The sequence below is a fragment of the Oncorhynchus mykiss genome, chromosome 12 (genome assembly GCF_057628025.1).
Source record: "Oncorhynchus mykiss isolate SJ-2025 chromosome 12, ASM5762802v1, whole genome shotgun sequence".
Lineage (NCBI taxonomy): Eukaryota > Metazoa > Chordata > Actinopteri > Salmoniformes > Salmonidae > Oncorhynchus > Oncorhynchus mykiss.
Window position 1 is genome coordinate 70,298,747 of NC_143033.1, and position 72,089 is coordinate 70,370,835.

Consider the following 72,089-nt stretch of genomic DNA (forward strand, 5'->3'; position numbering starts at 1 on the left):
GAGAAGGAGCAGTGAGAGCGAGAGAGAGAGAAGGGATTTTCAGTTCTGCCCACAGATTCTCTATAGGATTGAGGTCAGGGCTTTGTGACGGCCACTCCAATACCTCGACTTTGTTGTCCTTAAGCATTTTGCCACAACTTTGAAAGTATGCTTGGGGTCATTGTTCATTTGGAAGACCCATTTGCGACCAAGCTTTAACTTCCTGACTGATGTCTTGAGATGCTGCTTCAATATATCCACATAATTTTCCTACCTCATGATGCCATCTATTTTGTGAAGTGCACCAGTCCCTCCTGCAGCAAAGCAACCCCACAACATGATGCTGCCACCCCCGTGCTTCACGGTTGGGATGTTGTTCTTCGGCTTGCAAGCCTCCCCCTCTTTCCTCCAAACATAACAATGGTTATTATGGCCAAACAGTTCTATTTTTGTTTCATCAGATCAGATGTGCAGATGTGCAGTTGTGCAGTTGCAAACCGTAGTCTGGCTTTTTTTATGGCGGTTTTGGAGCAGTGGCTTCTTCCTTGCTGAGTGACATTTCAGGTTATGTCGCTATAGGACTCATGGATATAGATACTTTTGTACCCGTTTCCTCCAGCATCTTCACAAGGTCGTTTGCTGTTGTTCTGGGATTGATTTGCACTTTACGCACCAAAGTACGTTCATCTCTAGGAGACGCGTCACCTTCCTGAGCGGTATGACGGCTGCGTGGTCCCATGGTGTTTTTACTTGCCTACTATTGTTTGTACAGATGAACGTGGTACCTTCAGGCGTTTGGAAATTGCTCCCAAGGATGAACCAGATTTGTGGAGGTCTGCAATTTTTTTTCTGAGGTCTTGGCTGATTTCTTTTGATTTTCCCATGATGTCAAGCAAAGAGGCACTGAGTTTGAAGGTAGGCCTTGAAATACATCCACAGGTACACGCCAATAAAGACCCTTGAGTTGAATTGAGAGAAGAGGAGCGGTGAGAGCAGGGAGAGGAAAAAGAGAGATGGAATGAAAAGACAATTGGCCACCTTTCAAAAGAAACCTTTACCGTCTCACTACCATTCTATTATACACACACTTTCATAAAATAGTCAGACAGGCAATGGAAAGAATGGAGAGCGGGAGAGAAATGGCGAGAGAGCGGTAGTCTGGCAGGACTGGCTACTGTTTAACAACATCATCCAACAACCCACCATTATTCTCAGTTACACATTTAAAAAAGAGGGAAGGAAAAGAGGAAAGAATGGAGAGAGCAAATTCATCTTTTTTTCCACCTACTCCTCCAGAAAGTCTTTCTTTCTGAAACAGAATACTAAGCAAATCATGATTCGTTTAATAGTATGAGAGAGAGAGAGAGAGATAGAGATGACAACTGGTTTGATGCAGATTGTAAAATTATAAGGAAAAAAACTAGAAAACTATCAAACCAAAAGCACAGAGACCCAAATAATGGTGAATTACACCTTAATTACTGTGAGACTTTAAAACTCTATAAACGTACACTCATTGGCCTCCCGAGTGGCACAGCGGTCTAAGGCACTGCATCGCAGCACTTGAGGCGTCACTACTGACCCAGATTCGATACCAGGATCCTGTTTCGGAGGACGCGTGGCTCTTGACCTTCGCCTCTCCCGAGTCCATAGGGGAGCTGCAGCGATGGGACAAGACAGTAACTACCAATTGGACATCACGAAATTGGGGTAAAACGTTTTTTTTACAATTATAACAGCAAGCAGCTGACACTAATTGCGTCCATAAACACAAACAACTTCTGGCAAAATTAGAAAAACCTAAAATAATATATAATTAGCAATACAAAATGGTGACATATGGACAACCCATTTTAAAAACTCTACAACACCGTTCAAATTGATGCAAACGCAGAATAATGGCAATTGCATGAGAAGTTGAATGGATTAGGATAAGCTGTAAAGGACAATCAACATCCACTGGATTCCCGAATCACTGACCAGGAGCTCTATAAGAAACTTCAGGCCCTGATATTTATGGCATCCTTAATGAGATGCTCAAATTCACTAGTGCAAATCTTCAATAGGCTACATAAAAAATGTTTCATTTGATCCTGAGTGTAGTTGATTTCCCTGACATCTGGAATCAAGGACTCATAACCCCAATCTTTAAAGAACGGAGATAAATTTGACCCTAACAATTACAGAGGCATTTGTGTGAACAGTAACCTGGGGAAAGTTTTCTGTAGTATTATAAATGTAAGAGTTCTAATTTTCCTTATTAAGCACAATGTCTTGAGTAAAAGCCAAATTGGATTTATACCAGAATTGATCATATTTACACCCTAAACACCCTGATAGAGAAACATGTCCACCAAAATATATGCATGCTTTATCGACTTCCAAAAAGCATTTGATTCTATTTGGCTTACAGGACAGTTCTACAAAGTTATTGAAAGTTGTGTAGGGGGTAAAACATATGACATAATTACATTTCACCCAAGGGACAAGCACCTCATTGAAACCCTGCATGCAGAGTTCTGTAAGATTCTCCTACATGACTAGAGGAAAACTACAACCAATGGATGCAGGGCAGAATTAGGCCAATATCCACTAATAATAAAAAAAATAACAAAAAAAAGAGTAATTAAGTTATATCATTACCAAGCACTGCCAAGAGCTGAGCAAAGAAAAGAGTCCCCTCATCCAGCTGGTCCTGGGGCTGAGTTCACAAACCTGTTCTACTAACACACTGAAGCCTCAGGACCAGAACATCCCAATCAATCAGAATAAACCAAAGGACACAGTCAAAACAAAACTACATTACTTATTGGGAAGCACAAAGTAAAATGCAGTGCTATCTGGCCCTAAATCGACAGCACACCGTGGCAAACTATTTGACCATGGTTGCTGATCAAAACCTTAGAAAAAAAAACCTTGACAAAGTACAGGCCTTGCCATTGAGAAGGGTAGACACAGGAAAACCTGGCTCCTTGTAGAGGAAAGGCTGTGCAACCACTCTACCACAGCATAGCCCGAGACAGTTGCATTTCCTGACAAAATGTAAAAAATTTAAAACAATTAGAGTGTCATTTCCCAAAATTCAAAACCCTTATTCAAGGTTTCAAAGACCTCTCTGGTGAGAATAGGCTACCTGTCCTGTTGGTGGAGGACGCAGAGAGCTGTGGGTTGGCAGAGCACTACATTGCTGCCTGCCATAAGATGAGGGACAGTGTCTGACAGACCAACCATCCTGCACATGTCCTCTATGCCATTTTTATTGTTATTCTTCAATGTATGGTTATTGTTGTTACTGTTACTGTTACAATATTGATTGTTATTATTTTCATTATGTTAATATTGGAAATCTCCAAAGTAAGCTTTGGCAATGTGTACATTGTCACGTCATGCCAATAAAGCAAATTTAATTTAATTGAAAATTGAGAGAGAGATAGAGACTGACTGACTCCTGCAATGAAATTGAAAGGATCACCTCATATTAACCAACGAGTCTTCGTTCATGTCGGGGTGGCAGGTAGCCTAGTGGTTAGAGCGTTGGACTCATAACCGAAAGGTTGCAAGAATGAATCCTGAGCTGACAAGGTAACAAAAAAAACATTATAAAAAAATCTGTTGTTCTGCCCCTGAACAAGGCAGTTAACCCACTGTTCCTAGGCTGTCATTGAAAATAAGAATTTGTTCTTAACTCACTTGACTAGTTAAATAAAGGTAAAATATGTATATTTTTTTAAACGTCTGTCTAGCCTGAGACTGCCAGGCTTGTGATTGGAGGGAAGTCTCCCAACCCGGACCTCCTGCTGGAAAGACACATCCGGTTGGTGCTGTGGGACAAATCAGTCAGTCTCTCTCTCCAGCCAATAGGAGAGCAGCTCACTGAAACCTTTCCAGGAAAATCAAAAGGGGCCTGCTCTGCACTCCTAGAACAATATACACTTAATCACAAACAGACATCCTTAAAAACACATACACACTCACAGGCGACAGCGGAGACTATTGTCAACATAAGAGACAAAATACCACAGATGAGTATTTTCAATAGTCATATACTCTCCAGATATGGATCTCGAATTGCTCTGAATGAAGATAAGTCCAGACTCAGGCTTTCCACTTTGAAATCTATATTAGAGTGTGTGTGAGGACAAATGGAGAATCCAACTGATAGCCGAGAGGGAACTGAAGGGATTCCAAAAAAGGAAGAGGCACGAATTGAAAGACTTCAGCAAGCGGGAACGCTAAAGTGCTCCAGGTGTGAGCGTTTCCTGCAACCCCTGCCAGTTTGTTACCTACATATCTCCTCTAGATAGCTGCCGATACAGGCAAGAGACTGATCTTCAGCCAGCAAACGCTCTATCTCAAGACTCTGACAGCCCACCTACTCCACCGCACTCTTCACTCCCAACGTTATTCAACTTTTCCTACAGTAGATCAATGGTAGGGATAGGAGATTGAAGTAGCAACAGCTAACTGTGGAACGCAAAGGATGTCACGATGATGAGCTCATGCTTTATGATACACACAATGTGGCATTTTGATATCCCTGAAAGGCAACAGTGTGCTCATTTCACACACTTTGTATATTGTACCAAAAGATCAACTGAAATCAGTGAGCATTCTTACTACTTCACTATATCTGTATCTACAAACTCTTGGAGAAAAAAAAGGTGCTATCTACTACCCAGAAGGTTTCTTCAGCTGTCCCCAAAGGAGATCCCTTTGAAGAACCCTTTTTGGTTCCAGGTGGAAACCGTTTGGGTTCTAGGTATAATGTTTTTTTTTTCTCCAATAGTTTGTAGATACAGATATAGTGAAGTAGAAAGAATGTTCACTGATTTCAGTTGATTTTTTGGTACAATGTATTTTTCTAAGAGTGTACTAACATCTAGATCATACTAATGGCTGAGCATAAACTGGAGACACAATCAATTTAAGATGACAAGACTAGCCATTCTAGTGCTTCCAAGTTTCCCTATCACAGCAGTAGATTGTAATACATTAGATGTGTCCTCTCCCCCTATAAGGGCCTCAGTCTCTCCCTTCTTCTCGGGGCTTGCTGAAGCATGTGGCATTATTTATGTGTATAGTACACGCTGCTCAGCCAATATTACAAACAGCTGAACCCGATGGTAGTACGCTACATTGCTAGTGCAGGGAGTGCCAGTCCCCTTGATCTGACTGTACACTGCAGCTATGGAGAACTCCTCTTGACTACAGACAGTACAGAGAGCCATATTGAAACCAGGAGGAGTCAGTCCACTTCAGGATGACGTCACAGCTGTCTAAAGAGAGAGAGAGAGAGAGAGAGAGAGAGAGAGAGAGAGAAAAAAAAGTGAGTGAGTGTGTACTGTAGGGGAGGGGAGGGGGGACAGTAAGTAGAGCTGAACAGCCAGTCTGGTTCTACTTCCTCTAGAGTAGAGAGACTGGAGTAAGTATTCAGTGTCTGTGTAAATCTAAGTCATTCAACCTATACATAATCTATGTAATTCAACCTTTACACAATAGTAACTATGGCCTAATTCTCTCGTTAGTTCATACTGTATCATAACACATTGTCATAATCTAGAACCATAATATACAGTATTTTCAGTGTTCAAATAGGGTAACAAAACCATAATAATTTCAATAATCAAACAGTTCCACCACAATCTCCATCACCCACTCAAACAATCAACTAATGTGGGTTTCATCAAGGCCCACTTAATGATAGATATAGTTATCAGGGAAACTCACTTTGGGACCTTACACCTCTAAGGAAAGTCCACGTGTGAGTTGAACCTGAGCCCTGTCTCTCTCCGGGCTGGGGTTGAGTTGATTGGCCGGCAGCTCACATCTTGGCTGCAGCTGCAGCTGGGAGTTTTGTCAGAGTAGAGCCAGAGTCAGGCCAGCCAGAGGAGCCCAGAGCTCAACTTAGAAAGACTGACAAAGTCTCCCTCTTCCTCCTTCCCCAGGCTCACAAGTCAGTCTGGGCAAACCTAGTTCGTGTTCAGTAGGAGGAAAGGTTTTGAAACAGAGTGAAATGGGGAGGTATTTGGGCATGTCCAGTAAGAAATGCATGATTTTGTTTCACAACAGTGTGCCCAGTCGGGGTCCTGCACCTTGGGTCAAAAAGAAAGCCAGGTAGGAGCCAAACTCCAGCAGCGTATCGGTCCCAAAAGGAGTAGGATAAAAGTCCTAACGCTAAACCTAGTCTTATGTTCAACCCTTACCTTAAACCCCTCCAAATAGGGCTCCCCCATCTCTGAATTCCCAATTGAACCATGGGTATGTCCTACTGAACATGGCTATGTATATTTCCAGAATCACATATAGTAAATAACAGGAATTGATCAACCTGTCCCTGGCACTATTCTTCTGTATCTTCGACTCTATTCTGGGCATTTATCAAAATTGGTCAAAAACTTGTTAGTGATTTTTCTGTAACATTTTCACTCTTTCAACGTTCGAATAAAAAAACATGAGCTGGCGCACACCCAGAGAAAATGCTAGTTCCAGTATAATTGACTGCTCTCACTGCCAGTGTTGGTCAGGCCGATCCCACACCCACAAACTGTGACTCACTGGCCATGCTCTCGGCTCTGTGACTGGCTGGAGTTCCCTAGGGAGAGGTCATCTGCTCACAGTCTACAAGGGGTCAAACAGTCATGCACACTGGGCGTGCGAGCACACATTATTATTTGCAGTCTTACAGTATTTAAGATAAATATATCTCACTGCTCGTCCTGCTCCTGCAAACAATTCCACTATGATACTTTCCCGTGTGGCTTAGGGAAAGATGCTGACCGGGTTTTGAGCCGATAGCTCACCTTGGATGTATAAAAAGGAAAAATAAACTCTTCCAAAAAAAGAACAACAGTTTAGAAGTTATGTTCGGTAACGGCTAAAATCCCTTTCTCTATCCATCAGCTCTGCAATCTTAAAGGGTGGGAAACCATTCAAGATGCCATTGAAGGGCAAAGTACACACAATAAACTATTTTTGACCCGTTATAATGACCGCCTCTGGGCCTTTAGATGCCCTCTTTACTCCTCGGGCACGCCGTCTACTCACTTCAAAGACTATGCAAGTCTTCCAAGGTTTCTTCTCAAGATGGAGAAACAGGCCTCGACAAAAATGTTGCAAAGGGTCGGAAACTTTCCGGTAAATCTTTGGGAATTTTTGCTTCAATTCATCCCCCCAAAAAGTTAGCTTATAACAGGGAACCTTTTTTGTGTGGGATACACATAAGGCAATTCTAGGTCTTGTGGCATATTTGGGTTAAACTATTCACAGTTCAATGGAATTGCAACCCTCTGCATGCACGGTGCATTCTTCCATCACATGTGCAGTGCACTCTTCCATCACATGTACAGCTGATTCTCAAGATCTTGCACACTAATGAAATGCTATTGAGCCCACACTACAACACTGAGCCAAGGATTACATGCTTTCTGGTAAGCTTTGATTACAATACTGGGTGGGGTGAATATATTTTCTATGACATTTTTTGTTAACCAGTAGCCTACAGCAAAGTGTGTTTAAATCATTTCTAACCTGTTAACCATTTCTGCTAGTTAGTTTTTGCTACCTTGTGGGTTTTAGCTTGCTTGAGCCTGCTAACTGAGGTGTTAATTCACCTGTTTCCATACATGTATCTTACAAAGGAGTTGTTTAATCTAACTGCTTAACTATTTATCTGTACATGAAATTGTATTTGGGTTTGTTTTACTCTGTTTTTCCTCTTTACAGGAAAATGCCACGGGCACTATCTGATGTGTGGAGACATTTAACTGCAGCTAATGTAGAAGGACAAGCTGTGTACATTTGAAAATACTGTGCCAAATCATATTCAAATGCATTCGTCACGAATGCAATAAAGATGCAGAATCACCAGGCCAAGTGCATAAAGTTCCATCAGTGCTCACGACAAGCAACCTCTGACAAAAGTTCCTCTACTTATATTCGAGGTGAAATTGATGAATCAGACACCTTATCGATTGCAACAGCTTATGGTCCTCCTGGAATCAGAAGTTATTTTGACTCAATGGAGGAATGTAGTCAGATAAATGCTGATGAATGTCTTGCTCGAGCTGTGCATGCAACTGGTTCACCTCTGATGCTCATAGGCAATGTGTATTGGAAGAGATTTCTGGATGTTCTTTGCCCAGCATACACTCCTCCAACCAGATATGCTTTATCTACTCATTTGCTGGATGCAGAGTTCAACATAGTTCAAGTGAATGTCAAGCAAATCATAGAGAAAGCAGACTGTATTGCAATCATCTCAGATGGGTGGTCGAATGTTCGTGGGCAAGGAATAATTGCCTACATCATCTCCACCCCTCAACCAGTATTCTACAAGACCACAGACACAAGGGACAACAGACACACCGGTCTCTACATTGCAGATGAGCTGAAGGCCATCATCAATGACCTTGGACCACAGAAGGTATTTGCACTGGTGACAGACAAGGCTGCGAACATGAAGGCTGCTTGTTCTAAAGTGGAGGAGTCCTACCCTCACATCACACCCATTGGTGGTGCTGCTCATGCATTGAATCTGCTCCTCAATGACATCATGGCACTGAAAACAATGGATACACTCTACAAGAGAGCCAAGGAAATGGTTAGGTATGTGAAGGGTCATCAAGTTATAGCAGCAATCTACCTCACCAAGCAAAGTGAGAAGAATAAGAGCACCACATTGAAGCTGCCCAGCAACAGCCGTTGGGGTGGTGTTGTCATCAAGTCTCCTGGAGGGGAAGGAGTCTCTCCAAGAAATGGCCATATCACAGTCTGCCGATATGGACAGCCCCATCAAGAGGATCCTCCTGGATGATGTATTTTGGGAGAGAGCGGTAAGCAGCCTGAAACTCAAACCTATAGCACTAGCCATTGCTCGGATTGATGGAGACAATGCCATCCTGTCTGATATTCAGACTCTGCTTGCAGATGTAAGAAAATATATCCCTACTGCCCTGGCCACTTCACTGTTGCTCCAAGCAGAGGAAACTGCAGTTCTGAAATACATCAAAAAGAGTGAAGACTTCTGCCTGAAGCCAATACATGCCGCTGAGTACATGTTGGACCCCAAGTATGCTGGCAAGAGCATCCTGTCTGGTGCAGAGATCAACAAGGCCTATGGTGTCATCACTACCGTGTCTCGCCACCTTGGCCTGGATGAGCGCAAGGCTTCTTGGCAGTCTGGCAGAGTACACTTCCAAGCAAGGGCTTTGGGATGGAGATGCAATATGGCAGTCATGCCAACATATCTCATCAGCCAAATTATGGAAGGGACTTTGTGGATCTGATGCTCTTTCCTCTATTACCTCAAATAGGAGTCTTTTTGAGCCTGACAACGAGCCATCCTCAACAAGGTTGGAAAGTGGCAGTGAAGATGAGACCTCAGAGTCTGATGCTCAAGAGGTGGACATTGAGGAGATCAAGGGAGAAGACATGGAAGCCTGAGAGGAAGACAACCAAAGCTTTAGTTTCATTTTACAGGTGTACGTTGAAAACGTTTTTGGGAGATGCGATGGATCATTGGGGATCATTCAATATTCCCTTTCTTTTGTTGTTCAGTGAAATCATCCCGTGTGAAGAGTCAACTCATTTAATTACAGTTCAATGTCTATTGGAAGGATTTAATCATTTGAAATGATTTCTACTTATGATAAGGTAAAAGGTTTATGTTTCTGTCTCCACATGTTATGGTAAATATATCCAATGCAAAAAACATCTACATTTAAATGGTATTACAAATAATTTGCATATATTTCCGTTAATTCCCATATACTCCCGTTAATTCCCACGGAAAGTTTCCACCTTTGAATATTCCCCAAAATGTGCAACCCTAATCCACAGTATGAAACGTTTACACCTCTGACAATATGATGTGAATTTTCTGTCATGATATCTTTCAAGCCAGTTGTCAAGAGTGCGAAGGACACAAACAAAGTAAGCCATTTTACATACGAGACAGAGAGAGAGAGAGAGATGGAGAGTAAAGAGAAGAGAGAAGGGGTAGGTGAGCTGCTGCTAGCCAGTTCCTCACAAAGAGGGCATTATCCTCCAGGTTGCCACACTGGGCGCAGTCAACCTGTTCCGTGTTTCCTTAGGAAATGTCCACTTAGTCCTAGGAAGTCGACGGCTTCCCACAGCACCTTTGATTCTGGCCCAGTCAAAATAGTTGCCTGGGCGATTACACGGGTCAGGGCGACCTGGGGGACGAGCCCCGCGAGGCCCCTGGTAAATAAACTCACTGGGCGAAGACAAATTCTCATGAAGATGCCTTCAGACACCTCCAAAGGTAACCTGTTTTCATATTCAAATGTCAGCCTTGTAACCGCTCAATTTCACCACTTTACATTTTTCCCATGGCCCACTGTACCTAATGCTGTGAACTTGAGGTTAAAACATATATTTCTATAGGGTTGTATGAGGGCATTAGCCAGTAGCTAGTGGCCACCCACCTGGTGAATATTGATTGGCCAATGAGATGTTCCATAGTGTCTTATCTTATAATGGCAACAGAGCTGTTACAGGATATGAGACATGAGTATCATCAGATGTTCTGGTGGTGTGTCTGTGTGTGTGTGTGTGTGTGTGTGTGTGTGTGTGTGTGTGTGTGTGTGTGTGTGTGCGTGTGTGTGCGCGCACGCACGCGTGCGCGCGTCTGTCCGTCCTCCCTCACAGTGTAGCAAAGGGCATCAAATCGCTTTGCATCAAATGCCTCTGCATCAAATCCTGTTTTGTGCACAAAATGCAGATGCATTGTGTAGGTCGACATACTGTACCTGTAGAATAAAGATAATACAGACTTGTATCAAGGAATTACACTCTTACAATACATCCCTACTTCAATCCTAGCTACAGAGCTAAGGAGACATAGCGACACTCATAAACAGATCTGTCACTCCATTGCTGGCATTTAAAAAGAAAAATGAAGAACAGAGAAGACAGCCATTTCTTCTGTCAATATTTAGCCAAGAAACATCAAAGGCTGCAGACAAGAATGCGCTTGACTCATTTTGTTCTCTCCTTGACAACTGGAAGCTCTTCAGTTGCAATAGTTAACAGATTGTAACCAAATGATATGACATCACCAGGGAAAAATGAGGAGAGATGAATCTGCTGCGTGAACAGTAGGGTGTCGTCAAATGCCGATGTGTCCATAAGTGAATGTTGATACATGACCACAGTATGTATTATTTATCTATGTAACCTTCATTTAGGCAGGGGAGTCCCATTGAAACCAAGGTCTCTTTTGCGAGGGAGCCCTGCATGGCAAGACCAAACACGTACACAATCAAGGCAGGAGCATAAGAAAAACAAAGAACAATAAAAAAATAAAAAATAAAGCACAATCATACAAAAAATACACAAATACGCATATTTCAAACCTTAAACTGCTAGAAGTTGCTGTTCCATTTCTAATCCCTGTGTGTGTCAGGTTCTACAGTGCAGACCCATAGGTTTTGAACTGGAGCCTGTGCTGTGGCAGGAGCAGCCTACTGTGAGACCACCCCCATGACACCATATGTGCCTGAGCAAAAGCAAAGATTAGCACTTTTTTTTCCTCGGAGCCCTCAGCAGATTCATGCTTAAGATCTTGCTCCAAGTCCACTTTACATAGGATCAATTGATGCTTAAGGGTCCACTAAACACTTCACCTAATTGTTCCCTTGCAACTTCTTTATTGGGAGGAACTGGTGTCAGCAACTCCGTACAATTACTTTTCTGTGATGTAGGCCACTTGGTGTGGCTATGAAAACCATGATACAAGTTGCAACAAGGGTCTGTTGTTTCTTGTTCAAATGCATTCAATTGCACTTCCAATGTGTCCTCTACTAAGGTCTCAGAATATACCCTCTCAGCATTTGTTTTTCGAATTATTATTTTCTACGTGAAAAATGGAACCCTATTTCCTATATAGCCCACCACTTTTGACCAGAGACCTCAAAAGTAGTGCAGTGTAAAGGGAATAGGGTACCATTTGGGATGCGGACCTGTATACTAGCCCAGCTTTGGAAAGTCTCAACAGGGGGGAAATGTCTCTGCAAGCTATGAGGCTGTTTGACCTGCAGGGGGAGCTCCAAGCCTGTTAGTCACCACCATCACTCCTTTAAGGGGAAATAGCAGTGAAGTGAATGAAGGTTCAAGGAGGTTGTCTCTCACTGTCACAAGTTTGCCACATACACAGATCTGCAGTTCGCACACAGTAGGATAGCAAGTGTTTCCAGAGCTGGCTCGGACACACATGCCCACTTGCTCACATGCCTGCTCACATACAACCCATGCACCAATCACTTACGCACGCATGCACGCTCACACAATTTCAAAATCTCTGGGATAAAGCCATCCAAAACGGATGTACTTCATATGAGAGGAGTACACTGAAGGCCCTACTGTCTTTTAGACAGTAGCTTTCAGATTCAACATTCAGTAAAAAAAGGGGAAAAAAGACCGCTTTAAATCATGTTAGATTATGTCCTTAATATTTGGGCCTGGTTTGCAAATTAAGCCATTTTGGAGAATACATTTTCCTCCACTCACCGATTTGAGAGAGTTTAGATAAAGGGTACAGATATCTAGCCTTGGGCTGAGTTTCCAATGCAAGTAATCTGGAACCATACCAAAACAGTCTGTTATGGCTGGAGGTTTACCATTGAAAATGTGGTCAACACCACCACCTAGTGTTGGTACCATGTAATGTCATAAAGAGCCAGACGTTCCATTCGTGTGCTTGCTTTTGAAAAAACAGGTCGCAAGGTGGCATGATTCCCACTTTACAAACAACTGCATCTGTTCACTTAGTCATCCTATTTCAAATGGGAGCTTCAGACACAAACAACAAACAAAGCTTGTCATTAGGCTGACCTCAATAGAAAATGATGTACTAATGAATTGTGCATTTACATTTGTCATTTAGCAGACACTCTTATCCACAGTGACTTACAGTCAAGCGTATGCAACTAAGGTAGATAAAACAACTACATATCATAGTTAATATTCAAATGAATACAGGGACAAAGGGATGATTCAACACACTTTTTAAAGAAAATTGGCATGTGGGAGGGTAGTACATTATTTACTGAGAGCGAGGGGGAAGGGTTTGATCCTGACCATCAATAGATTACAGAATGAATTAATCAGATCAGATTAAGGGTTCCAGTACGACCAGTAGAAAGATGCCCTCTAGTCTCTCAATATGAATGTGCAACACTCTTCGTTAAGTCCCAGAGACTACGTTCAAAGACATATATATGGGCAAGAAAGCATGACAGAGATGGGAGCGCGAGAGAGACACACCCATACAGAACCATGTGCATACGTCGCACACACACACACCTACACACAAAAACACAAAACGCAGACACCCACTACTGACCTGCACGCACGGCTGTATTCCGTAGATGATCTCATTGTATCTGTTCAATGTTGTTCCATGTATACTGCATGATCTCATTGTATCTATAGACACTGAGTACACAAAACCTTCAGAAGCCCTGCTCTTTCCATGACATAGACTGTCCAGGTGAAAACTATGATCCCTTATTGGTGTCACTTGTTCAATCCACTTCAATCAGTGTAGATGAAGGGGAGGAGACGGGTTAAAGAAGGGATTTTTAAGCCTCGAGACAATTGAGACATGGATTGTGCATGTGCACCATTCAGAGACTGAATGGGCAAGACAAAAGATTTAAGTGCCTTTGAACAAGGTACGGTAGTAGGTGCCAGGCTCACCGGTTTGTGTCAGGAACTGGAACACAGCTGGGTTTCCCGTGTGAATCAAGAACGGTCCACCACCCAAAGGACACCCAGACAACTTGACAATTGTGGGACACATTGGAGTCAACATGGGCCAGCATCCCCGTGGAACGCTTTCGACACCTTGTAAAGTCCATGCCCTGGCGAATTGAGGCTGTTCAGAGGGCAAAATGGGGGGGGTGCAACTCAGTATAGGAGGTGTTGACTTTATCCACATTTAGTTGTGTTACAGCCTAAATATATAATGGATTAAATTGTGATTTGTTTTGTCACTGGCCTACATACAATACCCCATAATGTCAACATGGAATTCTGTTTTTTGAAATTTGTACACATTAATTGAAGAGTTGAAATGTCTTGAGTCGATAAGCATTCAACCCCTTTGCAATGATGACGTTTAACATGATTTTTGAATGACTACCTCATCTCTTTACCCCACACATACAATTATGTGTAAGGTCCCTTAATTGAGCAGTGGATTTCAAGCACAGACTCAACCACAAAGACCAGGGAGGGTTTCCAATGCCTAGTAAAGAAGGGCCCCTATTGGTGGTGAAAAATATGGTTTGTTTATGAATTGGAAGGACCAATAAAAAGGGATAGAAAAAAACGTAGGTGCTGGATTTGAGGCTGGTAGCAACCACCACAGGGTGTCCATTCAGAACACAAGCAGTAGTTCCAGTTCAAGGGTTGAATGAAGATCCCACACACCCACCCACAACACCACTCTCTCTGATATTAATTGTGGTTCTGTAAAGAAAAGAGGAGAACTTAGGCTATAGGACAGTATGGGAAAAGATATGCCTATTTGCATGTCAACAACGAAACAGACTGTGGACCCAAACACATGCTGGATGCATAAAGAACAGTTGAGCAATGTAGCAATATCTACACATTATAAAACATAACAAGCATGAGCGATCTACAACCAGAAATAGCCTAGCACCACAGACAAATGCTAACAAATGCTAATCGCCAAGAAGCATGCTAAATAGTAATGCATTCTGAATGACAATGCTAATGCTAGCAGGAGTACGCAAGCTATCTAGCAAGTTTAACACAAATGGTACATTTATTTATTTTATTTATTTAACTAGGCAAGTCAGTTAAGAACAAATTATTATTTACAATGACGGCCTACCAAAAGGCCTCCTGCGGGGACCTGGGATAAAAAAAAAGCATAAATTCAATGTAAATATAGGACAAAACACACATCACAACAAGAGAGACAACACAACACGACATAAAGAGAGACCTAAGACAACAACATAGCTTGGCAGCAACACATAACAACACCATGGTAGCAACACAACATGGTTGCAGCACAAAACAGGATACAAACATTTTTGCGCACAGTCAACAGCACAAAGGTCAAGAAGGTAGAGACAACAATACATCACACAAAGCAGCCACAACTGTCAGTAAGAGTGTCCATGATTGAGTCTTTGAATGAAGAGATTGAGATAAAACTATCCAGTTTGAGTGATTTTTGCAGCTCGTTCCAGTCGCTAGTTGCAGTGAACAAAAAAAGAGGAGCGACCAAGGGATGTGTGTGCTTTGGGGACCTTTAACAGAATGTGACTGGCAGAATGGGTGTTGTACGTGGAGGATGAGGGCTGCAGTAGATATGTCAGATAGGGGGGAGTGAGGCCTAAGAGGGTTTTATAAATAAGCATCAACCAGTGGGTTTTGCGACGGGTATACAGAGATGACCAGTTTACAGAGGAGCATAGAGTGCAGTGATGTGTGTCACGTTCTGACCTCTATTTCTGTTGTTTTGTATTTATTTAGTATGGTCAGGGCGTGAGTTGGGTGGGCAGTCTATGTTTGTTTTTCTGTGTTTTGGGGCATTTCTATGTTTTCGGCCTAGTATGGTTCTCAATCAGAGGCAGGTGTCATTAGTTGTCTCTGATTGAGAACCATACTTAGGTAGCCTGGGTTTCACTGTGTGTTTGTGGGTGATTGTTCCTGTCACTGTGTTTGGTGTCACAGGATAGGACTGTTTTGCGTTTTCACATTTCTTGTTTTTGTTAGTTTGTTCATGTGTAGCGATTTATTAAAACATGAATAACCACCACGCTGCGCTTTGGTCCGCTTCTCTTCCTCCTACAGACGAACGCCCTTACAGAATCACCCACCGCAACAGGACCAAGCGGCGTGGTAACGGGCAACAGCGGCACAAGGAGGAATGGACTTGGGATGATGTGTTGGACGGCAAGGGTTGCTACACATGGGAGGAGATCCTGGCGGGAAAGGATCGCCTTCCATGGGAACAGGTGGAGGCAGCGAGGAGAGCAGAGGCAGCCGGAGAGAGGAGCCGGCGATATGAGGGAACACGGTTGGCAAGGAAGCCCGGGAGTCAGCCCCAAAAATTTCTTGGGGGGGGGCTAACAGGGAGTATGGCTACGCCAGGTAGGAGACCTGAGCCAACTTCCTGTGGTTACCGGGGGGCTAGAGAGACCGGGCAGGCACCGTGTTATGCTGTGGAGCGCACGGTGTCCCCAGTGCGGGTACACAGCCCGGTGCGGTACATTCCAGCTCCGCGTATCGGCCGGGCTAGAGTGGGCATCGAGCCAAGTGCCATGAAGCCGGCTCTACGCATCTGGTCTCCAGTGCGTCTCCTTGGGCCGGCTTACATGGCACCAGCCTTGCGCATGGTGTCCCCGGTTCGCCTGCATAGCCCAGTGCGGGCTATTCCACCTCGCCGCACTGGCAGGGCGACCGGGACCATCCAACCGGGTAAGGTTGGGCAGGCTCGGTGCTCAAGAGCTCCAGTGCGCCTGCACGGCCCGGTCTATCCGTCACCACCTCCACGCACCAGCCCTCCGGTGGCAGCTCCCCGTACCAGGCTGTCTCTCCGGCCCATCCTTGCAGGGGCTCTCTCCTCTCCAGCGCTGCCGGAGTCTCCCGCCTCTCCGGCGCTACCAGAGCCTTCCTCCTCTCCAGCGCTGCCGGAGCCTCCCACCTGTCCGGCGCCTCTGCCGGAGCCTCTCGCCTGTCCGGCGCCTCTGCCGGAGCCTCTCGCCTGTCCGGCGCCGCTGCCGGAGCCTCCCGCCTGTCCGGCGCCTCTGCCAGGGCCTCCCGCCTGTCCGGCGCCTCTGCCGGAGCCTCCCGCCTGTCCGGCGCCGCTGCCGGAGCCTCCCGCCTGTCCGGCGCCGCTGCCGGAGCCTCCCGCCTGTCCGGCGCCGCTGCCGGAGTCTCCCGCCTCTCCGGCGCTACCAGGGCCTTCCTTTTCTCCAGCGTTGCCGGAGCTTCCCGTCTGCCCAGCGCCAGCTGAGCTTCCCGTCTGCCCAGCGCCAGCTGAGCTTCCCGTCTGCCCAGCACCAGCTGAGCCTCCCGTCTGCCCAGCGCCGCCAACGCCGCCCGTCTGCCCAGCGCCGCCAACGCCGCCCGTCTGCCCAGCGCCGCCAGTGCCGCCCGTCTGCCCAGCGCCGCCAGTGCCGCCCGTCTGCCAGGAGCCGCCAGTGCCGCCCGTCTGCCAGGAGCCGCCAGTGCCGCCCGTCTGCCAGGGGCCGCCAGTGCCGCCCGTCAGCCAGGGGCCGCCAGTGCCGCCCGTCAGCCAGGGGCCGCCAGTGCCGCCAGTCAGCCAGGGGCCGCCAGTGCCGCCAGTCAGCCAGGGGCCGCCAGTGCCGCCAGTCAGCCAGGGGCCGCCAGTGCCGCCAGTCAGCCAGGGGCCGCCAGTGCCGCCAGTCAGCCAGGGGCCGCCAGTGCCGCCAGTCAGCCAGGGGCCGCCAGTGCCGCCAGTCAGCCAGGGGCCGCCAGTGCCGCCAGTCAGCCAGGGGCCGCCAGTGCCGCAAGTCAGCCAGGGGCCGCCAGTGCCGCCAGTAAGCCAGGGGCCGCCAGTCAGCCAGGGGCCGCCAGTAAGCCAGGGGCCGCCAGTGCCGCCAGTAAGCCAGGGGCCGCCAGTGCCGTCAGTCAGCCAGGGGCCGCCCGAGCAGCTGCCCCTCTGTCCAGAGCAGCTGCCGCCCCTCTGTCCCAAGCTGCTGCCGCCCCTCTGTCCCGAGCAGCTGCCCCTCTGTCCCGAGCAGCTGCCCCTCTGTCCCGAGCAGCTGTCCCTCTGTCCCGAGCAGCTGTCCCTCTGTCCCGAGCAGCCGCCCCTCTGTCCCGAGCAGCTGCCGCCCCTCTGTCCCGAGCTGCTATCGCCCCTCTGTCCCGAGCTGCTATCGCCCCTCTGTCCCGAACTGCTATCGCCCCTCTGTCCCGAGCTGCTATCGCCCCTCTGTCCCGAGCAGCTGTCCCTCTGTCCCGAGCAGCTGCTTCACCTCTGTCCCGAGCTGCCCCTCTGTCCCGAGCAGCCCCTCTGTCCAGTGGGGTCATTGAGAGGGGTGGTCATGGTGAGTAAGCCAGGGAGGCGGACAATAAGGCGGACTAAGACAATGGTGAAGTGGGGTCCGCGTCCCGCGCCAGAGCCGCCACCGCGGACAGACGCCCACCCAGACCCTCCCCTATAGGTCAAGGTTTTGCGGCCGGAGTCCGCACCTTTGGGGGGGGGGTACTGTCACGTTCTGACCTCTATTTCTGTTGTTTTGTATTTATTTAGTATGGTCAGGGCGTGAGTTGGGTGGGCAGTCTATGTTTGTTTTTCTGTGTTTTGGGGCATTTCTATGTTTTCGGCCTAGTATGGTTCTCAATCAGAGGCAGGTGTCATTAGTTGTCTCTGATTGAGAACCATACTTAGGTAGCCTGGGTTTCACTGTGTGTTTGTGGGTGATTGTTCCTGTCACTGTGTTTGGTGTCACAGGATAGGACTGTTTTGCGTTTTCACATCTCTTGTTTTTGTTAGTTTGTTCATGTGTAGCGATTTATTAAAACATGAATAACCACCACGCTGCGCTTTGGTCCGCTTCTCTTCCTCCTACAGACGAACGCCCTTACAATGTGTCCTATAAGGAGCGTTGGTGGCGGATCTGATAGCCGAATGGTAAAGAACTCGAAAGCACCCTTACTTGCCGATCTATAAATGATAATGTAATCTAGCATGGGTAGGATGGTCATCTGAATCAGGGTTAGTTTGGCAGCTTGGGGTGAAAGAGGAGCGATTACAATAAAGGAAACCAAGTCTAGAGTTAACTTTAGCCTGCAGATTTGATATGTGCTGAGAGAAGGACAGTGTACTGTCTAGCCATACTCCCAAGTACTTGTATGAGGTGACCACCTCAAGCTCTAAACACTCAGAGGTAGTAATCACACCTGTGGGGAGAAGGGCATTCTTACCAAACCACATGACCTTTGTGTTGGAGGTGTTCAGAACAAGGTTTAGGGTAGAGAAAGTGTGTTGGAAACTAAGAAAGCTTTGTTGTAGAGCATTTAACACAATCCAGGGAGGGGCCAGCTGAGTATAAGACTATCATCTGCATATAAATGGATGAGAGAGCTTCCTACTGCCTGAGCTATGTTGTTGATGTAAATTGAGAAGAGCATGGGGTCTAGGATTGAGCCTTGATGTACTCCCTTGGTGACAGGCAGTGGCTGAGAGAAGATTTTCTGACTTTATACACTGCACTCTTCGAGAGAGGTAGTTAGCAAACCAGGCCAAAGACCCCTCAGAGACACCAATACTTAGCTGGCCCACAATAATGGAATGGTCTACTGTATCAAAAGCTTCGGCCAAGTCAATAGAAATAGCAGCACAACATTGCTTAGAATCAAGGGCAATGGTGACATCATTGAGGACCTATTGAGGACCAATTTACAACAGACACTATTTAGCTCCAAACAACAAAACATCAAGATTTTGGCACTTCCATTTAGCTGCACGCACAATAACAGCAGAAAGAAAAGCAATTTCTTCTGAGGTAAAATAAGCCATAGAGAAAAACAGGTTGATCATCAGAATGGAAACTACAGACTACCTCCCTAACCCTGAGGCCCTTGGCCCTGCCTGGTCGGGTATTACACTAAGTCCTGGGAAAGAAGGCTGCTGATTGGCAAATACAATTATGATGATTGGCGTGACCTTATCCCAATAGGAAAACCAAAAGACAGTTGGGATTTTGGAAAGGAGACGAGATGGCCGTTTTTACAGGTAGATGCAGGTGGCTGCATCATGTTATAGGTGTGCTTGTAGTTGTTAAGGGCTGGGGAGTTTTTCAGGATAAAGAAATTAACGGATGGAGCTAAGCACTGGAAAAAACCTAGAAGAAAACCTGGTTCACTCTGCTTTCCATCAGACACTGGGAGATTAATTTACTTTCAGCAGGACAATAACCTAAAACACAATGCCAAATCTACACCGGAGTTGCTTACCAAGAAGACAGTGAATATTCCTGAGGGGCTGAGTTACAGTTTGACATAAATCTGCATAAGATCTATGGCAATACTTGAAAATGGTTGTCTAGCAATGATCAACCATCAATTTGACAGTGCTTTAAGAATTTAAAAAATAATGAATGGGCAAATATTGTACAACCCAGGTGTGCAAAACTCTTAGACTTACCCAGAAAGATTCACAGCTGTAATTGCTGTCAAATAGGATTCTAAAATATGTAGACTCAGGGTTGTGAATTCTTATGAAAATTTGATATTTATTTGATTATTTTTATACATTTGCAAAAATGTCTAAAAACATGGTTTTCACTTTGTCATTCTGGAGTATTGTGTGTAAATGGGTGAACGATTTAATCAATTTTGAAATTAGGGTGTAACACAACAAAATGTGTAGGGGTATGAATACATTCTGAAGGCACAGTATGAGATTTCTTTCCAAAATGCTATATATAAAAAAATTGTATTTTGCTAAATTAGCTTTTTATTATTGAAAGAAATTAGGAAAGAGATTGGTGTGTTTTTTTAACCATCTAATCATGGCATGGGGCTGTTCAATGATAGACATGTATTTGGTTAGAGCGTTGGGCCAGTATCCAAAAGGTTGGCGGCTCAAATCCCCGAGCTGACAAGGTAAAAATCTGATGTTCTACCCCTGAACAAGGCAGTTAACCCACTGTTCCTGTCATTCTAAATAAGAATTTGTTCTTAACTGACTTGCATAGTGAAATAAATGGTTTCATTTCAGAGAGACAAATAAATGCAAATGCAAAATGCCTAACTCTCAGATAAATAAATAGTACTGCTAGGATTTACACAGTCAAATGTAACAAATAACAAAAACAATTAAAAAGAAATGTACAAATTATACATTTGTGACAGATATGAGATCTCTATGTAAAACATTTACATTTGACATTTTAGTCATTCAGCAGATGCTCTTATCCAGAGTGCCTTACAGCAAGTGCATTCATTTTAAGATAGCTAGGTGAATATACAGGATATGAACATTCCATTCCAGCTAAACAATGGATATATAGCTTTTTGCAAAAACAATCTATGAATAAAATCTATCAATAAAAAAATCTGAGAACAATAATATTTTACACATACAGTGCCTTGTGAAAGTATTCGGCCCCCTTGAACTTTGCGACCTTTTGCCACATTTCAGGCTTCAAACATAAAGACATAAAACTGTATTTTTTTGTGAAGAATCAACAACAAGTGGGACACAATCATGAAGTGGAACGACATTTATTGGATATTTCAAACTTTTTTAACAAATCAAAAACGGAAAAATTGGGCAGCCTGTTTTCCCACTATGATTAGTGGGTAGTTGTTTTCTGTCTTTGTATTAGTTACCAGACGGAACTGTTTCGGTTGTTCTTTTTGTTTACTTTGTATTGTGGTGTTCAGTTCAGTTGAATAAAATGACAAACACTTACCACGCTGCATATTGGTCCGATCCTTCCTACTCCTCCTCAGAAGAGGAGGAAAACCGTTACAATCACCCTCAACCAATGGTGAATAATTTATATCCTTAAGGGAGGGGTCTCTTCCAAGATGACAATGCTCCCGTCCACAGGGCACGAGTGGTCACTGATTGGTTTGATGAGCATGAAAACGATGTAAACCATATGGCCGTCTCTGTCACCAGATCTCAACCCAAATGAACACTTATGGGAGATTCTGGAGCGGCACCTGAGACAGTGTTTTCCACCACCATCAGCAAAACACCGAATTGTGGAATTTATTGTGGAAGAATGGTGTCGCATCCCTCTAATAGAGGGAGGGTGGCCCAAAACCCTATTCATTAAGAAACTTTATGTTGGTGTTTCCTTTATTTTACTTGTATATATATATATATATACAGTTGAAGTCGGAAGTTTACATAAACTTAGGTTGGAGTCATTAAAACTCATTTTTCAACCACTCCACAAATTTCTTGTTAACAAACTATAGTTTTGGCAAGTCAGTTAGGACATCTACTTTGTGCAATTGTTTACAGACAGATTATTTCACATATAATTCATTGTATCTCTATTCCAGTGGGTCAGAAGTTGACTGTGCCTTTAAACAGCTTGGAAAATTCCAGAAAATTATGTCATGGCTTTAGAAGGTGTAGGTGTACCTGTGGATGTATTTCAATGCCTACATTCTAACCCAGTGCCTCTTTGCTTGACATCATGGGAAAATCAAAAGAAATCAGCCAAGACCTCAGAAAAAAATGTAAGCTTCCACAAATCTAGTTCATCCTTGGGAGCAATTTCCAAACGCCTGAAGGTACAACGCTCAACTGTACAAACAATAGTATGCAAGTATAAACACCATGGGACCACACAGCCGTCGTACCGCTCAGGAAGGAGACACATTCTGTCTCCTAGAGATGAATGTACTTTGGTGCGAAAAGTCCAAATCAATCCCAGATCAGCAAAGGACCTTGTGAAGATACTGGAGGAAACAGGTACAAAAGTATCTACATCCACAGTAAAACGAGTCCTATATCAACATAACCTGAAAGGCCACTAAGCAAGGAAGAAGCCACTGCTCCAAAACCGCAATAAAAAAGCCAGACTGCTGTTTGCAACTGCACATGGGGACAAAGATCGTACTTTTTGGACAAATGTCCTCTGGTCTGATGAAAAAAAATAGAACTGCTAGGCCATAATGACCATTGTTATGTTTGGAGTAAAAAGGGGGAGGCTTGCAAGCCAAAGAACACCATCCCAACCGTGAAGCACAGGGGTGGCAGCATCATGTTGTGGTGGTGCTTTGCTGCAGGAGGGACTGGTGTACTTCACAACATAGATGGCATCATGAGGGAGGAAAATTATGTAGATATATTGAAGCAACATCTCAATACATCAGTCAGGAAGTTAAAGCTTGGTTGCAAATGGGTTTTCCAAATGGACAATGACCCCAAGCATACTTCCAAAGTTGTGGCAAAATGGCTTAAGGACAACAAAGTCAAGGTATTGGAGTGGCCATCACAAAGCCCTGACCTCAATCCTATAGAAAATCTGTGGGCAGAACTGAAAAAGCGTGTGCGATCAAGGAGGCCTACAAACCCGACTCAGTTACACCAGCTCTGTCAAGAGGAATGGTCCAAAATTCACCCAACTTATTGTGGGAAGCTTGTGGAAAGCTACCCAAAACATTTGACCCAAGTTAAACAATTTAAAGGCAATGCTACCAAATACTAATTGAGTTTATGTAAACTTCTGACCCACTGGGAATGTGATAAAATAAATAAAAGCTGAAATAGATCATTCTCTCTACTATTATTCTGAAATTTCACATTCTTGAAATAAAGTGGTGATCCTAACTGACCTAAGCCTGGTAATTTTTACTAGGATTAAATGTGAAACTGAGTTTAAATGTATTTGGTTAAGGTGTATGTAAACTTCCAACTTTAACTGTATAGACATTTCCTCTCTAATCACCATGACTATTATTTGTTTTTTTACTGTTATTGTCCTTATCTCACTTTGCTTTAACTACAGTAGTTTTGCCATTCATGCAGCGAGAGAGAGAGAGTGACACCACTTATTTGGATAGTCCCAAGTAGATGCTTTGTAGTTCAATAACTTTTTGTGAAAGGCCATACCTATCCACTGACAAAATCCTGGGCGGGACAGCACGAAATGAGACACAGAGACGTGACTTCAACAAAAAGAAGGAAACTGTTTCGGGAGTTATTCTTTCAACTCTCCCCGGGACCGTACAAACAAAGGCCAGGGTAATGGCTATCCAAACAAAACCAACAAAAACAACTAACAGTTGGTACCAACAGCTTGAGCCAAACCTATAACAGGGCGTCCTACTGTCCTGGAATTCACCATATTCACCATCTCCGGTTCATAATCATTCTGCCCCTTCAGTCAGGTCCTTAAGATAGCACAAACAATAATCAGTCAATTGGCCTCAGGTGAGCTCATCAGTAGTGGCTGTACAGCGGCCCACCTCCAGGAGAGGGTGCGGTCGGCCCACTTGATCCGGCTAATCCTGACCACTTTCAACATTTCACCTAACTACTAACCTTAACCTTTATCCTAACCCTAAAGGTAACTGTTACCCTTACCTTAACCCTTACCCTTATTCAAACCTTAACTGGAACCTTAACAAGCTGTTGGATATCAAGAGATTGGCATACTATCAACAAACAATCTGTAGATCATCAGTATGAGACTATCCAAATAAAGTGTGACTGAAAAAGAGTTTGAATTCTTACAATTCAACGTTCTAGTTCAATGGGTCTGTATCAGCTCACGGTGATATATCACACATCAACCCACCTCCTGATACAAATGTTTATTTCTAAAACGTACATTACAACTTGATTGAATCAAGGGACACGTGCAGCATGAGAGGATCCATGTTCATATGAGGTGCAAAACAAGAGAGATGTCACAGAGAGAAGTCACAGAGAGAAGTCACAGAGAGAACCAAAAGACGTCAAAGAAACTGCCGTACTGGGTACACTTTATTTACAAGCAAAACAAAAGCCAGTCAGTGGTGGGTGCAATTGGAACATTCCAGAGCCTGTTTGGAAGCTCTATATCTGCCAGAGGCAACTGACAGGTGAGGGGGATAGGGTCATAGGTCTTCAAGGAGAAAGGAAGGACACCATTGTAACCAAGTGATCCCTCTAATCCCCTGAATCATCCCTGGATAAATCTCCTCCTCAGCTCCCAGTGGCCTCAGGTGACTTTGTGTAGCCTAGTCAGTGTGACATGTTGTGTTGTCCTAAACTGGCTAACTTAGTGGATGTCTCTCCGATTTTTTCTCTCCAGTTTCAGCCTCTTCAGCCCTGTAAAGAGTGATACATAGCTGCAATACGTTTGCCATGTGTTCCTATGTAAGTACAACATGATGTTTTTCCCTGTGTCCCACCTGGGGCTGTTTGTCCCCCGGGAGGGCTAGGTGATTATGCAGCCTCCCTTCTCAGGCTTATAGGGGTTCTTATCATCTGGTACTCCTGTTATCAGGAGGTCGGTACCAGACGCAGCCTCACACCAGTCCATGGTGTCCTTGGATGTCTTGGACACCTAAGAGAAACGGAGAGGGGTCAATAGAAGCATTCTAATTCAGTTCAATGGGACTGTATCAGTGCACGGTGATGCCTTTGTAATGCTACAGAGCTTCTCTTTATGGACCCATTGGTTTTACGTACAGGCTCCCTGGGTGTCGAGACTTCTTTCTTCAGCTGTTCCAGCTCCATCTTCAGGATGTCAATGTCTGACATATCCCGAGCCATCTTTCCCTGAGAAGGAAGGAGGGGGAGGGGATCAGTGAGAGAGGGCACACAAAATAAACATCAAACATTCACCACGCTATAACAAGTAACTCTTATGTATCTTGCTGCTCGTCAGTAAAGATCCAAATGAATCTAAATCCTTCTGGATTCACTTATTGAACAGATTGGCATACTTGTTTGATATTCTTGTATCAGTCTTCAACAACGCGCTTTAGTGGGTTGAACCCAGACCTGAATCTTTACCTTGTCATGTGTGGTAAAATAACTGTAGGATGTCACAGCAAGCTAAAGAATGTTGCGGGACAGGATTACCCAGTAAGACCACACCCTATACATTGTGTAGGTTTGTATGGCTAGTCGCCAGGAATTCTAGTCTAATAACATCTTGTTTTTAAGTAGAGTTGATCTCTACACAGTAAAAGACATGTCAGGTCAGGGATGGGCAACTTTGGTGGGGTGGGGGCCACAAAAAAACTGAACTGAACTGATCATGAGGGGCCGCAGTGGCTCGCTGGTCACTTGACAGCAGAGAGACATTTTTTAAGTTGTAGAGTTCATTTCCTGCAATTCTACCCGTTTTGCCACGGGGATGTGAGAATACCCCGACTGAGTTCCAAAATATATACAGTACATATTATATTTTGGGGGGGGGGGGGGGGGAATGAATCCGCTGGCCTACAAAATGGGAGCCTTAGACATCCGACTGTATGAACAAACCAATGAACTATTGACATGTCTGTTTCCATGGCCTTGTGCTTGTTGACTCTTCCCTATCCTAAAAGAATATGTCATACAACTGAACTTTGGAAAAACATGAAGGCTACGTGGTTGGTGTTCTTTTTTGGGTACTACTTCAGTCCTACCCTCTACCAACACGCTGTGCCTACATAATCAGGCAACCAGCCAAACCCAAAACGAGCATTTATGTCACATGAACAATTATAACAGGTAAGGAAGCAACTGTGACAGTGGGTTGTGCAAACAACAGATTTATTACATTGTGACTTCTGGCCACACTGAGGAAACACACACTGCATTCATCCATTTATTTCTGTCCCAAAAAGGCCATTGATATGGCCTATGAGTCTAGAAAGAGACCTCTGAGTCATGTCTAACAATAGTGAAAACAACTCAGAGTAGTCAATTATACAAACACATCGATTAATTGATCCTATTCGAATTTTGATACTACATGAAATGTAGTAGTATGGCTTTGTTGACTTCCGTCAATAAAAAAAAATCCATCCCTCAATAAAAAAATACGTTTTAAATGCATTCATTTAACTGAGTGAAATGCTCAGTTGAGCTAGAATCTCCCTGAACACTGGTCCAGGCTATTGGCCAAGACTGAAGTTAGTCGCTACATCCTCTCCTCGGGCCGACACTCACCTATTGGTTGTGGGGACAGTCGATGCAGGGAAAGTGTAGTCTCTCGCCCTCTATGGGACCGCAGTGTTCGGGTTGTCCAACTGGATTACCCTGTTCCTCAACTCTCCTCTTCAGGACGTTCTCCAGGTGGCACGATGACAGATTGGGAGGAGACTCTTGTACAGACCCCCCCCCCCCCCCACCCCCACCCCTTTCCTAATCAGATTAGTCTATTATAATTAGCTGCGCCAAACGTCAACCTCAAATCACAAATTACCTTTGAGTATCACAGGAGGACATAGAGCGAGAGTATCAGCTCCAGCCAAATGCTCCTAAACCACAGGTCCTGGATCAGCTCTCACAATGCCAATCCTGACCTTTATCATGGGGTTTCAAAGTTTAAACTGGCCCTAGATCTGTGCTGATTATGAGCAACTTCCACTCTCACCTGGGTCACTCTCAGAGGTCGAAACAGGAGAAAAAAGTTTGAAATGGAACACGGATATGAGCATTCTGATTGACCAGGAAATCATTTTAAAACTGTCCACTTACAGACCTTGTGATGGATTGAATTGGGGGGGGGGGGAACATTTACAGTATAAGACCTATACAGTATAACAAAGTAACAAAGACATATTGTTTAATTGTCAGGCATCTTATGAGTTGGTTTCTAGGCAAGCCCCATTCAAACTTTTCTAAATCCTTCAGGACTTCACTTGCTCAAACAATTCCAATCCCTCACATGTTTTGCCTCTTAACAGTGACCTTGCTGGTCGTCTGCTTCTGTCCCACCTGGACCTGAGGCCTGTCCCATTTGATATCTGTCATCTCTTATTAAAGGAGCAATCTCAGACAGATAGAGATGTAGGATCGATGAATACAGATGTAGTATCTTAATTTGATCAGTCTTTTGTTGTTGAGAATTTTCCTGCACAGCCCGGAAATGCAAACTTATAGTGTATTCAATGTTAAAAAAGGCTTCTAAAGTTTATAATTTTCACTTTAAAATGTCCGACTTGATTTGCCCTAACGGAAATTGTATCAACCACTCTTATTTTCTTGCTGTAGCAAACTGGCTCAAATGAAGATCCTGCATCTGTAGGGCTGGAGAAATGTAACAATGTCACATGTATAGATGGTATTTTCTTGATCTATTTGATAAAAATTCATGTTTTAACCATGTTTTGAAGCTTACAATAATTTAGTTAAAAATCTAATATTTGGGATTGTGATGGAGAAAGACAGTTGAACTAATCTCATGAGGCATTTATTATTGATATTCTTCAAAAATCAATGGCTATATATCAACAATCCAAAATTGTGTATCAATCCCAGATTGCCCCAGACCAACCCTTTTAGCCCAGAGACAGAACGCTTCCTGAGTCAAATCCTCCCAATCCCATTTCAGAGTCTTGTCCGTCTTAATCCATTAGATCAATGACTGAATCCTGTAACTTCCTCTTGTATGTGTTCGTGTGTGTGGGGGGAGGGGTAAACTAAAATAGAATATTGCGTGACCACTGTGTTACAATACACATTGCAGCTGACAAGCTGACATACACACACAAGAAAACACCGGACACACACATACACACAGCTTTTTTCCAATTAAATTTCAGGACTTTTTGGGCGGTATTTTTTGGGAGGGGCGTAAAAATAGTTTAAACCTAACCCTAACCGTACCCATTAACCTAATCCTTAGCCAAATCTGTGTGGGTCTTGTTTGCATGGGGAGCTGTCAGGTTACAAGGTGTGGGTTTACAAGCTGAGGAAAATACTCAAGGACTTCTTTAAAAAAAAACATAAAAAAAGTTATAATTATACATATAAATATTTATTGGGTAAAAGTGTTGTGTAATAATAATAATATGTACATGTAATAATAATATGTATGCTTTATACAAAGGTTTATTAAAACAACATTAGGCTGACATTAACATTAACTTAATTAACATTAACATTAACTTTTTGAATAATTGTAATATGTATGCATTTTGTACTAAAGTTTTTTAAGAAAATAAAAGGTTTATAAGAAAAAGTAATGTACCTTCCATTAATTAAATAGCTCTTCCTCCTGACCTCTGTCCCCCCCCCCCCAAGTATGTGTGTGTGTGTGTGTGTGTGTGTGTGTGTGTGTGTGTGTGTGTGCGTGTGTGTGTGTCTTGGTTGCATAAGGCAGTGTCACGTTACAATCTATGGGTTTACAAGCAGAGGAAAATACTAAAGGACTTCTTTATAAGAAAAAATACTTAAAAAATAATAATAATTATACATAGAAATATTTATTGGCAAAAGTGTTGTGTAATAATAATATGTATGTGTAATAAAGATATGTATGATCTATATAAAGCTTTAGTAAAAAATATATAATAAAAACTGTAATATGTATGCATTTCTGTACTAAAGATTTTAAAGAAAATAAAAGGTTTGAAAGAAAATATAATTTATACCTTTAATGAAATCTCTGTCTCTCTCTGTCAAGCTGTTCCCAAGCTGTTTCTCTCTCTCTCTCTACACAAGAGCGCTTGGTGTCACGGGTTGTGTGTAGAGACGGACCAAGGCGCAGCGTGCTCTGAGTTCCACATCTTTATTTTTGTGAAACTTACAAAAACAAAAGAAACAAACAACGAACCGTAACATAAGAGGTGCTACATGCACTAACTCAAAAACAAGATCCCACAAAAACCCAGTGGGGAAATGGCTGCCTAAATATGATCCCCAATCAGAGACAATGATAAACAGCTGCCTCTGATTGGGAACCATAACAGGCCAACATAGACATAAAACAACCTAGATAACCCACCCTAGTCACACCCTGACCTAACCAACATAGAGGAATAAAAGGCTCTCTATGGTCAGGGCATGACAGTATCCCCCCCCCCCCCCCCCCCCCCCCCAAAAGGTGCAGACTCCAGCCGCAAAACCTGACTCTATAGGGGAGGGTCCAGGTGGGCATCTAGCGTTGGTGGCGGCTCCGGTGCGGGGGGGAAGTACCCACTCCACTCGCGGATCCACCAGCATTGGTGGCGGCTCTGGTGCGGGACTTTGCCCATGCCCAGACCACGGGTCCGGCCATGGAGCCGGGTAGAATGCCGTGCCCGGACTTGGCCTCGGCACAGAGGACGGCTCCGACCTTGGAGCGGGACTGGACGCCTTGCCTGGACTGGGCACCGGCGCAGGGGAAGGCTCCTGTCCTGAAGCGGGACTGGACACGCTGCCCTGCCATGTCTGGAGCTGCGAGGAGTAACAGCGTGACCTACGTCGCTAGCTACCATGACAAAGACCAAAACCGGTGGCAGTACCGTTGAGGACGCACGTGAAGGATCTTTTAAATGATCAAAAAGTCCCACAAGCAATTGTTACAACAACAACAAAATAGCTTCAAGTGTGGATTCAACTAATAAAGGAATGGACGACCTGCCCAGAGAGGTCCAGAACCTGAAGAACAGTTTTCAGTTCTCCCAGGGTCACCCTGATGAGTTGAAACAGGAGAACCGAAAGATGACAGCAATCTGTAGTCATTGAGAGAGGACATCAGTTCTGTGTGTGAATCCATGATAACATTGACGGATAAATCAGACTATCTCGAGGTACAATCAAGGCGGAACAACATGGTTGTGGACGGAATTGCAGAATCTCCATGAGACCTGGACGGAGTCTGAGGACAAAGTGAGGGAAATGATCTCTGAGAAATTGAAGATGGACCACAGGAAGATTGAGGTAGAGCACACCCACAGGACTGGAAAACCCACCACCGGACCAGGTGATAGGCCGATAGTAGTCAAGTTCCTGAGGTTCAAGGACAAGGTAGCTGTTCTGGAAAGAGCCACTTCAACCCTGCAGCACACACACACACCAATTGATTAATGGACTGCTGAATGTATATTTTTTTTATCTTGCTTTGTCTGCTCTTTTCAATATTATGTCTATCTCTGATAATCTTTCCAGGAAAGGGCTGAACATAGCCAATATTAATATATGTAGCCTTAGAAATGAGGTTAATGAAATCAATAACTTGATAACATCAGATAATATTCATATTCATATGACAATCATATATTAGCCATTTCTGAGACTCACCTAGATAATTCATTTGATGATACAGCAATAGCAATACAAGGATATAACATCTATAGAAGAGACAGAAATGCTTATGGGACAGGGGTTGCTGTATATATTCAGAGCCATATCCTTGTAATGCTTAGAGAAGATCTTATGTCAAGTGTTATTGAAGTGTTGTGGTTGCAGGTTGATTTGGCACATCTAAAGCCTTTTCTTTTGGGGTGTTGCTATAGGCCAACAAGTGCTAACAGTCAGTATCTAAATAATATGTGTGAAATGCTTGATAGTGTCTGTGATGTAAACAGAGAGGTCTACCTTCTTGGGGACCTGAATATTGACTGGTTTTCATCACGCTGTCCGCTCAAGAGGAAGATTTTCACTGTAACCAGTGCCTGTAATCTGGTTCAGGTTATTAATCAACCTACCATGGTGTTTACAAACACTACAGGAACAAGATCATCCACATGTATTGATCACATTTTTGATGAGGAATTGAAAAACTGTGTGGTTGAAAGAGATGGGGCAAAAGGAGTGGCTAATAAGTCTGGCTGCATATCTGACTAGCATGTTTACTGCAAATTGAGAGACTATATAGACCCTCCTATCTGTCATATTTTTCATCTGAATCCTGAAGGAAAGTCTTTGTCCTCAGGGCTGGAGGGAAGCCAAGTAATTCCGCTACCCAAGAGTGGTAAAGGGGCCGACCTGTAAAAGCTTGCTGCCAGCTCTTAGCAAACTGTTGCTAAAAATTGTGTTCGACCAAATACAATGCTCTTTCTCTGTAAACAAAATAACAACAGACTTTCAGCATGCTTATAGAGAAGGGCACTCAACACTGACACAAATGACGGATGATTGGTTGAAAGAAAGTGATAAGATGATTGTGGGACCTGTACTGTTAGATTTCAGTGCAGCCTTTGATATTACTGACCATAACCTGTTGTTGAAAAAATGTATGTGTTATGGCCTTTCAACCTCTGCCATATCGTGGATTCAGAGCTATCTATCTAATAGAACTCAAAGGGTTTTCTTTGATGGAAGCTTCTCTAATGTAAAGTGTGGTGTACCGCAGGGCAGCTCTCTAGTCCCTCTACTCTTTTCTATTTTTACCTATGACCTGCCACTGGCATTAAACAAAGCATGTGTGTTCATGTATGCTGATGATTCAACCATATACGCATCAGCAACCACAGCTAATGAAGTCAGTGAAACCCTTAACAAAGAGTTGCAGTCTGTTTTGAAATGGGTGACCAGTAATAAACTGGTCCTGAACATCTCTAAAACTTAGAGCATTTTATTTGGTATAAATCATTCCTTAAGTTCTAGACCTCAGCTGAATCTGGTAATGAATGTTGTGGCTGTTGAGCAAGTTGAGGACATTCAATTACTTGGTGTTACCTTAGATTGTAATGCCTTTGTAATGCTACAGAGCTTCTCTTTATGGACCCATTGGTTTTACGTACAGGCTCCCTGGGTGTCGAGACTTCTTTCTTCAGCTGTTCCAGCTCCATCTTCAGGATGTCAATGTCTGACATATCCCGAGCCATCTTTCCCTGAGAAGGAAGGAGTGGGAGGGGGATCAGTGAGAGAGGGCACACAAAATAAACATCAAACATTCACCACGCTATAACAAGTAACTCTTATCTTGCTGCTCGTCAGTAAAGATCCAAATGAATCTAAATCCTTCTGGATTCACTTATTGAACAGATTGGCATACTTGTTTGATATTCTTGTATCAGTCTTCAACAACGCGCTTTAGTGGGTTGAACCCAGACCTGAATCTTTACCTTGTCATGTGTGGTAAAATAACTGTAGGATGTCACAGCAAGCTAAAGAATGTTGCGGGACAGGATTACCCAGTAAGACCACACCCTATACATTGTGTAGGTTTGTATGGCTAGTCGCCAGGAATTCTAGTCTAATAACATCTTGTTTTTAAGTAGAGTTGATCTCTACACAGTAAAAGACATGTCAGGTCAGGGATGGGCAACTTTGATGGGGTGGGGGCCACAAAAAAACTGAACTGAACTGATCATGAGGGGCCGCAGTGGCTCGCTGGTCACTTGACAGCAGAGAGACATTTTTTAAGTTGTAGAGTTCATTTCCTGCAATTCTACCCGTTTTGCCACGGGGATGTGAGAATACCCCGACTGAGTTCCAAAATATATACAGTACATATTATATTTTGGGGGGGGGGGGGAAATGAATCCGCTGGCCTACAAAATGGGAGCCTTAGACATCCGACTGTATGAACAAACCAATGAACTATTGACATGTCTGTTTCCATGGCCTTGTGCTTGTTGACTCTTCCCTATCCTAAAAGAATATGTCATACAACTGAACTTTGGAAAAACATGAAGGCTACGTGGTTGGTGTTCTTTTTTGGGTACTACTTCAGTCCTACCCTCTACCAACACGCTGTGCCTACATAATCAGGCAACCAGCCAAACCCAAAACGAGCATTTATGTCACATGAACAATTATAACAGGTAAGGAAGCAACTGTGACAGTGGGTTGTGCAAACAACAGATTTATTACATTGTGACTTCTGGCCACACTGAGGAAACACACACTGCATTCATCCATTTATTTCTGTCCCAAAAAGGCCATTGATATGGCCTATGAGTCTAGAAAGAGACCTCTGAGTCATGTCTAACAATAGTGAAAACAACTCAGAGTAGTCAATTATACAAACACATCGATTAATTGATCCTATTCGAATTTTGATACTACATGAAATGTAGTAGTATGGCTTTGTTGACTTCCGTCAATAAAAAAAAAATCCATCCCTCAATAAAAAAATAAAAAAATACCTTTTAAATGCATTCATTTAACTGAGTGAAATGCTCAGTTAAACTAGAATCTCCCTGAACACTGGTCCAGGCTATTGGCCAAGACTGAAGTTAGTCGCTACATCCTCTCCTCGGGCCGACACTCACCTATTGGTTGTGGGGACAGTCGATGCAGGGAAAGTGTAGTCTCTCGCCCTCTATGGGACCGCAGTGTTCGGGTTGTCCAACTGGATTACCCTGTTCCTCAACTCTCCTCTTCAGGACGTTCTCCAGGTGGCACGATGACAGATTGGGAGGAGACTCTTGTACAGACCCCCCCCCCCACCCCCACCCCTTTCCTAATCAGATTAGTCTATTATAATTAGCTGCGCCAAACGTCAACCTCAAATCACAAATTACCTTTGAGTATCACAGGAGGACATAGAGAGAGAGTATCAGCTCCAGCCAAATGCTCCTAAACCACAGGTCCTGGATCAGCTCTCACAATGCCAATCCTGACCTTTATCATGGGGTTTCAAAGTTTAAACTGGCCCTAGATCTGTGCTGATTATGAGCAACTTCCACTCTCACCTGGGTCACTCTCAGAGGTCGAAACAGGAGAAAAAAGTTTGAAATGGAACACGGATATGAGCATTCTGATTGACCAGGAAATCATTTTAAAACTGTCCACTTACAGACCTTGTGATGGATTGAATTGGGGGGGGGGGGGAACATTTACAGTATAAGACCTATACAGTATAACAAAGTAACAAAGACATATTGTTTAATTGTCAGGCATCTTATGAGTTGGTTTCTAGGCAAGCCCCATTCAAACTTTTCTAAATCCTTCAGGACTTCACTTGCTCAAACAATTCCAATCCCTCACATGTTTTGCCTCTTAACAGTGACCTTGCTGGTCGTCTGCTTCTGTCCCACCTGGACCTGAGGCCTGTCCCATTTGATATCTGTCATCTCTTATTAAAGGAGCAATCTCAGACAGATAGAGATGTAGGATCGATGAATACAGATGTAGTATCTTAATTTGATCAGTCTTTTGTTGTTGAGAATTTTCCTGCACAGCCCGGAAATGCAAACTTATAGTGTATTCAATGTTAAAAAAGGCTTCTAAAGTTTATAATTTTCACTTTAAAATGTCCGACTTGATTTGCCCTAACGGAAATTGTATCAACCACTCTTATTTTCTTGCTGTAGCAAACTGGCTCAAATGAAGATCCTGCATCTGTAGGGCTGGAGAAATGTAACAATGTCACATGTATAGATGGTATTTTCTTGATCTATTTGATAAAAATTCATGTTTTAACCATGTTTTGAAGCTTACAATAATTTAGTTAAAAATCTAATATTTGGGATTGTGATGGAGAAAGACAGTTGAACTAATCTCATGAGGCATTTATTATTGATATTCTTCAAAAATCAATGGCTATATATCAACCATCCAAAATTGTGTATCAATCCCAGATTGCCCCAGACCAACCCTTTTAGCCCAGAGACAGAACGCTTCCTGAGTCAAATCCTCCCAATCCCATTTCAGAGTCTTGTCCGTCTTAATCCATTAGATCAATGACTGAATCCTGTAACTTCCTCTTGTATGTGTTCGTGTGTGTGGGGGGAGGGGTAAACTAAAATAGAATATTGCCTGACCACTGTGTTACAATACACATTGCAGCTGACAAGCTGACATACACACACAAGAAAACACCGGACACACACATACACACAGCTTTTTTCCAATTAAATTTCAGGACTTTTTGGGTGGTATTTTTTGGGAGGGGCGTAAAAATAGTTTAAACCTAACCCTAACCGTACCCATTAACCTAATCCTTAGCCAAATCTGTGTGGGTCTTGTTTGCATGGGGAGCTGTCAGGTTACAAGGTGTGGGTTTACAAGCTGAGGAAAATACTCAAGGACTTCTTTAAAAAAAAACATAAAAAAAGTTATAATTATACATATAAATATTTATTGGGTAAAAGTGTTGTGTAATAATAATAATATGTACATGTAATAATAATATGTATGCTTTATACAAAGGTTTAATTAAAACAACATTAGGCTGACATTAACATTAACTTAATTAACATTAACATTAACTTTTTGAATAATTGTAATATGTATGCATTTTGTACTAAAGTTTTTTAAGAAAATAAAAGGTTTATAAGAAAAAGTAATGTACCTTCCATTAATTAAATAGCTCTTTATCCTGACCTCTGTCCCCCCCCCCCCCCCCCCAAGTATGTGTGTGTGTGTGTGTGTGTGTGTGTGTGTGTGTGCGTGTGTGTGTGTCTTGGTTGCATAAGGCAGTGTCACGTTACAATCTATGGGTTTACAAGCAGAGGAAAATACTAAAGGACTTCTTTATAAGAAAAAATACTTAAAAAATAATAATAATTATACATAGAAATATTTATTGGCAAAAGTGTTGTGTAATAATAATATGTATGTGTAATAAAGATATGTATGATCTATATAAAGCTTTAGTAAAAAATATATAATAAAAACTGTAATATGTATGCATTTCTGTACTAAAGATTTTAAAGAAAATAAAAGGTTTGAAAGAAAATATAATTTATACCTTTAATGAAATCTCTGTCTCTCTCTGTCAAGCTGTTCCCAAGCTGTTTCTCTCTCTCTCTCTCTACACAAGAGCGCTTGGTGTCACGGGTTGTGTGTAGAGACGGACCAAGGCGCAGCGTGCTCTGAGTTCCACATCTTTATTTTTGTGAAACTTACAAAAACAAAAGAAACAAACAACGAACCGTAACATAAGAGGTGCTACATGCACTAACTCAAAAACAAGATCCCACAAAAACCCAGTGGGGAAATGGCTGCCTAAATATGATCCCCAATCAGAGACAATGATAAACAGCTGCCTCTGATTGGGAACCATAACAGGCCAACATAGACATAAAACAACCTAGATAACCCACCCTAGTCACACCCTGACCTAACCAACATAGAGAATAAAAGGCTCTCTATGGTCAGGGCATGACAGTATCCCCCCCCCCCCCAAAGGTGCAGACTCCAGCCGCAAAACCTGACTCTATAGGGGAGGGTCCAGGTGGGCATCTAGCGTTGGTGGCGGCTCCGGTGCGGGGGGGAAGTACCCACTCCACTCGCGGATCCACCAGCATTGGTGGCGGCTCTGGTGCGGGACTTTGCCCATGCCCAGACCACGGGTCCGGCCATGGAGCCGGGTAGAATGCCGTGCCCGGACTTGGCCTCGGCACAGAGGACGGCTCCGACCTTGGAGCGGGACTGGACGCCTTGCCTGGACTGGGCACCGGCGCAGGGGAAGGCTCCTGTCCTGAAGCGGGACTGGACACGCTGCCCTGCCATGTCTGGAGCTGCGAGGAGTAACAGCGTGACCTACGTCGCTAGCTACCATGACAAAGACCAAAACCGGTGGCAGTACCGTTGAGGACGCACGTGAAGGATCTTTTAAATGATCAAAAAGTCCCACAAGCAATTGTTACAACAACAACAAAATAGCTTCAAGTGTGGATTCAACTAATAAAGGAATGGACGACCTGCCCAGAGAGGTCCAGAACCTGAAGAACAGTTTTCAGTTCTCCCAGGGTCACCCTGATGAGTTGAAACAGGAGAACGGAAAGATGACAGCAATCTGTAGTCATTGAGAGAGGACATCAGTTCTGTGTGTGAATCCATGATAACATTGACGGATAAATCAGACTATCTCGAGGTACAATCAAGGCGGAACAACATGGTTGTGGACGGAATTGCAGAATCTCCATGAGACCTGGACGGAGTCTGAGGACAAAGTGAGGGAAATGATCTCTGAGAAATTGAAGATGGACCACAGGAAGATTGAGGTAGAGCACACCCACAGGACTGGAAAACCCACCACCGGACCAGGTGATAGGCCGATAGTAGTCAAGTTCCTGAGGTTCAAGGACAAGGTAGCTGTTCTGGAAAGAGCCACTTCAACCCTGCAGCACACACACACACCAATTGATTAATGGACTGCTGAATGTATATTTTTTTTATCTTGCTTTGTCTGCTCTTTTCAATATTATGTCTATCTCTGATAATCTTTCCAGGAAAGGGCTGAACATAGCCAATATTAATATATGTAGCCTTAGAAATGAGGTTAATGAAATCAATAACTTGATAACATCAGATAATATTCATATTCATATGACAATCATATATTAGCCATTTCTGAGACTCACCTAGATAATTCATTTGATGATACAGCAATAGCAATACAAGGATATAACATCTATAGAAGAGACAGAAATGCTTATGGGACAGGGGTTGCTGTATATATTCAGAGCCATATCCTTGTAATGCTTAGAGAAGATCTTATGTCAAGTGTTATTGAAGTGTTGTGGTTGCAGGTTGATTTGGCACATCTAAAGCCTTTTCTTTTGGGGTGTTGCTATAGGCCAACAAGTGCTAACAGTCAGTATCTAAATAATATGTGTGAAATGCTTGATAGTGTCTGTGATGTAAACAGAGAGGTCTACCTTCTTGGGGACCTGAATATTGACTGGTTTTCATCACGCTGTCCGCTCAAGAGGAAGATTTTCACTGTAACCAGTGCCTGTAATCTGGTTCAGGTTATTAATCAACCTACCACGGTGTTTACAAACACTACAGGAACAAGATCATCCACATGTATTGATCACATTTTTGATGAGGAATTGAAAAACTGTGTGGTTGAAAGAGATGGGGCAAAAGGAGTGGCTAATAAGTCTGGCTGCATATCTGACTAGCATGTTTACTGCAAATTGAGAGACTATATAGACCCTCCTATCTGTCATATTTTTCATCTGAATCCTGAAGGAAAGTCTTTGTCCTCAGGGCTGGAGGGAAGCCAAGTAATTCCGCTACCCAAGAGTGGTAAAGGGGCCGACCTGTAAAAGCTTGCTGCCAGCTCTTAGCAAACTGTTGCTAAAAATTGTGTTCGACCAAATACAATGCTCTTTCTCTGTAAACAAAATAACAACAGACTTTCAGCATGCTTATAGAGAAGGGCACTCAACACTGACACAAATGACGGATGATTGGTTGAAAGAAAGTGATAAGATGATTGTGGGACCTGTACTGTTAGATTTCAGTGCAGCCTTTGATATTACTGACCATAACCTGTTGTTGAAAAAATGTATGTGTTATGGCCTTTCAACCTCTGCCATATCGTGGATTCAGAGCTATCTATCTAATAGAACTCAAAGGGTTTTCTTTGATGGAAGCTTCTCTAATGTAAAGTGTGGTGTACCGCAGGGCAGCTCTCTAGTCCCTCTACTCTTTTCTATTTTTACCTATGACCTGCCACTGGCATTAAACAAAGCATGTGTGTTCATGTATGCTGATGATTCAACCATATACGCATCAGCAACCACAGCTAATGAAGTCAGTGAAACCCTTAACAAAGAGTTGCAGTCTGTTTTGAAATGGGTGACCAGTAATAAACTGGTCCTGAACATCTCTAAAACTTAGAGCATTTTATTTGGTATAAATCATTCCTTAAATTCTAGACCTCAGCTGAATCTGGTAATGAATGTTGTGGCTGTTGAGCAAGTTGAGGACATTCAATTACTTGGTGTTACCTTAGATTGTAATGCCTTTGTAATGCTACAGAGCTTCTCTTTATGGACCCATTGGTTTTACGTACAGGCTCCCTGGGTGTCGAGACTTCTTTCTTCAGCTGTTCCAGCTCCATCTTCAGGATGTCAATGTCTGACATATCCCGAGCCATCTTTCCCTGAGAAGGAAGGAGGGGGAGGGGATCAGTGAGAGAGGGCACACAAAATAAACATCAAACATTCACCACGCTATAACAAGTAACTCTTATGTATCTTGCTGCTCGTCAGTAAAGATCCAAATGAATCTAAATCCTTCTGGATTCACTTATTGAACAGATTGGCATACTTGTTTGATATTCTTGTATCAGTCTTCAACAACGCGCTTTAGTGGGTTGAACCCAGACCTGAATCTTTACCTTGTCATGTGTGGTAAAATAACTGTAGGATGTCACAGCAAGCTAAAGAATGTTGCGGGACAGGATTACCCAGTAAGACCACACCCTATACATTGTGTAGGTTTGTATGGCTAGTCGCCAGGAATTCTAGTCTAATAACATCTTGTTTTTAAGTAGAGTTGATCTCTACACAGTAAAAGACATGTCAGGTCAGGGATGGGCAACTTTGGTGGGGTGGGGGCCACAAAAAAAACTGAACTGAACTGATCATGAGGGGCCGCAGTGGCTCGCTGGTCACTTGACAGCAGAGAGACATTTTTTAAGTTGTAGAGTTCATTTCCTGCAATTCTACCCGTTTTGCCACGGGGATGTGAGAATACCCCGACTGAGTTCCAAAATATATACAGTACATATTATATTTTGGGGGGGGGGGGGGAAATGAATCCGCTGGCCTACAAAATGGGAGCCTTAGACATCCGACTGTATGAACAAACCAATGAACTATTGACATGTCTGTTTCCATGGCCTTGTGCTTGTTGACTCTTCCCTATCCTAAAAGAATATGTCATACAACTGAACTTTGGAAAAACATGAAGGCTACGTGGTTGGTGTTCTTTTTTGGGTACTACTTCAGTCCTACCCTCTACCAACACGCTGTGCCTACATAATCAGGCAACCAGCCAAACCCAAAACGAGCATTTATGTCACATGAACAATTATAACAGGTAAGGAAGCAACTGTGACAGTGGGTTGTGCAAACAACAGATTTATTACATTGTGACTTCTGGCCACACTGAGGAAACACACACTGCATTCATCCATTTATTTCTGTCCCAAAAAGGCCATTGATATGGCCTATGAGTCTAGAAAGAGACCTCTGAGTCATGTCTAACAATAGTGAAAACAACTCAGAGTAGTCAATTATACAAACACATCGATTAATTGATCCTATTCGAATTTTGATACTACATGAAATGTAGTAGTATGGCTTTGTTGACTTCCGTCAATAAAAAAAAATCCATCCCTCAATAAAAAAATAAAAAAATACCTTTTAAATGCATTCATTTAACTGAGTGGATTGCTCAGTTGAGCTAGAATCTCCCTGAACACTGGTCCAGGCTATTGGCCAAGACTGAAGTTAGTCGCTACATCCTCTCCTCGGGCCGACACTCACCTATTGGTTGTGGGGACAGTCGATGCAGGGAAAGTGTAGTCTCTCGCCCTCTATGGGACCGCAGTGTTCGGGTTGTCCAACTGGATTACCCTGTTCCTCAACTCTCCTCTTCAGGACGTTCTCCAGGTGGCACGATGACAGATTGGGAGGAGACTCTTGTACAGACCCCCCCCCCCACCCCCACCCCTTTCCTAATCAGATTAGTCTATTATAATTAGCTGCGCCAAATGTCAACCTCAAATCACAAATTACCTTTGAGTATCACAGGAGGACATAGAGAGAGAGTATCAGCTCCAGCCAAATGCTCCTAAACCACAGGTCCTGGATCAGCTCTCACAATGCCAATCCTGACCTTTATCATGGGGTTTCAAAGTTTAAACTGGCCCTAGATCTGTGCTGATTATGAGCAACTTCCACTCTCACCTGGGTCACTCTCAGAGGTCGAAACAGGAGAAAAAAGTTTGAAATGGAACACGGATATGAGCATTCTGATTGACCAGGAAATCATTTTAAAACTGTCCACTTACAGACCTTGTGATGGATTGAATTGGGGGGGGGGGGGGGGAACATTTACAGTATAAGACCTATACAGTATAACAAAGTAACAAAGACATATTGTTTAATTGTCAGGCATCTTATGAGTTGGTTTCTAGGCAAGCCCCATTCAAACTTTTCTAAATCCTTCAGGACTTCACTTGCTCAAACAATTCCAATCCCTCACATGTTTTGCCTCTTAACAGTGACCTTGCTGGTCGTCTGCTTCTGTCCCACCTGGACCTGAGGCCTGTCCCATTTGATATCTGTCATCTCTTATTAAAGGAGCAATCTCAGACAGATAGAGATGTAGGATCGATGAATACAGATGTAGTATCTTAATTTGATCAGTCTTTTGTTGTTGAGAATTTTCCTGCACAGCCCGGAAATGCAAACTTATAGTGTATTCAATGTTAAAAAAGGCTTCTAAAGTTTATAATTTTCACTTTAAAATGTCCGACTTGATTTGCCCTAACGGAAATTGTATCAACCACTCTTATTTTCTTGCTGTAGCAAACTGGCTCAAATGAAGATCCTGCATCTGTAGGGCTGGAGAAATGTAACAATGTCACATGTATAGATGGTATTTTCTTGATCTATTTGATAAAAATTCATGTTTTAACCATGTTTTGAAGCTTACAATAATTTAGTTAAAAATCTAATATTTGGGATTGTGATGGAGAAAGACAGTTGAACTAATCTCATGAGGCATTTATTATTGATATTCTTCAAAAATCAATGGCTATATATCAACCATCCAAAATTGTGTATCAATCCCAGATTGCCCCAGACCAACCCTTTTAGCCCAGAGACAGAACGCTTCCTGAGTCAAATCCTCCCAATCCCATTTCAGAGTCTTGTCCGTCTTAATCCATTAGATCAATGACTGAATCCTGTAACTTCCTCTTGTATGTGTTCGTGTGTGTGGGGGGAGGGGTAAACTAAAATAGAATATTGCGTGACCACTGTGTTACAATACACATTGCAGCTGACAAGCTGACATACACACACAAGAAAACACCGGACACACACATACACACAGCTTTTTTCCAATTAAATTTCAGGACTTTTTGGGCGGTATTTTTTGGGAGGGGCGTAAAAATAGTTTAAACCTAACCCTAACCGTACCCATTAACCTAATCCTTAGCCAAATCTGTGTGGGTCTTGTTTGCATGGGGAGCTGTCAGGTTACAAGGTGTGGGTTTACAAGCTGAGGAAAATACTCAAGGACTTCTTTAAAAAAAAACATAAAAAAAGTTATAATTATACATATAAATATTTATTGGGTAAAAGTGTTGTGTAATAATAATAATATGTACATGTAATAATAATATGTATGCTTTATACAAAGGTTTATTAAAACAACATTAGGCTGACATTAACATTAACTTAATTAACATTAACATTAACTTTTTGAATAATTGTAATATGTATGCATTTTGTACTAAAGTTTTTTAAGAAAATAAAAGGTTTATAAGAAAAAGTAATGTACCTTCCATTAATTAAATAGCTCTTCCTCCTGACCTCTGTCCCCCCCCCCCCCCCCCCAAGTATGTGTGTGTGTGTGTGTGTGTGTGTGTGTGTGTGTGTGTGTGTGTGTGTGTGTGTGCTCGTGTGTGTGTCTTGGTTGCATAAGGCAGTGTCACGTTACAATCTATGGGTTTACAAGCAGAGGAAAATACTAAAGGACTTCTTTATAAGAAAAAATACTTAAAAAATAATAATAATTATACATAGAAATATTTATTGGCAAAAGTGTTGTGTAATAATAATATGTATGTGTAATAAAGATATGTATGATCTATATAAAGCTTTAGTAAAAAATATATAATAAAAACTGTAATATGTATGCATTTCTGTACTAAAGATTTTAAAGAAAATAAAAGGTTTGAAAGAAAATATAATTTATACCTTTAATGAAATCTCTGTCTCTCTCTGTCAAGCTGTTCCCAAGCTGTTTCTCTCTCTCTCTCTCTACACAAGAGCGCTTGGTGTCACGGGTTGTGTGTAGAGACGGACCAAGGCGCAGCGTGCTCTGAGTTCCACATCTTTATTTTTGTGAAACTTACAAAAACAAAAGAAACAAACAACGAACCGTAACATAAGAGGTGCTACATGCACTAACTCAAAAACAAGATCCCACAAAAACCCAGTGGGGAAATGGCTGCCTAAATATGATCCCCAATCAGAGACAATGATAAACAGCTGCCTCTGATTGGGAACCATAACAGGTCAACATAGACATAAAACAACCTAGATAACCCACCCTAGTCACACCCTGACCTAACCAACATAGAGAATAAAAGGCTCTCTATGGTCAGGGCATGACAGTATCCCCCCCCCCCCCCCCCCCCCAAAAGGTGCAGACTCCAGCCGCAAAACCTGACTCTATAGGGGAGGGTCCAGGTGGGCATCTAGCGTTGGTGGCGGCTCCGGTGCGGGGGGGAAGTACCCACTCCACTCGCGGATCCACCAGCATTGGTGGCGGCTCTGGTGCGGGACTTTGCCCATGCCCAGACCACGGGTCCGGCCATGGAGCCGGGTAGAATGCCGTGCCCGGACTTGGCCTCGGCACAGAGGACGGCTCCGACCTTGGAGCGGGACTGGACGCCTTGCCTGGACTGGGCACCGGCGCAGGGGAAGGCTCCTGTCCTGAAGCGGGACTGGACACGCTGCCCTGCCATGTCTGGAGCTGCGAGGAGTAACAGCGTGACCTATGTCGCTAGCTACCATGACAAAGACCAAAACCGGTGGCAGTACCGTTGAGGACGCACGTGAAGGATCTTTTAAATGATCAAAAAGTCCCACAAGCAATTGTTACAACAACAACAAAATAGCTTCAAGTGTGGATTCAACTAATAAAGGAATGGACGACTTGCCCAGAGAGGTCCAGAACCTGAAGAACAGTTTTCAGTTCTCCCAGGGTCACCCTGATGAGTTGAAACAGGAGAACGGAAAGATGACAGCAATCTGTAGTCATTGAGAGAGGACATCAGTTCTGTGTGTGAATCCATGATAACATTGACGGATAAATCAGACTATCTCGAGGTACAATCAAGGCGGAACAACATGGTTGTGGACGGAATTGCAGAATCTCCATGAGACCTGGACGGAGTCTGAGGACAAAGTGAGGGAAATGATCTCTGAGAAATTGAAGATGGACCACAGGAAGATTGAGGTAGAGCACACCCACAGGACTGGAAAACCCACCACCGGACCAGGTGATAGGCCGATAGTAGTCAAGTTCCTGAGGTTCAAGGACAAGGTAGCTGTTCTGGAAAGAGCCACTTCAACCCTGCAGCACACACACACACCAATTGATTAATGGACTGCTGAATGTATATTTTTTTTTATCTTGCTTTGTCTGCTCTTTTCAATATTATGTCTATCTCTGATAATCTTTCCAGGAAAGGGCTGAACATAGCCAATATTAATATATGTAGCCTTAGAAATGAGGTTAATGAAATCAATAACTTGATAACATCAGATAATATTCATATTCATATGACATTCATATATTAGCCATTTCTGAGACTCACCTAGATAATTCATTTGATGATACAGCAATAGCAATACAAGGATATAACATCTATAGAAGAGACAGAAATGCTTATGGGACAGGGGTTGCTGTATATATTCAGAGCCATATCCTTGTAATGCTTAGAGAAGATCTTATGTCAAGTGTTATTGAAGTGTTGTGGTTGCAGGTTGATTTGGCACATCTAAAGCCTTTTCTTTTGGGGTGTTGCTATAGGCCAACAAGTGCTAACAGTCAGTATCTAAATAATATGTGTGAAATGCTTGATAGTGTCTGTGATGTAAACAGAGAGGTCTACCTTCTTGGGGACCTGAATATTGACTGGTTTTCATCACGCTGTCCGCTCAAGAGGAAGATTTTCACTGTAACCAGTGCCTGTAATCTGGTTCAGGTTATTAATCAACCTACCACGGTGTTTACAAACACTACAGGAACAAGATCATCCACATGTATTGATCACATTTTTTACTAATATTGTAGAACTTTGTTCTAAAGCTGTGTCTGTACCCATTGGATGCAGTGGTCACAATATAGTGGCTATATCCAGGAAATCAAAGTTCCAACAGCTGGGCCTAAAGTGTGTAAGAGATCATGCAAAATATTTTGCTGTGACTATTATGTGGACGATGTTAAACATATTTGTTGGTCTGATGTGATTAATGAGGAGCATCCAGACGCTGCACTTGATGGATTTATGAAATTGCTTCTTCCAATTATTGATAAACATGCACCTGTTAAGAAACTGACTGTTAGAACTGTTAAGGCTCCATGGGTTGATGAGGAATTGAAAAACTGTGTGGTTGAAAGAGATGGGGTAAAAAGGAGTGGCTAATAAGTCTGGCTGCATATCTGACTAGCATGTTTACTGCAAATTGAGAGACTATATAGACCCTCCTATCTGTCATATTTTTCATCTGAATCCTGAAGGAAAGTCTTTGTCCTCAGGGCTGGAGGGAAGCCAAGTTTTTTTTAATTTTTTTTATTTCACCTTTATTTAACCAGGTAGGCTAGTTGAGAACAAGTTCTCATTTGCAACTGCGACCTGGCCAAGATAAGGCATAGCAGTGTGAACAGACAACACAGAGTTACACATGGAGTAAACAATTAACAAGTCAATAACACAGTAGAAAAAAGGGGAGTCTATATATACATTGTGTGCAAAAGGCATGAGAAGGTAGGCAAATAATTACAATTATGCAGATTAACACTGGAGTGATAAATGATCAGATGGTTATGTACAGGTAGAGATATTGGTGTGCAAAAGAGCAGAAAAATAAATAAATAAAAACAGTATGGGGATGAGGTAGGTGAAAATGGGTGGGCTATTTACCAATAGACTATGTACAGCTGCAGCGATCGGTTAGCTGCTCAGATAGCAGATGTTTGAAGTTGGTGAGGGAGATAAAAGTCTCCAACTTCAGCAATTTTTGCAATTCGTTCCAGTCACAGGCAGCAGAGAACTGGAACGAAAGGCGGCCAAATGAGGTGTTGGCTTTAGGGATGATCAGTGAGATACACCTGCTGGAGCGCGTGCTACGGATGGGTGTTGCCATCGTAACCAGTGAACTGAGATAAGGCGGAGCTTTACCTAGCATGGACTTGTAGATGACCTGGAGCCAGTGGGTCTGGCGACGAATATGTAGCGAGGGCCAGCCGACTAGAGCATACAAGTCGCAGTGGTGGGTGGTATAAGGTGCTTTAGTGACAAAACGGATGGCACTGTGATAAACTGCATCCAGTTTGCTGAGTAGAGTGTTGGAAGCAATTTTGTAGATGACATCGCCGAAGTCGAGGATCGGTAGGATAGTCAGTTTTACTAGGGTAAGTTTGGCGGCGTGAGTGAAGGAGGCTTTGTTGCGGAATAGAAAGCCGACTCTTGATTTGATTTTCGATTGGAGATGTTTGATATGGGTCTGGAAGGAGAGTTTAGAGTCTAGCCAGACACCTAGGTACTTATAGATGTCCACATATTCAAGGTCGGAACCATCCAGGGTGGTGATGCTGGTCAGGCGTGCGGGTGCAGGCAGCGAACGGTTGAAAAGCATGCATTTGGTTTTACTAGCGTTTAAGAGCAGTTGGAGGCCACGGAAGGAGTGCTGTATGGCATTGAAGCTCGTTTGGAGGTTAGATAGCACAGTGTCCAAGGACGGGCCGGAAGTATATAGAATGGTGTCGTCTGCGTAGAGGTGGATCAGGGAATCGCCCGCAGCATGAGAAACATCATTGATATATACAGAGAAAAGAGTCGGCCCGAGAATTGAACCCTGTGGCACCCCCATAGAGACTGCCAGAGGACCGGACAGCATGCCCTCCGATTTGACACACTGAACTCTGTCTGCAAAGTAATTGGTGAACCAGGCAAGGCAGTCATCCGAAAAACCGAGGCTACTGAGTCTGCCGATAAGAATACGGTGATTGACAGAGTCGAAAGCCTTGGCAAGGTCTATGAAGACGGCTGCACAGTACTGTCTTTTATCGATGGCGGTTATGATATCGTTTAGTACCTTGAGTGTGGCTGAGGTACACCCGTGACCGGCTCGGAAACCAGATTGCACAGCGGAGAAGGTACGGTGGGATTCAAGATGGTCAGTGACCTGTTTGTTGACTTGGCTTTCGAAGACCTTAGATAGGCAGGGCAGGATGGATATAGGTCTGTAACAGTTTGGGTCCAGGGTGTCGCCCCCTTTGAAGAGGGGGATGACTGCGGCAGCTTTCCAATCCTTGGGGATCTCAGACAATATGAAAGAGAGGTTGAACAGGCTGGTAATAGGGGTTGCGACAATGGCGGCGGATAGTTTCAGGAATAGAGGGTCCAGATTGTCAAGCCCAGCTGATTTGTACGGGTCCAGGTTTTGCAGCTCTTTCAGAACATCTGCTATCTGGATTTGGGTAAAGGAGAACCTGGAGAGGCTTGGGCGAGTAGCTGCGGGGGGGGGGGGGGGGGAGCTGTTGGCCGAGGTTGGAGTAGCCAGGCGGAAGACATGGCCAGCCGTTGAGAAATGCTTGTTGAAGTTTTCGATAATCATGGATTTATCGGTGGTGACCGTGTTACCTAGCCTCAGTGCAGTGGGCAGCTGGGAGGAGGTGCTCTTGTTCTCCATGGACTTCACAGTGTCCCAGAACTTTTTGGAGTTGGAGCTACAGGATGCAAACTTCTGCCTGAAGAAGTTGGCTTTAGCTTTCCTGACTGACTGTGTGTATTGGTTCCTGACTTCCCTGAACAGTTGCATATCGCGGGGACTATTCGATGTTAGTGCAGTCCGCCACAGGATGTTTTTGTGCTGGTCGAGGGCAGTCAGGTCTGGAGTGAACCAGGGGCTATATCTGTTCTTAGTTCTGCATTTTTTGAACGGAGCATGCTTATCTGAAATGGTGAGGAAGTTACTTTTAAAGAAAGACCAGGCATCCTCAACTGACGGGATGAGGTCAATGTCCTTCCAGGATACCCGGGCCAGGTCGATTAGAAAGGCCTGCTCACAGAAGTGTTTTAGGGAGCGTTTGACAGTGATGAGGGGTGGTCGTTTGACTGCGGCTCCGTAGCGGATACAGGCAATGAGGCAGTGATCGCTGAGATCCTGGTTGTAGACAGCGGAGGTGTATTTGGAGGGCCAGTTGGTCAGGATGACGTCAATGAGGGTGCCCTTGTTTACAGAGTTAGGGTTGTACCTGGTGGGTTCCTTGATGATTTGAGTGAGATTGAGGGCATCTAGCTTAGATTGTAGGACTGCCGGGGTGTTAAGCATATCCCAGTTTAGGTCACCTAACAGAACAAACTCTGAAGCTAGATGGGGGGCGATCAATTCACAAATGGTGTCCAGGGCACAGCTGGGAGCTGAGGGGGGTCGGTAGCAGGCGGCAACAGTGAGAGACTTATTTCTGGAGAGAGTAATTTTCAAAATTAGTAGTTCGAACTGTTTGGGTATGGACCTGGAAAGTATGACATTACTTTGCAGGCTATCTCTGCAGTAGACTGCAACTCCTCCCCCTTTGGCAGTTCTATCTTGACGGAAGATGTTATAGTTGGGTATGGAAATCTCAGAATTTTTGGTGGCCTTCCTGAGCCAGGAAGTAATTCCGCTACCCAAGAGTGGTAAAGGGGCCTTTACTGGTTCTAACAGCAGACCTGTAAAAGCTTGCTGCCAGCTCTTAGCAAACTGTTGCTAAAAATTGTGTTCGACCAAATACAATGCTCTTTCTCTGTAAACAAAATAACAACAGACTTTCAGCATGCTTATAGAGAAGGGCACTCAACACTGACACAAATGACGGATGATTGGTTGAAAGAAAGTGATAAGATGATTGTGGGACCTGTACTGTTAGATTTCAGTGCAGCCTTTGATATTACTGACCATAACCTGTTGTTGAAAAAATGTATGTGTTATGGCCTTTCAACCTCTGCCATATCGTGGATTCAGAGCTATCTATCTAATAGAACTCAAAGGGTTTTCTTTGATGGAAGCTTCTCTAATGTAAAGTGTGGTGTACCGCAGGGCAGCTCTCTAGTCCCTCTACTCTTTTCTATTTTTACCTATGACCTGCCACTGGCATTAAACAAAGCATGTGTGTTCATGTATGCTGATGATTCAACCATATACGCATCAGCAACCACAGCTAATGAAGTCAGTGAAACCCTTAACAAAGAGTTGCAGTCTGTTTTGAAATGGGTGACCAGTAATAAACTGGTCCTGAACATCTCTAAAGCATTTTATTTGGTATAAATCATTCCTTAAGTTCTAGACCTCAGCTGAATCTGGTAATGAATGTTGTGGCTGTTGAGCAAGTTGAGGACATTCAATTACTTGGTGTTACCTTAGATTGTAAACTGTCATGGTCAAAACATATAGATTCAATGGTTGTAAAGATAGGGAGAGGTCTGTCCATAGTAAAGAGATGCTGTGATTTTTGACACCACACTCCAAAATGCAAGTCCCGCAGGCTCTAGTTTTGTCTAATCTTGATTATTGTCTAGTCGTGTGGTCCAGTGGTGCAAGGAAACATCTAGTTAAGCTGCAGCTGGCCCAGAACAGAGTGGCACGTTTTGCTCTTCATTGTAATCAGAGGGCTGATATTAATACTATGCATGCTTGTCTCTTGGCTAAGAGTTGAGGAGAGACTGACTGCATCACTTCTTTTGATAAGAAACATTGTGTTGGAAATCGCAAAATGTTTGCATAGTCGACTTACACACAGCTCTGACACACACACTTACGCGACTGGCATGCCACCAGGGGTCTTTTCACAGACCCCAAATCCAGAACAAATTCAAGAAAGTGTACAGTATTATATAGTGCACTTATTACATGGAACTTCCTTCCATCTCATACTGCTCAAATAAACAGCAAACCTGGTTTCAAAACACTGATAAAGCAACACCTCACAACACCTCTCCCCTATTTGACCTAGATAGTTTGTGTGTATGCATTGATATGTAGGCTACGTGTGCCTTTCAATTTTTTTATGTAGTTCTGTCCTTGAGATGGTCTTGTCTGTATTGTGTCATGTTTTATGTTTTGTGTGGACCCCAGGAAGAGCAGCTGCTGCTTTTGCAACAGCTAATGGGGATCCTAATAAAATACCAAAATACCAAATACCAGAGGTATTGATGACTTGCAACTCAACTTTGACTTTAACACCAATGACTTGTGATTTGACTTGGACTTGAACCTTACGACTCGACCTGACTTGATTCCCTCCCCAAGCCCAAGTCATTTAAATTATGCTATTTAAAAAAAGTGTGCAGTGCATCAACTCTTCATTTAACGGAATACAGTTTGAAACGGACAGCAGCCAATAAAACTGTGCCAGCTAAGAAAAAGTGTGTGGCAGTGCAGAGGAACGTCGGCGGGTGAATTCAGATTCAGATTGAAGACTTGAAAAGATGATACCCGGATATAAAGACGATGCTGTATCAACAAAAAAACGGATGCAACTTGCAAAACATGCGAGAAGAAAATTGCAGACGAATGTGCAACGTGCAACAATTTCCAATTTTGTTTGACATTTGAAGCTGCACAAAGAACGATAAGTTGTAGATAATATAGCCGACAGCTATATATTTTATTACTTTACTAGTGTATCATGTAGGCTAACTTAATGTTAAATCAATGAGCCTCCACACAGTCAGTGCGGGAATGTGATCATTGCAACCAAGAGTGAGCTACAACATGCGAGGCAGTTGGTAGCCTAAATCCTGCCTGATGTTACTGCTGTTCCTAAACCCACTGACATACGTTACAGGCTGACTACAACGCTCGCGTCGCGTGCGCGAGTGTTGCAAAATACATTTAGAAATATATATTATTAAATTATTGCACCCACACTGCTTGCGTGCGCCAACGAGCGTCTGCATTGCCAAGGTCCAAAATAGAAGTCAGTTATATTTCTGATGCAGATCGCCGGTGCAAGTCCTGCCTCTCCCATCTCCTCATTGGTTTATAGAAGCAGGTACTGAAAGACGAAATAGACCGGTGGCGGTAATGAACGTAATTTATGAAAGTTGCCAATCGCAATATAAAGTCAAGAGAAGAAAAAGCCTGGAAGGAGGAGAGATGACTATAAGCAATTCGGTTGACCGTTTTGTGTGGATTAAGTGGTGGAGTAGAGGACCTTCTGCATTTCAGGTAAAATAACAACTCAATGTTTATATCCCAGGACAAATTAGCTATCAACAGCAAGCTAGCTAAATAGGAAAAATGAGCTAGCAGGTGCAAGCTAACTAGCTAAATTGCCATAAATGCTTCATGCTTTTCGACCTGTCCCCAAATTAATGTCATTGGTTCAGAGTTTGTTTTGATATTTTAACCTGCGTGTCGTGATCGCTTTTGGTGTAGGGGGACAAAATACATTTATGCACGATGGCGCACGCGCGCAGCCGGTTTGGGTTCCGTGTAAGACGGCAGAATCTATTGTCTACAAACAGTATGAATAAAGAACTTTGGGGGGGGGGGGGGGTAATGTATCTGTATCTGTTAAGGTCAGCAGTATATCTTTAAGATTACAATAACCCTTTCAATAATGGTGTGAGGCATCTGGATTATTTTGGGGGGGATCCACCGGACATTCCACGCATATCCCCGGATGCCCCCCTAAAGTTAAAGGTAAAGGTTTGGTATTTTATTAGGATCAGCAGTAGAGGGTTTAATATCTTGCCTACCCTGAGAACTCTTTTTATAAGGGTAAAGGTTAAACAGGTTTAAAACAGTTGTTTCAAAGACAATTTGGGGTGCCCCTTGTGTACATATTGGCCCCTTGTGTGTTAGGACCACCTAGATTAACAACATGTTGACCATTACATCTGGATAGCTGAGAACTCTTTTTTTGTGTAAAACAGTTGCTTCAAAGACACTACACACACATCCCAAGAACCAAGTGCTCTTGTGTAGAGAAAGAGATAGTCTCCCCAAGCTGTTTCTGTCTTTCTCTGAGATTTCATTAAAAGAAAATGTAATTTACCTTTATTTTCTTCAAAATCTTTAGTACAGAAATGCATACATATTACAATTATTAAAACGTTTACTGTGCAATGTTAAACTATAACCTTAATGTTTTTACTAAACCTTTATATAGATCATGCATATTATTATTATTATACAATACTACACTTTAATACCCAATAAATGTTTATACACTACCGTTCAAAAGTTTGGGGTCACTTAGAAATGTCCTTGTTTTTGAAAGAAAAACACATTTTATGTCCATTAAAATAACATCAAATTGATCAGAAATACAGTGTAGACATTGTTAATGTAGTAAATGACTATTGTAGCTGGAAACAGCAGATTTTTTATGGAATATCTACATAGGTGTACAGAGGCCCATTATCAGCAAACATCACTCCTGTGTTCCAATGGCATGTTGTGTTAGCTAATCCAAGTTTATCATTTTAAAACGCTAATTAATCATTAGAAAACCCCTTTGCAATAATGTTAGCACAGCTGAAAACTGTTATGCTGTTGTGCTGAAGCAATAAAACTGGCTTTTTTTAGGCTAGTTGAGTATCTGGAGGATCAGCATTTGTGGGTTAGATTACAGGCTCAAAATGGCCAGAAACAAAGGACTTTCTTCTGAAACTTGTTTGTCTATTCTTGTTCTGAGAAATGAAGGCTATTCCATGCGAGAAATTGCCGAGAAACTGAAGACCTCGTACAACACTGTGTACTACAGAACAGCGCAAACTGGCTCTAACCAGAATAGAAAGAGGAGTGGGAGGTCCCGGTGCACAACTGAGCAAGAGGAAACCAGTCTCAACGTCAACAGTGAAGAGGCGACTCCAGGATGCTGTCCTTCTAGGCTGAGTTGCAAAGAAAAATATTTTCAGCTGTGCTAACATAATTGCAAAGGGGTTTTCTAATGATCAATTAGCCTTTTAAAATTTTAAACTTGAATTAGCTAACACAACGTGCCATTGGAACACAGGAGTGATGGTTGCTGATAATGGACCTCTGTACGCCTATGTAGATATTCCATAAAAATCTGCTATTTCCAGCTACAATAGTCATTTACTACATTAACAATGTCTACACTGCATTTCTGATCAATTAGATGTTATTTTAATGGACAAAAAAATGAGCTTTTCTTTCAAAAACAAAGGACATTTCTAAGTGACCCCAAATTTTTTAACGATAATGTATAATTATTATTTTTGTTGTAAACAGTTTTAAAATGTATTTTTTCTTAGAAATAAGTCCTTAAGTATTTTCCTCTGCTTGTAAACCCATATCTTGTAACCTGACACCTCCCAATGCAATCAAGACCCCCCCCCCCCCCCCCCCACCCCTCAATCAGGTGCATCACAAATAATGGCATCAATGGTTTTGTCATTGTGGCCCAGACATGAATGACACAATACACCTAGAATTGGTCTAGGATACAGGTTTTCTGTAGTTTCTCTCTTTTGAGGTTTCTTGTCACTCATAGTGATCACAGGACAAGTCTAGCACTTACTTATACTCAGGCAGACCTACCCGGAAATGACTCTTTCATTCTGCAAGGGGTCACAAGCTCACTACATAGGAGCTCCATAAGTTCACTACAAAACCTGTTTCCAAATTTCAAACACATTTTCTTTAAAAAGGTCTGTACACCACACATCAATCACCAGGCCATTACGTTTTATTTCAAGCATGTGCTTTACTTCAAAGAGACAGCTTCACTATCAATTTAAATAAGCACACCCGAAATAGCGTGAGAACATCCAAACAGGATGTCCTTAAAAAGGGCATTAACACAGGACACAGGAATAACTCAATCACTTTTTGACAGCAACCGTCTACTATGTTCTCTCTGTCACTCCTGTGACCACAGAGCTCAGTAGAGAAAGTACCTAGAGCAACACAGTTTTTAGACTGCTCTAAATGTGACTCTGTAAAACCATTATTTTATCATAAACAGTCAAAAAAAGATACCAATTCAAGGTGTATTGTGTCCTTCATGTTTGGGCTATAGTGACAAAACCATTGATGTCATTCTTTGTGATGCGCCTGATTATTTTAATGGTGTGATTGATATGAGTGAAAGCCATATCGGTTACATTTTCCAAACCGACGATCACCTCATACTCATTTGCTTCCTGCAGATACCTGTGGCTTTACATTTTTTGAAGATAACTGCGCCACTACAGATGGGATGCCACAACTACATATTTGACTATTGCACCTCACTATTGAGCCACTATTTTCACTGTTTACTTCTTTGTAAACTATCCATAATGGATACATTTCAGGTGGTTCTTGAAGAAGTGGTGGGCTAGTTTGTCTTCTACGTCTTTTGATTGTTGATTTCGGAACAACGAGTACTTTGCGTTTTCAATTTTGGGTTGGTGGTCGATGCTGACATGACTACAGCTGGCAACCAGCAAACTGCCCAACCCATCCATGAAGAACTCTGAAACAAACATATGGACAGGGAAAATGGAATGGACCAAAGATGAATTAGCAAAGACAGAGCAGTGCCTTAAGCGTAATATCAGCAACATGATAATAATCATCTATAGAAACAATTGACTTCTTCAAAACTTAACACAACACTGAAACTGAACATCAGTCTCAAATGTGTCCATCTGTCTTTCTTATTGACGCAGCTTTCCAGATTTCCTCTTGACATAGTTTACAGACTTGCTGCAATCTGTCGATGTGCTGTTGAGCAAGGCACTTAACCCTAATTGCTCCTGCAAGTCACTCTGGATAAGCGTGTGTCTGCTAAATGACTCAAATGTACATGTGAAATGTGTGCAACTGTTTTTACTGGGCTTTTAACTGCCCTCTTAGCATAGGATGAACTTTAATGTCCCTGGTAGGAAAATTGTCTTAAGACACAAAGTACTGCTATGTACAGTACAAAATAGGCTGACTGTACATTACACACTCAACATTGTACATATATTACACGATACCTCTGTCATACACATTGTGCACTTCTCATACTGTATATCTACATACAGAATACATATCGGCCAAGTCTCACTCCTAAAATTATAAAAAAGGATATATATATATATATATATATATATATATATATATTACCAGTCAAAAGCTTGGTCACCTACTCATTCAAGTGTATTTCTTTATTTTTACTATTTTCTACAATGTATAATAATAGTGAAGACATCAAAACTATGAAATAACACATATGGAATCATGTAGTAAAATATATTTTATATTTGAGATTCTTCAAAGTAACCACCCTTTGCCTTGATGACAGCTTTACACTCTTGGCATTCTCTCAGATTTCCACTTTGAAGAATCTCAAATATAAAATGTACTTTGATTTGTTTAACACTTTTTTGGTTACTACAGGATTCCATATGTGTTATTTCATATCCCTCCTAATTGAGATTTTCAAACCTCAGTGGGACTTCCTGGATATATAGAGGTTAAATAAATAAAAAATGTAATAAAGCCCACCACTCTCTTCAGCCGGGGGTCAAAGCCCACTTTGCGCACGGCGTCGGTGCGACCCAGGAATAAGTTAACCACCCCGCTGGTGAAGGAGCAGGTAGGGAAGCCTGGAACAGGTTGGTATGTCACTGCACCCTTTCTGTTCAGACAACCCCCGTCCTCCCCATTACCATCCTCGTACACCAAAGAGAAGTAGAACTGGCCGTGACCCGCCACAGAGCCGCCCACCTGATCACAGGAGGAAGAGAACAGAGCAGGTCCACATGTAGTAGAAATAATAATAATTTGTCATTTCATTTGTAAAGCACATTTCTCAGACCCAATGCGTAGGAAACAAATACAATAAAAACAATCCAAAGCACAGAAAATGTATTAATTATTTTTAGTTCTAGGTAGAAGAACCCTTTTTGCTTCCATGTAGTATAACTGTTCCACAGACGGTTCTACATGGAACCCAAAAGCGTTCTACCCGTAACCAAAAATATTTGAACTTGAACCAAATTGGTTTATCCTATGGGGACAGCTGTAGAACCCTTTTGGAACCCTTTTTTCCAATATTCTGGAAAAAAAGACAACAAACAAAGCTATGAATATGTGTTGTCGGATCCAGAGGACATTAAAATAGAATTAGCAGAGGTCCTTGAAACATGTGCAGCACAGTTTTGAACACTTGGCAGATGTACCAATAAACAGGACATTACAATAGTCCAGACAGGATGAGATAAAGGAGTGGGTGAGTGGCTCAGCTGCAGACTGTGAGGTCGTAACCTGCCAGTGTTCCATAGATTGAAAAATTGGGCTTTGGTCACACTTTTGATGAGGGCCTCAAACGAGAGCTGGCTGTCAAGTATCACACCAAGGTTTCAAACCTCACTGGAGGGGAGGACCTTGACACCATCAATATTGTAAAGAGAAAGTGTTCCAGCCCAAGTCTAAGCAAAACAGGTAACACTTGTTCTAGCCTGGTGACAGATTGGGGATCAGGCTACAGTTACTCTGCTCACCACATCTAGTTCTGGTGTGGCCTCCATCACCTCTACCAGATTCTCAATCTTGGTTTTGTCTGTGAACAGGAAGTCGTCATCGACCCAGAGGAAGTATTTGGTAGTGACCTGAGAGACAGCCAGGTTCCTGCCAGCAAACCAGCCCTTTGGGAAGGAAAATGTCCTCAAAATTACTTTGTAGCAGTGCCCATCTGTGATTTTTTTTTTTATCCTATAAAAGAATTGTAACTGCAGAATGTTCAAAGGCATACAGATGTAGGATCTTAATTTGACCAGCATTGTCATTGCAAAATAGTCCTGCAGCAAAGGAATTTGTGTCATGTATTGTCATGTTGTGTCTTGTTTCTGTCCTTTCCCTTCACCCTGTCTCCCTCTGCTGGTCGTTATTAGGTTACCTTTTCTCCCCCTCTTTCCCCCAGCTGTTCCTTGTCTCCTCCTAACTACCTCGTCACCCCTTTTCCCACCTGTTCCCTTTTTCCCTCTGATTAGTCCTCTATATCTCTCTCTGTTTTTGTTTCTGTCTTTGTTGGATTCTTGTTTGTGTTATTCATGCCTGAACCAGACTATCGTCATGTTTGCTGCAACCTTGTCCTGTCCTGTCGGAATCTGCCGGTCCATCTGAGCCTACGTTTGTTTTGTTATTAAAGAAGCTCTGTTTACGTTAATTCGCTTTTGGGTCCTCATTCACGCACCGTAACAGAAGAATCCGACCAAGAATGGACCCAGCGACTTCGGATCCTCTCCACTCAGCCGTCGAGATCCAGGGAGCGATGCTAGGCAGACACGAGCAGGAATTGTCTGCTGCTCGACATGCCGTTGAGACCCTGGCCACCCAAGTCTCCAACCTCACAGAACAGGTTCACCATCTCCGCCTCGATCCACCGGCCACTTCCAGGGCGTTCGAATCTCCGGAGCCCAGAATCAATAACCCGCCGTGTTACTCTGGGGAGCCCACTGAATGCCGCTCGTTCCTCACCCAGTGTGATATTGTGTTTTCTCTCCAGCCCAACACTTACTCCAGGAGCACTGCTCGTGTCGCCTACGTCATATCTCTCCTTACTGGACGGGCTCGTGAGTGGGGCACGGCAATCTGGGAGGCAAGGGCTGAGTGTACTAACCAGTATCAGGACTTTAAGGAGGAGATGATACGGGTTTTTGATCGATCTGTTTTTGGGGAGGAGGCTTCCAGGGCCCTGTCTTCCCTATGTCAAGGTAATCGATCCATAACAGACTACTCTATTGAGTTTCGCACTCTTGCTGCTTCCAGTGGCTGGAACGAGCCGGCTTTGCTCGCTCGTTTTCTGGAGGGTCTCCGCGCAGAGGTAAAGGATGAGATACTCTCCCGGGAGGTTCCTTCCAGCGTGGATTCCTTGATTGAACTCGCTATTCGCATTGAGCGACGGGTTGATCTTCGTCACCGAGCTCGTGGAAAGGAGCTCGCGTTCTCCGTTGCCCCCCTCTCCGCATCACTACCATCTTCCTCTGCCGGCTCGGGTGCTGAGCCTATGCAGCTGGGAGGTATCCGCATCTCGACTAAGGAGAGGGAACGGAGAATCACCAACCGCCTCTGTCTCTATTGCGGTTCTGCTGGTCATTTTGTCACTTCATGTCCAGTAAAAGCCAGAGCTCATCAGTAAGCGGAGGGCTACTGGTGAGCGCTACTACTCCTGTCTCTCCTTCAAGATCCTGCACTACCTTGTCGGTCCATCTACGCTGGACCGGTTCGTCAGCTTCCTGCAGTGCCTTAATAGACTCTGGGGCGGAGGGCTGTTTTATGGACGAGACCTGGGCTCGGGAACATGACATTCCTCTCAGACAGTTAAGGGAGTCCACGGCCTTGTTCGCCCTGGATGGTAGTCCTCTCCCCAGGATTCAGCGTGAGACGCTACCTTTAACCCTCACTGTTTCTGGTAATCATAGCGAAACCATTTCTTTTTTAATTTTTCGTTCACCTTTTACACCTGTTGTTTTGGGCCATCCCTGGCTAGTTTGTCATAATCCTTCCATTAATTGGTCTAGTAATTCTATCCTCTCCTGGAACGTCTCTTGTCATGTGAAATGTTTAATGTCTGCTATCCCTCCTGTTTCCTCTGTCTCTTCTTCACAGGAGGAGCCTGGTGATTTGACAGGGGTGCCGGAGGAATATCACGATCTGCGCACGGTGTTCAGTCGGTCCAGGGCCACCTCTCTTCCTCCACACCGGTCGTATGATTGTAGTATTGATCTCCTTCCGGGAACCACTCCCCCCCGGGGTAGACTATACTCTCTGTCGGCTCCCGAACGTAAGGCTCTCGAAGATTATTTGTCTGTAGCTCTTGCCGCCGGTACCATAGTCCCCTCCTCCTCTCCCGCCGGAGCGGGGTTTTTTTTTGTTAAGAAGAAGGACGGGTCCCTGCGCCCCTGCATAGATTATCGAGGGCTGAATGACATAACAGTGAAGAATCGTTATCCGCTTCCTCTTATGTCTTCAGCCTTCGAGATCCTGCAGGGAGCCAGGTTTTTCACTAAGTTGGACCTTCGTAACGCTTACCATCTCGTGCGCATCAGGGAGGGGGACGAGTGGAAGACGCCGTTTAACACTCCGTTAGGGCACTTTGAATACCGGGTTCTTCCTTTCGGCCTCGCTAACGCTCCAGCTGTCTTTCAGGCATTAGTCAATGATGTCCTGAGAGACATGCTGAACATCTTTGTTTTCGTTTACCTTGACGATATCCTGATTTTTTCACCGTCACTCCAGATTCATGTTCAGCACGTTCGACGTGTCCTCCAGCGCCTTTTAGAGAATTGTCTTTTTGTGAAGGCTGAGAAGTGCACTTTTCATGCCTCCTCCGTCACATTTCTCGGTTCTGTTATTTCCACTGAAGGCATTAAGATGGATCCCGCTAAGGTCCAAGCTGTCATTGATTGGCCCGTCCCTAAGTCACGCGTCGAGCTGCAGCGCTTTCTCGGCTTCGAACTTCTATCGTCGTTTCATCCGTAATTTCGGTCACGTGGCAGCTCCTCTCACAGCCCTTACTTCTGTCAAGACGTGCTTTAAGTGGTCCGTTTCCGCCCAGGGAGCTTTTGATCTCCTCAAGAATCGTTTTACATCCGCACCTATCCTTGTTACACCTGACGTCTCTAGACAGTTCGTTGTCGAGGTTGACGCGTCGGAGGTGGGCGTGGGAGCCATTCTTTCTCAGCGCTCCCTCTCTGACGACAAGGTCCACCCTTGCGCGTATTTTTCTCATCGCCTGTCGCCGTCGGAACGTAACTATGATGTGGGAAACCGCGAACTGCTCGCCATCCGCTTAGCCCTAGGCGAATGGCGACAGTGGTTGGAGGGGGCGACCGTTCCTTTTGTCGTTTGGACCGACCATAGGAACCTTGAGTACATCCATTCTGCCAAACGACTTAATGCGCGTCAGGCGCGCTGGGCGCTGTTTTTCGCTCGTTTCGAGTTCGTGATTTCTTATCGTCCGGGCTCTAAGAACACCAAGCCTGATGCTTTATCTCGTCTCTTCAGTTCTTCAGTAGCCTCCACTGACCCCGAGGGGATTCTCCCTGAGGGGCGTGTTGTCGGGTTGACTGTCTGGGGAATTGAGAGGCAGGTAAAGCATGCACTCACTCACACTCCGTCGCCGCGCGCTTGTCCTAGGAACCTTCTTTTCGTTCCCGTTCCTACTCGTCTGGCCGTTCTTCAGTGGGCTCACTCTGCCAAGTTAGCCGGCCACCCTGGCGTTCGGGGTACGCTTGCTTCCATTCGCCAGCGTTTTTGGTGGCCCACCCGGGAGCATGACACGCGTCGTTTCGTGGCTGCTTGTTCGGTCTGCGCGCAGTCCGGTAACTCCCCTCCTGCCGGCCGTCTCAGGCCGCTTCCCATTCCCTCTCGACCGTGGTCTCACATCGCCTTAGATTTTGTCACCGGACTGCCTTCGTCAGCGGGGAAGACTGTTATTCTTACGGTTGTCGACAGGTTCTCTAAGGCGGCTCATTTTATTCCCCTTGCTAAGCTTCCTTCTGCTAAAGAGACGGCACAAATCATCATCGAGAATGTTTTCAGAATTCATGGCCTTCCGTCAGACGTCGTTTCGGACAGAGGTCCGCAATTCACGTCTCAATTTTGGAGGGAGTTTTGCCGTTTGATTGGGGCTTCCGTCAGTCTCTCTTCCGGCTTTCACCCCCAGTCTAACGGTCAAGCAGAACGGGCCAATCAGACTATTGGTCGCATCTTACGCAGTCTTTCTTTTCGCAACCCTGCGTCTTGGTCAGAACAGCTCCCCTGGGCAGAATACGCCCACAACTCGCTTCCTTCGTCTGCGACCGGGCTATCTCCTTTTCAGAGTAGCATCGGGTACCAGCCTCCGCTGTTCTCATCTCAGTTCGCCGAGTCCAGCGTCCCCTCCGCTCAGGCTTTTGTCCAACATTGCGAGCGCACCTGGAAGAGGGTCAGGTCTGCACTTTGCCGTTATAGGGCGCAGACTGTGAGGGCTGCTAATAAGCGTAGAACTAAGAGTCCTAGATATTGTCGCGGTCAGAGAGTTTGGCTCTCCACTCAGAACCTTCCCCTTAAGACCGCTTCTCGCAAGTTGACCCCGCGGTTCATTGGTCCGTTCCGTATTTCTCAGATCATTAATCCTGTCGCAGTTCGACTTCTTCTTCCGCGATATCTTCGTCGCGTCCACCCGGTCTTCCATGTCTCCTGTGTCAAGCCCGTTCTTCGCGCCCCCGCTCGTCTCCCCCCCCCCCCCCCCATCCTTGTCGAGGGCGCACCCATCTACAGGGTCCGTAGGATTTTGGACATGCGTCCTCGGGGCCGTGGTCATCAGTACCTAGTAGATTGGGAGGGGTACGGTCCTGAGGAGAGGAGTTGGGTTCCCTCTCGGGACGTGCTGGACCGTGCGCTGATCGATGATTTCCTCCGTTGCCGCCAGGTTTCCTCCTCGAGTGCGCCAGGAGGCGCTCGGTGAGTGGGGGGGTACTGTCATGTATTGTCATGTTGTGTCTTGTTTCTGTCCTTTCCCTTCACCCTGTCTCCCTCTGCTGGTCGTTATTAGGTTACCTTTTCTCCCCCTCTTTCCCCCAGCTGTTCCTTGTCTCCTCCTAACTACCTCGTCACCCCTTTTCCCACCTGTTCCCTTTTTCCCTCTGATTAGTCGTCTATATCTCTCTCTGTTTTTGTTTCTGTCTTTGTCGGATTCTTGTTTGTGTTATTCATGCCTGAACCAGACTATCGTCATGTTTGCTGCAACCTTGTCCTGTCCTGTCGGAATCTGCCGGTCCATCTGAGCCTACGTTTGTTTTGTTATTAAAGAAGCTCTGTTTACGTTAATTCGCTTTTGGGTCCTCATTCACGCACCGTAACAATTTGAATGTTTAGTACATAATGTTGCTTGATTGGTGGTTAGGCTATTAGCTGGCCAAAATTACACCAAATAAAAAGTGGGGGGGGGGGGGGGGGGGGGGGGTAATGTATCTGTATCTGTTAAGGTCAGCAGTATATCTTTAAGATTACAATAACCCTTTCAATAATGGTGTGAGGCATCTGGATTATTTTGGGGGGGATCCACCGGACATTCCACGCATATCCCCGGATGCCCCCCTAAAGTTAAAGGTAAAGGTTTGGTATTTTATTATGATTTTATTAGGATCAGCAGTAGAGGGTTTAATATCTTGCCTACCCTGAGAACTCTTTTTATAAGGGTAAAGGTTAAACAGGTTTAAAACAGTTGTTTCAAAGACAATTTGGGGTGCCCCTTGTGTACATATTGGCCCCTTGTGTGTTAGGACCACCTAGATTAACAACATGTTGACCATTACATCTGGATAGCTGAGAACTCTTTTTTTGTGTAAAACAGTTGCTTCAAAGACACTACACACACATCCCAAGAACCAAGTGCTCTTGTGTAGAGAAAGAGATAGTCTCCCCAAGCTGTTTCTGTCTTTCTCTGAGATTTCATTAAAAGAAAATGTAATTTACCTTTATTTTCTTCAAAATCTTTAGTACAGAAATGTATACATATTACAATTATTAAAACGTTTACTGTGCAATGTTAAACTATAACCTTAATGTTTTTACTAAACCTTTATATAGATCATGCATATTATTATTATTATACAATACTACACTTTAATACCCAATAAATGTTTATACACTACCGTTCAAAAGTTTGGGGTCACTTAGAAATGTCCTTGTTTTTGAAAGAAAAACACATTTTATGTCCATTAAAATAACATCAAATTGATCAGAAATACAGTGTAGACATTGTTAATGTAGTAAATGACTATTGTAGCTGGAAACAGCAGATTTTTTATGGAATATCTACATAGGTGTACAGAGGCCCATTATCAGCAAACATCACTCCTGTGTTCCAATGGCATGTTGTGTTAGCTAATCCAAGTTTATCATTTTAAAACGCTAATTAATCATTAGAAAACCCCTTTGCAATAATGTTAGCACAGCTGAAAACTGTTATGCTGTTGTGCTGAAGCAATAAAACTGGCTTTTTTTAGGCTAGTTGAGTATCTGGAGGATCAGCATTTGTGGGTTAGATTACAGGCTCAAAATGGCCAGAAACAAAGGACTTTCTTCTGAAACTTGTTTGTCTATTCTTGTTCTGAGAAATGAAGGCTATTCCATGCGAGAAATTGCCGAGAAACTGAAGACCTCGTACAACACTGTGTACTACAGAACAGCGCAAACTGGCTCTAACCAGAATAGAAAGAGGAGTGGGAGGTCCCGGTGCACAACTGAGCAAGAGGAAACCAGTCTCAACGTCAACAGTGAAGAGGCGACTCCAGGATGCTGTCCTTCTAGGCTGAGTTGCAAAGAAAAATATTTTCAGCTGTGCTAACATAATTGCAAAGGGGTTTTCTAATGATCAATTAGCCTTTTAAAATTTTAAACTTGAATTAGCTAACACAACGTGCCATTGGAACACAGGAGTGATGGTTGCTGATAATGGGCCTCTGTACGCCTATGTAGATATTCCATAAAAATCTGCTATTTCCAGCTACAATAGTCATTTACTACATTAACAATGTCTACACTGCATTTCTGATCAATTAGATGTTATTTTAATGGACAAAAAAATGAGCTTTTCTTTCAAAAACAAAGGACATTTCTAAGTGACCCCAAATTTTTGAACGATAATGTATAATTATTATTTTTGTTGTAAAATGTATTTTTTCTTAGAAATAAGTCCTTAAGTATTTTCCTCTGCTTGTAAACCCATAGCTTGTAACCTGACACCTCCCAATGCAATCAAGACCCCCCCCCCCCACCCCTCAATCAGGTGCATCACAAATAATGGCATCAATGGTTTTGTCATTGTGGCCCAGACATGAATGACACAATACACCTAGAATTGGTCTAGGATACAGGTTTTCTGTAGTTTCTCTCTTTTGAGGTTTCTTGTCACTCATAGTGATCACAGGACAAGTCTAGCACTTACTTATACTCAGGCAGACCTACCCGGAAATGACTCTTTCATTCTGCAAGGGGTCACAAGCTCACTACATAGGAGCTCCATAAGTTCACTACAAAACCTGTTTCCAAATTTCAAACACATTTTCTTTAAAAAGGTCTGTACACCACACATCAATCACCAGGCCATTACGTTTTATTTCAAGCATGTGCTTTACTTCAAAGAGACAGCTTCACTATCAATTTAAATAAGCACACCCGAAATAGCGTGAGAACATCCAAACAGGATGTCCTTAAAAAGGGCATTAACACAGGACACAGGAATAACTCAATCACTTTTTGACAGCAACCGTCTACTATGTTCTCTCTGTCACTCCTGTGACCACAGAGCTCAGTAGAGAAAGTACCTAGAGCAACACAGTTTTTAGACTGCTCTAAATGTGACTCTGTAAAACCATTATTTTATCATAAACAGTCAAAAAAAGATACCAATTCAAGGTGTATTGTGTCCTTCATGTTTGGGCTATAGTGACAAAACCATTGATGTCATTCTTTGTGATGCGCCTGATTATTTTAATGGTGTGATTGATATGAGTGAAAGCCATATCGGTTACATTTTCCAAACCGACGATCACCTCATACTCATTTGCTTCCTGCAGATACCTGTGGCTTTACATTTTTTGAAGATAACTGCGCCACTACAGATGGGATGCCACGACTACATATTTGACTATTGCACCTCACTATTGAGCCACTATTTTCACTGTTTACTTCTTTGTAAACTATCCATAATGGATACATTTCAGGTGGTTCTTGAAGAAGTGGTGGGCTAGTTTGTCTTCTACGTCTTTTGATTGTTGATTTCGGAACGACGAGTACTTTGCGTTTTCAATTTTGGGTTGGTGGTCGATGCTGACATGACTACAGCTGGCAACCAGCAAACTGCCCAACCCATCCATGAAGAACTCTGAAACAAACATATGGACAGGGAAAATGGAATGGACCAAAGATGAATTAGCAAAGACAGAGCAGTGCCTTAAGCGTAATATCAGCAACATGATAATAATCATCTATAGAAACAATTGACTTCTTCAAAACTTAACACAACACTGAAACTGAACATCAGTCTCAAATGTGTCCATCTGTCTTTCTTATTGACGCAGCTTTCCAGATTTCCTCTTGACATAGTTTACAGACTTGCTGCAATCTGTCGATGTGCTGTTGAGCAAGGCACTTAACCCTAATTGCTCCTGCAAGTCACTCTGGATAAGCGTGTGTCTGCTAAATGACTCAAATGTACATGTGAAATGTGTGCAACTGTTTTTACTGGGCTTTTAACTGCCCTCTTAGCATAGGATGAACTTTAATGTCCCTGGTAGGAAAATTGTCTTAAGACACAAAGTACTGCTATGTACAGTACAAAATAGGCTGACTGTACATTACACACTCAACATTGTACATATATTACACGATACCTCTGTCATACACATTGTGCACTTCTCATACTGTATATCTACATACAGAATACATATCGGCCAAGTCTCACTCCTAAAATTATAAAAAAGGATATATATATATATATATATATATATATATATATATTACCAGTCAAAAGCTTGGTCACCTACTCATTCAAGTGTATTTCTTTATTTTTACTATTTTCTACAATGTATAATAATAGTGAAGACATCAAAACTATGAAATAACACATATGGAATCATGTAGTAAAATATATTTTATATTTGAGATTCTTCAAAGTAACCACCCTTTGCCTTGATGACAGCTTTACACTCTTGGCATTCTCTCAGATTTCCACTTTGAAGAATCTCAAATATAAAATGTACTTTGATTTGTTTAACACTTTTTTGGTTACTACAGGATTCCATATGTGTTATTTCATATCCCTCCTAATTGAGATTTTCAAACCTCAGTGGGACTTCCTGGATATATAGAGGTTAAATAAATAAAAAATGTAATAAAGCCCACCACTCTCTTCAGCCGGGGGTCAAAGCCCACTTTGCGCACGGCGTCGGTGCGACCCAGGAATAAGTTAACCACCCCGCTGGTGAAGGAGCAGGTAGGGAAGCCTGGAACAGGTTGGTATGTCACTGCACCCTTTCTGTTCAGACAACCCCCGTCCTCCCCATTACCATCCTCGTACACCAAAGAGAAGTAGAACTGGCCGTGACCCGCCACAGAGCCGCCCACCTGATCACAGGAGGAAGAGAACAGAGCAGGTCCACATGTAGTAGAAATAATAATAATTTGTCATTTCATTTGTAAAGCACATTTCTCAGACCCAATGCGTAGGAAACAAATACAATAAAAACAATCCAAAGCACAGAAAATGTATTAATTATTTTTAGTTCTAGGTAGAAGAACCCTTTTTGCTTCCATGTAGTATAACTGTTCCACAGACGGTTCTACATGGAACCCAAAAGCGTTCTACCCGTAACCAAAAATATTTGAACTTGAACCAAATTGGTTTATCCTATGGGGACAGCTGTAGAACCCTTTTGGAACCCTTTTTTCCAATATTCTGGAAAAAAAGACAACAAACAAAGCTATGAATATGTGTTGTCGGATCCAGAGGACATTAAAATAGAATTAGCAGAGGTCCTTGAAACATGTGCAGCACAGTTTTGAACACTTGGCAGATGTACCAATAAACAGGACATTACAATAGTCCAGACAGGATGAGATAAAGGAGTGGGTGAGTGGCTCAGCTGCAGACTGTGAGGTCGTAACCTGCCAGTGTTCCATAGATTGAAAAATTGGGCTTTGGTCACACTTTTGATGAGGGCCTCAAACGAGAGCTGGCTGTCAAGTATCACACCAAGGTTTCAAACCTCACTGGAGGGGAGGACCTTGACACCATCAATATTGTAAAGAGAAAGTGTTCCAGCCCAAGTCTAAGCAAAACAGGTAACACTTGTTCTAGCCTGGTGACAGATTGGGGATCAGGCTACAGTTACTCTGCTCACCACATCTAGTTCTGGTGTGGCCTCCATCACCTCTACCAGATTCTCAATCTTGGTTTTGTCTGTGAACAGGAAGTCGTCATCGACCCAGAGGAAGTATTTGGTAGTGACCTGAGAGACAGCCAGGTTCCTGCCAGCAAACCAGCCCTTTGGGAAGGAAAATGTCCTCAAAATTACTTTGTAGCAGTGCCCATCTGTGATTTTTTTTTTTATCCTATAAAAGAATTGTAACTGCAGAATGTTCAAAGGCATACAGATGTAGGATCTTAATTTGACCAGCATTGTCATTGCAAAATAGTCCTGCAGCAAAGGAATTTGTGTCATGTATTGTCATGTTGTGTCTTGTTTCTGTCCTTTCCCTTCACCCTGTCTCCCTCTGCTGGTCGTTATTAGGTTACCTTTTCTCCCCCTCTTTCCCCCAGCTGTTCCTTGTCTCCTCCTAACTACCTCGTCACCCCTTTTCCCACCTGTTCCCTTTTTCCCTCTGATTAGTCCTCTATATCTCTCTCTGTTTTTGTTTCTGTCTTTGTTGGATTCTTGTTTGTGTTATTCATGCCTGAACCAGACTATCGTCATGTTTGCTGCAACCTTGTCCTGTCCTGTCGGAATCTGCCGGTCCATCTGAGCCTACGTTTGTTTTGTTATTAAAGAAGCTCTGTTTACGTTAATTCGCTTTTGGGTCCTCATTCACGCACCGTAACAGAAGAATCCGACCAAGAATGGACCCAGCGACTTCGGATCCTCTCCACTCAGCCGTCGAGATCCAGGGAGCGATGCTAGGCAGACACGAGCAGGAATTGTCTGCTGCTCGACATGCCGTTGAGACCCTGGCCACCCAAGTCTCCAACCTCACAGAACAGGTTCACCATCTCCGCCTCGATCCACCGGCCACTTCCAGGGCGTTCGAATCTCCGGAGCCCAGAATCAATAACCCGCCGTGTTACTCTGGGGAGCCCACTGAATGCCGCTCGTTCCTCACCCAGTGTGATATTGTGTTTTCTCTCCAGCCCAACACTTACTCCAGGAGCACTGCTCGTGTCGCCTACGTCATATCTCTCCTTACTGGACGGGCTCGTGAGTGGGGCACGGCAATCTGGGAGGCAAGGGCTGAGTGTACTAACCAGTATCAGGACTTTAAGGAGGAGATGATACGGGTTTTTGATCGATCTGTTTTTGGGGAGGAGGCTTCCAGGGCCCTGTCTTCCCTATGTCAAGGTAATCGATCCATAACAGACTACTCTATTGAGTTTCGCACTCTTGCTGCTTCCAGTGGCTGGAACGAGCCGGCTTTGCTCGCTCGTTTTCTGGAGGGTCTCCGCGCAGAGGTAAAGGATGAGATACTCTCCCGGGAGGTTCCTTCCAGCGTGGATTCCTTGATTGAACTCGCTATTCGCATTGAGCGACGGGTTGATCTTCGTCACCGAGCTCGTGGAAAGGAGCTCGCGTTCTCCGTTGCCCCCCTCTCCGCATCACTACCATCTTCCTCTGCCGGCTCGGGTGCTGAGCCTATGCAGCTGGGAGGTATCCGCATCTCGACTAAGGAGAGGGAACGGAGAATCACCAACCGCCTCTGTCTCTATTGCGGTTCTGCTGGTCATTTTGTCACTTCATGTCCAGTAAAAGCCAGAGCTCATCAGTAAGCGGAGGGCTACTGGTGAGCGCTACTACTCCTGTCTCTCCTTCAAGATCCTGCACTACCTTGTCGGTCCATCTACGCTGGACCGGTTCGTCAGCTTCCTGCAGTGCCTTAATAGACTCTGGGGCGGAGGGCTGTTTTATGGACGAGACCTGGGCTCGGGAACATGACATTCCTCTCAGACAGTTAAGGGAGTCCACGGCCTTGTTCGCCCTGGATGGTAGTCCTCTCCCCAGGATTCAGCGTGAGACGCTACCTTTAACCCTCACTGTTTCTGGTAATCATAGCGAAACCATTTCTTTTTTAATTTTTCGTTCACCTTTTACACCTGTTGTTTTGGGCCATCCCTGGCTAGTTTGTCATAATCCTTCCATTAATTGGTCTAGTAATTCTATCCTCTCCTGGAACGTCTCTTGTCATGTGAAATGTTTAATGTCTGCTATCCCTCCTGTTTCCTCTGTCTCTTCTTCACAGGAGGAGCCTGGTGATTTGACAGGGGTGCCGGAGGAATATCACGATCTGCGCACGGTGTTCAGTCGGTCCAGGGCCACCTCTCTTCCTCCACACCGGTCGTATGATTGTAGTATTGATCTCCTTCCGGGAACCACTCCCCCCCGGGGTAGACTATACTCTCTGTCGGCTCCCGAACGTAAGGCTCTCGAAGATTATTTGTCTGTAGCTCTTGCCGCCGGTACCATAGTCCCCTCCTCCTCTCCCGCCGGAGCGGGGTTTTTTTTTGTTAAGAAGAAGGACGGGTCCCTGCGCCCCTGCATAGATTATCGAGGGCTGAATGACATAACAGTGAAGAATCGTTATCCGCTTCCTCTTATGTCTTCAGCCTTCGAGATCCTGCAGGGAGCCAGGTTTTTCACTAAGTTGGACCTTCGTAACGCTTACCATCTCGTGCGCATCAGGGAGGGGGACGAGTGGAAGACGCCGTTTAACACTCCGTTAGGGCACTTTGAATACCGGGTTCTTCCTTTCGGCCTCGCTAACGCTCCAGCTGTCTTTCAGGCATTAGTCAATGATGTCCTGAGAGACATGCTGAACATCTTTGTTTTCGTTTACCTTGACGATATCCTGATTTTTTCACCGTCACTCCAGATTCATGTTCAGCACGTTCGACGTGTCCTCCAGCGCCTTTTAGAGAATTGTCTTTTTGTGAAGGCTGAGAAGTGCACTTTTCATGCCTCCTCCGTCACATTTCTCGGTTCTGTTATTTCCACTGAAGGCATTAAGATGGATCCCGCTAAGGTCCAAGCTGTCATTGATTGGCCCGTCCCTAAGTCACGCGTCGAGCTGCAGCGCTTTCTCGGCTTCGAACTTCTATCGTCGTTTCATCCGTAATTTCGGTCACGTGGCAGCTCCTCTCACAGCCCTTACTTCTGTCAAGACGTGCTTTAAGTGGTCCGTTTCCGCCCAGGGAGCTTTTGATCTCCTCAAGAATCGTTTTACATCCGCACCTATCCTTGTTACACCTGACGTCTCTAGACAGTTCGTTGTCGAGGTTGACGCGTCGGAGGTGGGCGTGGGAGCCATTCTTTCTCAGCGCTCCCTCTCTGACGACAAGGTCCACCCTTGCGCGTATTTTTCTCATCGCCTGTCGCCGTCGGAACGTAACTATGATGTGGGAAACCGCGAACTGCTCGCCATCCGCTTAGCCCTAGGCGAATGGCGACAGTGGTTGGAGGGGGCGACCGTTCCTTTTGTCGTTTGGACCGACCATAGGAACCTTGAGTACATCCATTCTGCCAAACGACTTAATGCGCGTCAGGCGCGCTGGGCGCTGTTTTTCGCTCGTTTCGAGTTCGTGATTTCTTATCGTCCGGGCTCTAAGAACACCAAGCCTGATGCTTTATCTCGTCTCTTCAGTTCTTCAGTAGCCTCCACTGACCCCGAGGGGATTCTCCCTGAGGGGCGTGTTGTCGGGTTGACTGTCTGGGGAATTGAGAGGCAGGTAAAGCATGCACTCACTCACACTCCGTCGCCGCGCGCTTGTCCTAGGAACCTTCTTTTCGTTCCCGTTCCTACTCGTCTGGCCGTTCTTCAGTGGGCTCACTCTGCCAAGTTAGCCGGCCACCCTGGCGTTCGGGGTACGCTTGCTTCCATTCGCCAGCGTTTTTGGTGGCCCACCCGGGAGCATGACACGCGTCGTTTCGTGGCTGCTTGTTCGGTCTGCGCGCAGTCCGGTAACTCCCCTCCTGCCGGCCGTCTCAGGCCGCTTCCCATTCCCTCTCGACCGTGGTCTCACATCGCCTTAGATTTTGTCACCGGACTGCCTTCGTCAGCGGGGAAGACTGTTATTCTTACGGTTGTCGACAGGTTCTCTAAGGCGGCTCATTTTATTCCCCTTGCTAAGCTTCCTTCTGCTAAAGAGACGGCACAAATCATCATCGAGAATGTTTTCAGAATTCATGGCCTTCCGTCAGACGTCGTTTCGGACAGAGGTCCGCAATTCACGTCTCAATTTTGGAGGGAGTTTTGCCGTTTGATTGGGGCTTCCGTCAGTCTCTCTTCCGGCTTTCACCCCCAGTCTAACGGTCAAGCAGAACGGGCCAATCAGACTATTGGTCGCATCTTACGCAGTCTTTCTTTTCGCAACCCTGCGTCTTGGTCAGAACAGCTCCCCTGGGCAGAATACGCCCACAACTCGCTTCCTTCGTCTGCGACCGGGCTATCTCCTTTTCAGAGTAGCATCGGGTACCAGCCTCCGCTGTTCTCATCTCAGTTCGCCGAGTCCAGCGTCCCCTCCGCTCAGGCTTTTGTCCAACATTGCGAGCGCACCTGGAAGAGGGTCAGGTCTGCACTTTGCCGTTATAGGGCGCAGACTGTGAGGGCTGCTAATAAGCGTAGAACTAAGAGTCCTAGATATTGTCGCGGTCAGAGAGTTTGGCTCTCCACTCAGAACCTTCCCCTTAAGACCGCTTCTCGCAAGTTGACCCCGCGGTTCATTGGTCCGTTCCGTATTTCTCAGATCATTAATCCTGTCGCAGTTCGACTTCTTCTTCCGCGATATCTTCGTCGCGTCCACCCGGTCTTCCATGTCTCCTGTGTCAAGCCCGTTCTTCGCGCCCCCGCTCGTCTCCCCCCCCCCCCCCCATCCTTGTCGAGGGCGCACCCATCTACAGGGTCCGTAGGATTTTGGACATGCGTCCTCGGGGCCGTGGTCATCAGTACCTAGTAGATTGGGAGGGGTACGGTCCTGAGGAGAGGAGTTGGGTTCCCTCTCGGGACGTGCTGGACCGTGCGCTGATCGATGATTTCCTCCGTTGCCGCCAGGTTTCCTCCTCGAGTGCGCCAGGAGGCGCTCGGTGAGTGGGGGGGTACTGTCATGTATTGTCATGTTGTGTCTTGTTTCTGTCCTTTCCCTTCACCCTGTCTCCCTCTGCTGGTCGTTATTAGGTTACCTTTTCTCCCCCTCTTTCCCCCAGCTGTTCCTTGTCTCCTCCTAACTACCTCGTCACCCCTTTTCCCACCTGTTCCCTTTTTCCCTCTGATTAGTCGTCTATATCTCTCTC

The 72,089-nt window shown here is 44.0% G+C and overlaps 2 protein-coding genes, 1 long non-coding RNA gene and 1 pseudogene across 4 annotated transcripts; all 4 read right to left on the reverse strand.

The window, feature by feature from the left end:
• Window positions 1-24,282: 24,282 nt before the first annotated feature.
• On the reverse strand, window positions 24,283-26,771 carry LOC110539163 (guanine nucleotide-binding protein G(I)/G(S)/G(O) subunit gamma-T2-like). The gene is made up of 3 exons (XM_021626123.3): window positions 26,633-26,771; window positions 25,160-25,249; window positions 24,283-25,034 (listed from the first exon to the last, which is right to left on the reverse strand). Exons 2-3 carry the CDS (start codon window positions 25,241-25,243, stop codon window positions 24,906-24,908), a joined length of 213 nt encoding a protein of 70 aa, XP_021481798.1. The 5' UTR covers window positions 25,244-25,249; window positions 26,633-26,771; the 3' UTR covers window positions 24,283-24,905.
• A 5,194-nt stretch (window positions 26,772-31,965) lies between these two features.
• Window positions 31,966-33,694, reverse strand: LOC149979356 (uncharacterized). Its single transcript, XR_016484803.1, has 2 exons — window positions 33,613-33,694; window positions 31,966-32,226 (listed from the first exon to the last, which is right to left on the reverse strand). It is a non-coding gene; the product is annotated as an uncharacterized LOC149979356 (long non-coding RNA).
• A 20,595-nt stretch (window positions 33,695-54,289) lies between these two features.
• LOC149979357 (N-acetylneuraminylgalactosylglucosyl-glucoside beta-1,4-N- acetylgalactosaminyltransferase 2-like) lies at window positions 54,290-58,194 on the reverse strand (annotated as a pseudogene). Its single transcript, XR_016484804.1, has 4 exons — window positions 56,550-58,194; window positions 55,552-55,773; window positions 55,492-55,501; window positions 54,290-54,532 (listed from the first exon to the last, which is right to left on the reverse strand). The product of XR_016484804.1 is annotated as an N-acetylneuraminylgalactosylglucosyl-glucoside beta-1,4-N- acetylgalactosaminyltransferase 2-like (transcript).
• A 6,130-nt stretch (window positions 58,195-64,324) lies between these two features.
• Window positions 64,325-67,259, reverse strand: LOC149979358 (beta-1,4 N-acetylgalactosaminyltransferase 2-like). The gene is made up of 3 exons (XM_090191395.1): window positions 66,939-67,259; window positions 65,941-66,162; window positions 64,325-64,330 (listed from the first exon to the last, which is right to left on the reverse strand). The coding sequence occupies exons 1-3, from the start codon at window positions 67,257-67,259 to the stop codon at window positions 64,325-64,327; spliced, it is 549 nt and encodes a 182-aa protein (XP_090047521.1).
• Between the last annotated feature and the right edge of the window lie 4,830 nt (window positions 67,260-72,089).

Bases quoted from the DNA above. Each gene is read 5' to 3' on its own strand.
- LOC110539163 (XM_021626123.3), bottom strand. From the start codon at position 25,243: ATGGCTCGGGATATGTCAGACATTGACATCCTGAAGATGGAGCTGGAA. The intron at 25,035-25,159 runs GTACGTAAAACC...CGTTTCTCTTAG, and splicing joins TCTCGACACCCAGGGAGCCT to GTGTCCAAGACATCCAAGGA.
- LOC149979358 (XM_090191395.1), bottom strand. From the start codon at position 67,259: ATGACACAAATTCCTTTGCTGCAGGACTATTTTGCAATGACAATGCTG. The intron at 66,163-66,938 runs GTGAGCAGAGTA...TCCTGTGATCAG, and splicing joins CCACACCAGAACTAGATGTG to GTGGGCGGCTCTGTGGCGGG.